This window comes from Malania oleifera, chromosome 8 (assembly GCF_029873635.1).
Source record: "Malania oleifera isolate guangnan ecotype guangnan chromosome 8, ASM2987363v1, whole genome shotgun sequence".
Lineage (NCBI taxonomy): Eukaryota > Viridiplantae > Streptophyta > Magnoliopsida > Santalales > Ximeniaceae > Malania > Malania oleifera.
Genome location: NC_080424.1, coordinates 95,772,858 through 95,844,946, shown reverse-complemented (window position 1 = coordinate 95,844,946; position 72,089 = coordinate 95,772,858). Strand labels below are relative to the sequence as shown.

The following is a 72,089-nucleotide window of genomic DNA, read 5'->3' as shown; positions in this document are numbered from 1 at the left end:
TGTCATAATCAAAATAGAGATCGAACTCAAAAAGACAACATGAGGGTTATCCCTCTTCTAGGGGATTGCAACCTCACGTTGATGCCGGTGATTATTTCATTCACGGTCACAACCATGACTCCGACCATACATGTGGCCTCGTCCTCGACGTTGTACAAAAATATATCTTCTATCTTTATCCCTTGTACATCTACTTACATGAAAGCATTAAATGTGTATGTATCCCAAATGAGAAGGGGACGGTACCCTTTTATAGGATAATAAGGATAGGTAAGCATTTATTGGGATAAAAATCGAAGGGATAGAAGATGAGGTGACATTTATATATTTCATAACATTTACAATGTTAAAGATGGTTGGATTTTTTTTTTTTTTTTTCTTTCTTTGAGTCAACACAGCGATTCCAAGCGAGAGATGAGTCAACCCAGCGATTCCAAGTTAAAACTGAGCTATTTAATTGAATTTCAGTTAAGCTACCGAAAATCAAACCAATTTGATCGCATTGTTCGTTACCGAGCGAGAGAGAGAGAGAGAGGAAATTCGAAATCATAAGAGAAAGAAAGATGGCAACGAGAGACAGGGAGCGAGATCTAGAGCTGTTGATTCCGGTTAGTGGGATCGACGAAGCCGATCATGGAGCCTCCACTAACTCCAAGTCCTCCACCCCTTCCTCCTCTCCTGCCGCCGTCGCTTCGTCCCAACATCACTCCGGCAGAGAGGTCTGATCATTATTTTTCCTCTTAATATCTTTTTTAAAATCTCATCTGAGCATATGAACGGAAAATTTCTTGCGAATTGATGTCTTTCTTGCACATCTGCCTGCGAATCTTTCCTCTCTGTCATTCTTTCCAAGAAAATTTGGCAATTTTCTTCAATCATGCTTTTCTTCACCTTCCGAAGAAGTTAGATTATAATTGTAGCGGTGATTCTCGTAGAATTTTGGGAATTTGTTACTCGAGTCTCCGTATCTCAGTCATCATTAAAATTTCATTTCATATTCATCAAGAATTTTACTGGTGTTAGCAAAGCTTTTGTTTGAATCATTGCAGGCATTTTCTAAAGTCATCCGCAGCTGGGCTTCGAAGAAATTTATGACAGGATGGTATGCTCTTAATTTTTTGCTCATTGACGTCCTGTGATGGTGAATTTTGTAACAGATGTTTGACATTGTTCACTTTGCAGTGTCATTCTCCTTCCAATAGCCATTACATTCTACGTCACTTGGGGTTTCATTCATTTTGTGGATGGGTTCTTCTCCCCAATCTATGAACATCTTGGGATCAACATTTTTGGTGAGCATATCACCTATTTTCTGTTAGGCTTCAATGGCTATCCTCTATGAGTAAGAAAACATTGTTCAATGACAAAATCAAGTAATAAATTTCATTGCACCCAATCACATTCTACTCCTGCGTACCAAACATCTTGTTACATCTTAATTTTTTTCCCATTTCAGTTGCTAGGTTACTTTTCACTTTTCCTTTTGGATAGCTAATGCTTGAAATTTCTAAGTTACAGATTAACATAACTATTCTGAACTCATGAATTTTAAAGTAATGTGAGATATTCAAGGGCTTTCCTTGTCTAAACCATCATTGGGTTGACCCATATGACTGGGTTGATCAATTTGCAGGTCTAGGATTTGCTACCTCTATCACTTTTATCTTCTTAGTTGGTGTTTTCATGTCCTCATGGGTGGGGGCCTCCGTTCTTGGGCTTGGCGAATTATTCATTAAGAAAATGCCACTTGTAAGCTACATCTATTCTGCCTCGAAGCAGATTAGCACAGCAATATCGCCAGGTAAACTGGTCTCCTTGTGCTGGTCTTAGCCCATTTGGGCATTGAAAACTTTTGAGACATTTGATGGCACTGCCGCAGATCAGAGCTCTAAGGCCTTCAAAGAAGTAGCCATCGTAAGGCATCCGCGAATCGGGGAATATGCATTTGGATTCATCACTTCGACCGTTGTTCTTCAGAGGAGCATCGGTGAAGAGGAACTTTTCTGTGTTTATGTACCTTCTAATCACCTCTATATTGGTGATATTTTCCTCATCAGTTCAAAGGATATTTTGAGGCCTAATTTGTCTGTTCGAGAAGGGATTGGTATGGCTTCTGAACCGACAATTGAGAAGTGGAAAAAAAAATATATATATATATATATATAAGTGAGTCTAATTGTAATTATGATTTTTGGTTTTCATGCCGATGCAGAAATTGTCATCTCCGGGGGGATGTCGATACCTCAAATATTGACTATAGTTGATGCACATTCCATTCGAACTGCTAGAATTGGAAATTTATCAACATTGAAAGACTAATGATAGATTTGTCGGGCAGTCAAGCTGCTGTTCTCCATCTCGATTGGTGGCATTGAACAAAAGTTTTCATGGATGATATGGAGGCTTGGAAGTGGCTAAGCACTGAACCGGAACAAATGGTGCATTAACTATCGCAGTGTTAAGCGGGAGAAAAAATCTGAATGTGAAGATGTATACTTCCTATGGCTTGAAATGAGTCTTGGGGGGGCGGCAATAGGTATAGTGGCAATTCCCATTTGTTTTTGCTGGAGTTTTGTTGTCATTACCTTTTTCATTTCAAACAGTATACTGGTTTTTCAATCTTGCCTTCTGAAATGGTGATCTTACGCCGAGAGAAGCTAATGTCATAGGTGCTTTAATTATAAAACGATTAGAGCTTCTCTCTTTCCTCTGTAAGCCAAAAAGGGAAGGATCAAGATATTGTCGATTATATGTGTACAAGAGGCCATTGGTAGTGCCCCTTTTGCACAGCACAAGAGTTGTGTAGTGCTCCTTTGAAGGTACAAGGCATGCTAAGTATTGACCATTGCAGGGTATAGAGCAAGCAGACTAACTGAGCTGTGAGCTGACACAAATGTGGGTAATAGCAACAATACATGTACCTATTGCCTTGCACTCTCAAAGGCTGCACTTTGAAAAGTATGGAATCCAAGGCCTTGCGTTTGGAATTGTGCAAGCAATTTCATATCGAAGCTGGCTTCAATTCCATACTCTTAAGTGCAGCTCCACACCTTGCAAAGATGTGGAGAGAGAGAGAGAGATTCTCTTCCAAATCACAATAAACCCCACAGGCCACATGATGGGCGATACAAGTGTTATATCACGGGATTCGAGCAGTTGTATTGTAAGGGTAAGGTTTGGATTCACTCGCCCAACTCTATGCAATAAGTCCTAAATGACAAAACCAAATTGTATGAAAATATTCATATTAGTAACATTGTCAATGATATTACAATTCTCGTTTAAATAATGTGTTATCTAAAATGTTGACACATAATTCACTCAATGTTATATTATCTATGTTGATAAAATATTTTCCTTAATAATACATAATAAAAGAATCATTTTAGGAATTTTGAATGTCAATTTTCTCATTAATGTTGGTTAAATGAATTAGATTACAGGAGACAAAAAAAATATTTTGTTTGCTGATTGTAGGCTTTAATTAACTTGATTAGAAAACATCAAAACTCATTTACCTAAAATTGAAGAAGCAGACTTATGCAAAGCTCCTCTAAAATATATGTGACGACCTCAAAAATAATATGCGTGTAAGTAAAATAAAATAAAATAAAATAAAAATATAATTAATTGATTAATTAATTAACTAATTAGGTGATTAATTGAATGAGATAATAAAATAAATAGTATATATATATATATATATATATATATACTTATCAAAGATCAGGATGCTTCTTCTGTAAGCATCCTAATCTTTCACCCTCCTCCCTCTCTCCTCAAGCTCTCTCTCTCTCTCTCTCTCTCTCTCTCTCTCTCTCTCTCTCTCTCTCTCTCTCTCTCTCTTTTCAATATCTCTATTATTTCCTAGTCAAACCGAAAAACAAACATCATATCCGGGTCTTAGCTCCGCTCTAAACGTTTTAATCGGAGTGAATTTGTCGTTGGGATATCGTAAACACCACTCCAGGGTTAAGGTAAGGGGAATAGATTATGTCGGGTTTATTTTAAAAATATTTCTGATTAAATTTGAGTATGTGAAATTAATTATATTTATGTTTAGATTTTATTTTAAAATATGTCTGAATTAAGTTAAACTGTAGAGATTTGATTAAATTAGATTTTTGGGAGTATTTTAGAATTAAGTTAAATTGCAAGATTTTGATTAAATTAGATTTTAGGGAATATTTTGGAATTAAATTAAACTGTAAGGATTTGATTATATAGATTATTGGGAATTTAAAATTAAATTAAACAATAGGGATTAGAGTATATCGGGTTTTCTTGGAATATAATAGAATTAAATTAAATAAGTGAAATTAATCTTACCCTTGTTTTTAGTAAAATATATTTTTCTCAGGCAGTTATTATATTATGATTTATTAGTCAAATCAGGCAGTTACTATATTATGAATTATCACTCAAATTGTATGACATGAGAATGACTATTATTGTATAACTAAGTTTGTTGGTTGTCATGGTATTATATAGACAAAGTTATGGTTTTATTCAGAATTAAGATATGACAATTTTATACAGAGATACACAGTTATATATAGACAGAAATATACAATTTTATATAAAGATACACAGTTATATACAGACAGAGATGTACTGTTTTATACAGAGATATACAGTTATATACAGACTGAGATGTATAGTTTTATACAGAGATACACAGTTTTATACAAAATTATAGTATGACAATTTTATACCGAATTGTGAAAATGAGATCATGTTACTGTATTATTTCTATAAATTACATTATATGGTTTAAAAACCCTGCTGGACAAGAGATTTATAAATTGTTTGGTACCGTAGCAACAGTGATATAGTAGTGCAACCACACTATTCTGAGAGTGTTGGTATTAGATAGTCGATTTGGCCAAAGTATAGTAGAGTGCCCCCTGGAGTCCAGATCAGTTGGGCAAATAAATTGTACTTCAGATGATAGTTTTAACTTAGCCTGGTGGTAGGCTAGCCATGACTAAGTCCAGTCTTCGGACCGCACAACCCGATCATGTGTGGTTAATACATGATGTTATATGATTATCCATTCAGGAATGTTCTTTTATGCATATATGTGAATTTATGTACACAGGAAAGATTATTAAACCAGACTATGTTTTTGGGAAAAAAGTAAGTATTCTCAAATATATAGGTGTGAGTATAATTTTACATGGTTTCACAGTTAAAGTCCAATTAAATAATGGATGTGTTTTTACAACACTAAAACTCATGTGGTCACACACTGATAATAATTTATTTCGTCTTACTGAAAAGTCTCTCACCTCATGATTATCTAATATTCTCCAGATACCGTGAGGAGCATAATAGTAATCAGAGTAACACAGTGGAAGCGTGGGTGGGATAGAAGGTTTTATTTAGAATAGATATTTAATTAAATTATGTTTTTGATATATTCAGACTATTCTTTTAGAGATATGTAAATTGTGATGTTGGAAATGATATTATTGTTGTATTGGGATAATTTACTACTCAGGTAATTATTATGGAGGTCTTCTGCTGTATGAAATATTTAGGTCATTATAGGTGGTATCAGAGAAATAGAGTAGTGAAATTTTCGGGTCGCTATAGTTGGTATCAAAGCCTAGAAAATAGGTTCTATAGACTCTAGGGATGATTATTACCAAAGTATAGGTATGAAGTAGGACGAGGATAGGATTGGGTAGGCTAGGTGTTGTAAGAGCGATCGAATATAGGATGCATAGCGGAGTAAAATACAATAAGCAAATTAATATTTTGGAGTTTTGTCTCGCAACCGAAAGCAGAAATTCATCGAGGGTTTTCTATGACTTTTTCTAAAATAGTCGGTAGTTCCAAAAAATTCATTCCAAACCATTGACATTTTTCTCTCAGAATACTGTATTATGATCTTTTTCTTGTGTAAATAGTCACTGCAAGAAATGAGCTACACTGCAAGGAATGAGCTACCATTTGTAATATTAGAATATATGAAATAAAATTGTGTGCATTTTTGGAATGTGCACACCTTTGCACATTAGAGTATATTCCTAGCTCTCTATGGTTCTTTTATGGTAGTGTGCGTGGATATGAGAGCAATTGAAAGAATGTTCGTGGTTATCCTCAGATTTAGATGCTTAGAAATCCTAGGGGTTCTTTAATGGGGAAGTCCTTATGGATATTGATTATCCTAAGGTTTCATGAAAAGTTATAGTTCTTTGGTGTATGTTATTTTCTCTTGTATTTCTTGTGCTTAAAAAAAATATTCAATCTTTCCATAAGTCAGCCATGGGTACTTAGATCACTTTCTAAGGAGAGTAGAGGGTCAAATTCAATTCCAAGCTACCATAAAAATATCACGGAAGTAAATGTAGATTTTGTTCAAGCAAAATAGGAATAGAAGATATTCTTTTAAAGCCCAGGAGTCAAGCATCCAATGAATTTAGAATTTCAAAAAGTGAGGATATTTTTAATTGGTTAAAGAAAACGAGACAAAAATAATGGGATAAATTTAAATTAAATGAGGCCACACACACAAGGATATGGAAATAATAAATTCAGGTGAGTGTGAGAAGATCCTGTGATAAGAAATCATATTACTAGCCCATAAAAATGCATGCAACACCCAAGGGAATACTAACATATAAAAGAAACTACGATGCATAAGGTGTCTTAAGACTCGTCCCATGAGTAGTCAAGTCATTCATCTTAGACTTGGAAGTTACAATTATTGCATCTGTTTAATAAGATAATCTAGTATATTAAGTTGATAAGCTAAGGAAAAATTTGGTTGAAAACCATCAAAGTTCTTTAATGTATGGATGTAGAATTCAAATAAATGAGCACACTAATATAGTATGGAAGCGAAACTTCCACAAAATAGTATCAGATTGAAAAAGAACCCTTCAATTTGCAAGTGGAAAAGTTTGGATAGGATGTTTTATTTGTTTGGAGGGGAAAACCCAGATTTGCAGCTAATGGAATTAGATTCCCTTATTTAGTGGTTAGATGGATTTGGAAATGTTTGTTTTCTCTTTTGAAAATTTAAGCAAAGTACTCATTACAAAAAGTTAGCGAGATAAAGATTTGGATGGAAACAAAAGAAAATTGGAATGGTAAGCTTATAGAGTTGGGTTTACAAATGAATAGTAAAGGTTCTTACAAGAGTTGCTGGCGATTGTGAGTTTGGAGAAGAGGTGTGTAGTTGTGGCTTAATTTGCAAATGGTCATCCTGAGGTTGGAAGGAGGTCATATCCGACTGTTCAAGATTTGGTGAATAGTGGGAGGCAATGTGGAAAATTCAGTGGTTCTGAATGGGTATCGTTTTATACGGAAGCATTGCTAGTTAGAAGGGAAGCCTTCCTTTTGGGTTCATCAAAAAGAGGCCAATCAGTGAGAAAAGGTGGTTGAGGAAGTTTTTAGTGACCCGAAGAATAATAGCATAATAATAATAAGGGGGAGAGAAAAGAAATAGAAACAGAAGGAGGCCGTAGACTTCGTTGACAACATTGCATTTTGGAGATAATATTAAATAATAATAATTTCAAGGAAATTGCTTAGCTTCGTCGACGAACACAGGGTCTCGTCGACGAAGGTCTTCAGAATTTTGTCGACGAACACAGGGCTTCGTCAATGAGAAAATACCGAGAGGCGGTTCGGGCTGCTCTGAATTTCGTCGACGAACACAGGGTCTTGTCGACGAATTTTGTGAAGGGCTCGTCGACGAAGTGATGTGGCTCGTCGACGAACCTAGCCCTATAAAAGGTGAGAAACCGAGATATTTCTCATTTTCTCTTGCCGCTCTCTCTCTTCTCTCTCTCTCCTACGACTTTCTCTCCCTTCTCTCTTCATTTTCGGCCCCACCAGTCGCTGGATCGACGATCCGAAGCTACCACGACGCTCTTGGCGGAATTCTCTACGCTTCTACCAGAACGGATCGTCGGGAAATCAGAGTTTGAAATCATCCCAAATTCAGGGTAAGCCCTTTTAGCCACTTTTTGGCCTCATGACAGTTATAGGAAATAATGTAGGTAGGAAAATACTAATGTTTAATTCTGACAAATATTGGTTTCAGGGTGTTTTGTAAGAGGCCCTGCGGGTGTTAGGTTTGTATTCCCTAAGGGCTTTCCACTAGTCAGGTAAGGAAAATATGCTATGCTAGGAAAGTTCTGAATATTATGCAGTTTATTTATTTACGAAAATTATGTATTTTAGTATGGTGTGGCTTATGATTATGTATATGGTACGGGGATATGTTTATGAATTTAGTTTCATGATTTTATGAGTTTCAGTATTATGATTATACGCATTTCAGTACCATGATTATACGAATTTTAATACCATGAATTTACGATATTTCAATACTATGATCTTATGAATTTCAGTACCATGATAACACGAATTCCAGTATTACGAATATGCAGTTCCATGTTATGATTATTCATATTTCAGTACGTTATGTAGTATCATGGTTATTTCAGTACTTCAAAATCATGGTAAATCAAATAGACATGTATATAGAAATATATTATACGATATCAGACCCTGTTGGACTTGCAGCTACAGAGCATGGTACCGTTGCTACAGATACTATGTTACTTTATGAGTGTAACCACCTATTCAGATATATGTGGTACGGTCGACCACCTAGGCCCTAGAAGAGGTTAAACTCCCCATCCAAATATGGGTTGAGGAGGGCAGGTCAACTGACGGAGTTCCGTGATTTATTCCTAGTTGGCCAACCAGGGTAAATCCAGCCTACGGGCCGCATAACCTCGTCATGAGGGGCATGTCATGACACAGATAGCCATAGGGAACAGTTTCAGTTACTATTACTTACGTATTGTTTTACAGAAACAGGGATCCTACTACATACACTAGAAGTATTTTAAATTATAACCATAATACTGATATGTTAAGCAATAGGAAAAAGGGGTGTTGTGCTTTATTATTTATACGGTACTTTTGTACTCAGTTATTCATGTTTATATGAAACAGATTTCATGATATATAGTAGCTCATTTGCCACACACTAGTAATAGCATATTTTCTCTTACTGAGCGTTGGCTCATCCCAGTGTTGATATATTTTTCAGGTGATCTAGGTAGGTGAGCATATCAGGCTCGCAAATAGAAAGGCTTTAGTAGTGCCCTCATAGAGAGTGAGTATTGTTTTTGGGGAGCATTTTTGTATTACCCTAGCTAGTTGAGGGCAATTTTGGGGATTCAGTAACACATGTATATATTCTTTTAGGAAACATGATAGCACTCTGGTATTGTACAGTATGGTATATCATTATGTATGGAAATATTTATTTGTATTATGCTTCTCGTTGCTTAGGGTTATGTTATGGTATCAGAGTATGCTAATTACTACAGTGGAAAAAAAATCATATTAATTAAGTAGGTCGTTACAGTTTGGTATCAGAGCCTAGGTTTGCTAGGTTCTGTAGACTTTAGAATGCAGCAGAAGCCATACCAGAGTATAGGAAAAGGATTTGAGGTTTGTTCTTGTGTCTGGGTACAGGATTACCGTAGTGGTTTCTATGCTTTTCTTGGGGTGACGATTTCAGGAAAACCATAGTAAACTATTGTCGGGTCGTGTGTTTAGATGACAGGACTGGATATTAGGTAGAGACAGGGAAGATAGTTAATTGTGAGTTGGTATAGGATAGGTCCTTATAGGGGATAAGATGCTTAAGTGTGTTTCTTGTTTTCAGGATGGATCCAGGAAGTAGCGGTACAAACGCTGGGAGGGATGGAGCAGGTCCTTCCAGCATGGGTGGAGGGGACTCAGATGCTGTACTACGCAGTGTCACTCAGCAGGTGATGGTTGAGATGGCTAGGAGCTCTAGGGAGCGTGGCTGTTCGATAGAGCAGTTTACGTGTATGAAGCCCCCATCCTTTGCTGGAGGTGATGACCCGATCGTAGCTGAGAATTGGGTCCAAGATATTGAGGAGACATTGGCAGTGCTTCCATTACGGACGAGCAGAAGGTAGCATTTGCCACATTTAAGCTGACAGGGGAGGCAAAGCGCTAGTGGAAAGTAGCTCGTCTGATAGAGGAGCAGAGGCTGGTTCCAGTTCCAAGGACGTGGGACCGATTTAAGGAGTTGTTCTTTGACCGATATTTCCCTGCTATCGTTTGGAGTGCGAAAGCTGCAAAGTTTCTGCATTTGGTACAGGGACAAATGACTGTCTCTCAGTACGCGGCTCGGTTTGTCGAGTTGTCGCGTTTCGCTCTGCATTTAGCACCTGATGAAGAGAAGAAGGCGAGAAAGTTTGAAGAAGGGCTGAGATAGAATTTGTTTGAGCAGGTGATTGGTTTCAGGGCTCAGACATTTACAAAGGTTGTAGACAGAGCTGCAATCATTAAGAGTGGTATTCAGAGGGGAGTGGCAGCTCAGAGTCAGAGGAAGAGGCCTGCGCCTCAGGGTTTCCAAGCTGGTACTAGTAGGGGTCTATGGAGAGGTGGTCGTGATAGGGGTGACCAGAGGCAGATGGCAGGACCTTATGGGAACCAGGGTGTGCAGACTTATCCAATTTGTTAGACATGTGGGAGACATCATTTTGGAGAGTGCCGGGCAGGAAGAGGCATATGTTATCGCTGTGGGAGACCAGGTCACGTGATGCGTGATTGCCCAGGTCAGCAGGATCATGTCCCAGTACCCAGGCCTCATCAGGGAGGACATCAAGCAGCTAGGGGAGAATACCAGGTGCTTCGGGGTGGCCAGCAGAAGAATGTAGCTCCAGTGCGAGTTTATGCCCTAACGCCAGGTGATGCAGAGGCTGCTACGAATGTGGTGATAGGTACATTTACTGTTTTATCACATTAAGTTATTGTTCATTCTGACTCGGGGGCTACCCATTCTTTTATCTCTGCATCTTATGTTAAATTATGTGAGACTGAGACCTAGTCATTAGATATAACACTATCGGTAGCTACGCCATCAGGGTCAGTGATCAAGTGTCAAAGGATACTTAGGGGTTATCCGATAGAAATTCAGGGGAAAGTGCTACCAGCAGATCTGATTGTGTTTGATATGTGTGGGTTCGACATAATACTGGGTATGGACTGGTTGGCTGCCAATCACGCCAGCATTGATTGTTTTCAGATAGAAGTCATTTTCAGACCTCCTGGAGAACAGGAATTCAAATTCGTTGGTTCACGAGTGCGTGCTCCAACGCAGTTAGTATCAACCGTACAGGCAAGCAGATTACTCCTAGATGGAGGTCAGGGGTTTATAGCTTTTGTGAAACAAGCATCTGAAAATGAATTAAAAATTGACAGCACTCTAGTGGTACGAGAGTTTCTTGATGTTTTTCCAGAGGAGCTACCAGGGTTGCCTCCTGTGCGTAAGGTAGATTTCCCTATAGATTTACCTCCAGGGACTGCACTGATTTCTAAGGTCCCGTATCGCATGGCTCCAGCCGAATTGGGAGAATTGAAGGAACAGTTGCAGGATTTGTTGAACAAAGGGTTTATACAACCCAGTGTATCGCCATGGGGAGCTCCAATGTTGTTCGTAAAGAAGAAAGACGGGTCCATGAGAATGTGCATTGATTACAGAGAAATCAACAAAGTTACTATCAAGAATAAATATCCTCTGCCCCGTATAGACGATTTGTTTGATCAGCTCTAGGGTACGCGGGTTTATTCTAAGATTGACCTCAGATTCGGGTATCATCAAGTGAGAGTAAAAGCGAAGGACGTTGCGAAAACAGCCTTCAGGACCAGGTACGGGTTCTATGAATTCCTCGTTATGCCTTTTGGTTTAACGAATGCCCCAGTTGTGTTTATAGACTTGATGAACAGAGTATTTCACCAGTATCTAGATAAGTTTGTAGTAGTTTTCATTGATGATATACTGGTGCACTCGAGGAGTTTTGAGGATCATGAGGTGCATTTGAGGCAGGTGCTGCAGACTCTCAGGGAGGAGAAGCTTTATGCTAAGTTTAGCAAGTGTGAATTCTAGCTTGAGAAGGTGGCATTTTTAGGCCACGTGATTTTAGGAGACGGTATTGCAGTGGATCCCAGCAAGATTGAAGTAGTGGTAAATTGGGCTACGTCGAGAAATGTGCCGGAAGTCAGGAGTTTCCTAGGACTGGCAGGTTATTACCGTCGTTTTGTTGAGGGTTTTTCAGCCTTGTCAAGTCCTCTTAAGCAGTTGACTAGGAAAAATGCCAGATTTGTGTGGGATGAGGAGTGCAAGCAGAGCTTCCAGGAATTAAAGCAACGGATCGTCACTGCACCAATTCTTACGATTCTATCGGGTGGCGATGGTTATGTTATTTACAGTGACGCATCCTTGAAAGGGCTCGGTTGTGTGCTGATGCAGCATGGTAGGGTGGTAGCATATGCGTCCCAACAGTTGAAAGAATATGAGAAGAACTACCCTACCCACAATCTAGAATTGGCTGCGGTGGTACATGCATTGAAGATCTGGAGGCATTACCTTTATGGTGAAAGGTGCGAGATATTTTCTTATCATAAAAGCCTAAAATATATCTTTACGCAGAAAGAGTTGAACATGCGACAGAGGAGGTGGTTGGAACTCATTAAGGATTACGATTGCACCATCAGTTACCACCTAGGTAAAGCAAATGTGGTGGCTGATGCACTGAGTCGTAAGTCAGGAGACACAGCACAGTTAGCAGCAGTAATTCAGCATCCGATTCAGATGGACTTAGAGAGATTTGGTGTAGAGTTAGTGGAGGATGATCCTCAGGCATTTATGGCCAATTTGGTTGTACAGCTCAGGTTATATGAGAAGATTAAAGCTGCTCAGAGAGATGATCCAGAGTTAGTAAAGGTGTTTGCTAGAGTACAGGATGGCCAGGGGGAGGAGTTTAGTATTTCTGATGATGGTGCCCTAAGATTTCGCACCAGATTGTGTGTGACTGCAGATGATAGCATTAGGAGGACGATTCTAAAGGAGGTGCACAGGTCTCTATACATTGTTCATCCTGGCAGTACGAAAATGTATAGGGATCTGCGAGATTCTTTCTGGTGGAGTGGCATGAAGAGGGAGATAGCAAAGTTTATGCAGCAATGTTTGACGTGCCAGCAGGTTAAGGTTGAGCACCAGAGGCCGGCTGGTCAGTTGCAGCCACTTTACATTCCCGAGTGGAAGTGGGACCATATATCTATGGATTTTGTTACTGGGCTACCGCCGGCGTTGCATGGTCAGAATGTCATATGGGTGATAGTTGATAGATTGACGAAGACAGCGCATTTTCTGTCTATTAAGGTCAGCTACCCTATGAACAGGTTGGTAGAGATATATATACAGGAGATTATTTGATCCCATGGAGTGCCGGTATCCATAGTCTCGGACCGTGATCCACGGTTTACATCACGATTCTAGAGGAGTTTGCAGGAGGCACTAAGGACTCAGCTAGCATTCAGTACAACTTTTCACCCTCAGACCGATGGTCAAACTGAGAGAACTATCCAGGTATTAGAAGATATGCTTCGTGCTTGTGTGCTAGACTTTGGAGGTAGCTGGATTCAATTTTTGCCGTTAGTTGAATTTGCTTATAATAACAGTTATCAGGCTAGTATCGGCATGGCACCCTATGAGGCATTATATGGTAGGAGATGTAGATCTCCTCTTTTCTGGGACGAGTAAGGCGAAAGGCGAGTTTTGGGTCCAGAGATAATTCAGCAGGCATATGATAAGGTCCGACTTATTCGTGACAGGATCAGTGCAGCGCAGAGTCGACAGAAAAGTTATGCCGATACTCGCCGCCGGGAATTGGAGTTTGGAGTAGGTGATCATGTTTTTCTGAAGATAGCTCCTATGAAAGGAGTTATGAGGTTTGGGAAGAAGTGCAAGTTGAGCCCTAGGTATATTGGCCCTTTTGAGATACTTGAGAGAATAGGGTCAGTTGCCTACAGGCTAACTTTGACGCCAGCTTGGCTCGTATTCATGACGTGTTTCATGTTGCCATGTTACGGAAATACGTCACAGACCCATCCCACGTCATTAGCTATGCAGACGTAGAGCTCAAGGATTAATTAGCATACGAAGAAGCTCTAGTACAGATTTTAGACAGAAAAGTTCAGATTTTACGTACTAAAGAAATACAGTTAGTTAAAGTTTTTTGGAGGAACCATGACATAGAGGAAGCATCTTGGGAGCTAGAGGAGCAAATTAGACATAGATACCCACAGCTATTCCATGAGGTATAAAGGTACTCAGGTAAAGTATAGTAGTTAGATAAGTTTCTTTTGCAGGTACATGTATTGATTATGGTTAGTAGATAGTATATTGTTCTGGGAGAAATTTTATTTTATGATATATGTAATTTCCTAGAACCACTTATGTAACCACGGTATTCCTCCACCACAAGTGAGGATAGATAATAAAATAAGTAGCCCATTTTTCTTTACAGAATGATGGAGAGTATAGATAGAGATTTAGATAGTAAATTTCGAGGATGAAATTTTATAAGGAGGGGAGAACGTAATGACCCGAAGAATAATAACATAATAATAATATGGGGGAGAGAAAATAGAAATAGAAACAGAAGGAAGCCGTAGACTTCGTCGATGATATTGCATTTTGGAGATAATATTAAATAATAATAATTTCAAGGAAATTGCTCAGCTTCATCGACGAACACAAGGTCTCGTCGACGAAGGTCTTCAAAATTTCGTCGACGAACATAGGGCTTCGTCGACGAGAAAATACCAAGAGGCGGTTCGGGCTGCTCTGAATTTCGTCGACGAACACAGAATCTCATCGACGAATTTTGTGAAGGGCTCATCGACGAACCTGGCCCTATAAAAGGCGGGAAACCGAGATATTTCTCATTTTCTCTCGCCGCTCTCTCTCTCCTACGACTCTCTCTCCCTTCTCTCTTCATTTTCAGCCCCACCAGTCGCCGGATCGATGATCCGAAGCTACCACGACGCTCCTGGCGGAGTTCTCTACTCTTCTACCAGAGCGGATCGTCGGGAAATCAGAGTTGGAAATCATCTCAAATTCAGGGTAAGCCCTTTTAGCCACTTTTTGGCCTCATGACAGTTATAGGAAATAATGTAGGTAGGAAAATACTTATATTTAGTTCTGAAAAATATTGGTTTTAGGGTATTTTGTAGGAGGCCCTACGGGTGTTAGACTTGTATTCCCTAGGGGCTTTCCATTAGTCAGGTAAGGAAAATATGCTAAGCTAGGAAAGTTCTGAATATTATGCAGTTTATTTATTTACGAAAATTATGTATTTTAGTATGGTGTGGCTTATGATTATGTATATGGTACGGAGATATGTTTATGAATTTAGTTTCATGATTTTACGAATTTCGGTATTATGATTATACGCATTTCAATACCATGATTATACGAATTTCAATACCATGATTTTACGATATTTCAATACCATGATCTTATGAATTTCAATACCATGATAACACGAATTCCAGTATTACGAATATGCAGTTCCATGTTATGATTATTCATATTTTAGTACGTTATGCAGTATCATGGTTATTTCAGTACTTCAGAATCATGGTAAATCAGATAGACATGTATATAGAAATATATTAGACGATATCAGACCCTCTTGGACTTGCTACTATAAAGCACGTTATCGTTGCTACAAATACTATGTTACTTTATGAGTGCAACCACCTATTCAGATATACGTGGTATGGTCGACCACCTAGGCCCTAGAAGAGGTTAGGCTCCCCATCTAGATATGGGTTGAGAAGGGCAGGTCAAATGATGGAGTTTCGTGATTTATTCCTGATTAGCCAGCCAGGGTAAATCCAGCCTACGGGCCGCACAACCTCGTCATGAGGGGCATGTCATAACACAGATAGCCACAAGGAGCAGTTTCAGTTACTATTACTTACGTATTGATTTACAGAAACAGGGATCCTACTACATACACTAGAAGTATTTTAAATTATAACCATAATACTGATATGTTAAGCAATAGGAAAAAGGGGTGTTGTTCTTTATTATTTATATGGTACTTTTGTACTCAGTTATTCATGTTTATATGAAATAGATTTCATTATATATAGTAGCTCATTTGCCACACACTAGTAATAGCATATTTTCTCTTACTGAGTGTTGGCTCATCCCAGTGTTGATATATTTTTCAGGTGATCCAGGTAGGCGAGCAGATCAGGCTCGCAAATAGAAGGGCTTCAGTAGTGCCCTCATAGAGAGTGAGTATCATTTTTGGGGAGCATTTTCGTATTACCCTAGCTAGTTGAGGGCAATTTTGGGGATTCCGTAACACATGGATATATTCTTTTGGGAAACATGATAGCACTCTGGTATTGTACAGTATGGTATATCATTACGTATGGAAATGTTTATTTTTATTATGCTTCTCGCTGCTTAGGGTTATGTTATGGTATCAAAGTATGCTAATTACTACAGTCGAAAAAAAATCATATTAATTAAGCAGGTCGTTACAAAGTTGCTACTAAAATTGTTATTGTAGAGACTCGGATAATTTTTATAATTTAATAATAGGAGGAGGAGAGAAAAGAAGAAATTAAACAGGGTCTCGTCGACAAACACAGGGGATTCGTTGATGAGCACACATGAGGGTCTCGTCGACGAGAAGATACCGAGAGGCTATTTTTCAGTTCTGAATTTCGTCAACAAGGAGTAGGCATTCGTTGACGAACTTCCTTCTTGACCTCGTCGATGAAGTGACGTGACTCGTTGACGAAAGCCAGTGTATAAATAGCTAAAACTCGAATTTGCAAGCACAAATTCTTCACAAAATCATTGCTTATAATATAATTCCTAGATCAGGATCCTTTGATCATATCTCCTTTTTTGATTGCTTCGTCATGTGGTGCATATTAAAAGGAAAGAAATTGGATTTAGCTAGCCTCATACTCAAATGGATGGTTATGAAGCTAGAGTCTCCTAGAATTGGACTTCCATATGGTGGTATTCTCTCCTTGGTCTTTGCTTACTTTCAGGTCCTCACTCCATCTTCCAAAATAGTGAAGTGAACCCATTACAACATATTCTCCTCCACTACTTTAAAAAGAATGGGTTAAAAGAAATATACTGAAGGATGGATGTTTAGGGGTAATAGACCTATTCAACCAGAACCAGAAGATCGTAATCCAGCTCCTGAAGAAGCTGATATGCTTACATGGTTTCGTCCTTTTTATCAACATTATTCCAGTTTCAGTTCTGATATGAGGGATGGTTTTGTTTCTCTTCAAGACAAGATTGAAAATATTGATGATAAACACACTTTGCTAGAAAAACTCCTTGACAACATAAAGCAATGTGTCACTAGTTGAAAACCAAATGACACTGATGAAGAAAGTGATGAAAATGATGATGGCTCAAAAAAATCATCCGATGAAGAGGCCAAATCAGAAGAAGGATCACAGCAAACTAAAGGAAAAAGAATTGTTGCAGATAGTGACACTGCTTTTGATACTTGATAAAAGACTTTTGATGATGTTTGAACTTTTTGATGTTTTGTATGCTACACATGCTCAGTTTATGGATGTATTATGCCTTTTTGTTGATGTCAAAAGGGGGAGTATGTATGTGCGCAAAGCCTATGTATGAGTCTATGTTTCTAGGTTGATGAACTAAGAGTGATGAACTATGAGTTCTATGCAGTATGAGTACTATGTATTTGTTTCAATGTATTTGTTTTTGTGTATATGCTTCAATATTAAATCTAAAATGTCTATACTTCAATGTTAAGTCTATGCTTATTGACAGGGAGTGTATTATTACTGTATCTTTGCTCTTTCTTTGTCATCATAGAAAAGGGGAGATTGTTGGCCTAGTTAGGCTTACAACTCTTGATTTTGATGATAACAAAGTAAGATTATCTAATATTGTTTCCAAGTGATACTATTTGAGGAAAAGATGATTTGCTCAAACTTCAAAAGTCATATCTTGAAAGCTCACAAAGGATCAAGAAACAAGGAAAGTCTTACATTAATACAAGTGATCCATAATAAAAGTTCAAAGAAGTTTGAAAGATCAATGACAAAAAGAACTCAAAGCAAATAAGTGTCAAATTTATTTTTAGAACAAGCTTTGTAAGTACTTCAATTTGATTCAAGTATGAATTTTCATTTTGAAGCTCATTAGGCAAAGACACTTAGAAATCTGAAGTTTTAAAGTCTTGGAACATGTTTTTCAAAGTTAAACAAGTTAATATTCCAAGATTAATTAAGCAAAGATGAGAGAGATATAAATGATTTTAAAAAGAAGGAAAATCTGCTTGACAGACGATTGTCTGTCTATGGACAGATGAGTGGCAAATTTAAAAGATATTAAACAAAGAGACAGAAGCATGACAAACGACTGTCAAGCACTTGACAGACGACTGTTAGTGTAAAATGAGATGTATGTGAGGGTTTTGTCAGTCGACTGCCACCTTTCTGTTTGTGAAAATTATAATTGAAATACATAGACAGACAACTGCCAGAGAGCCCACAGTTGTCTGGCTCGCGGCAAATTTCAAAATAACCAATGGGCATATTTTTAAAATTTAAATTACTTGAAGCCCAAATTAATCTAAAACTTGGACCCCCCTCCAAGTAAACTTGAGGAACAAATTAGAAACCTTTCTAATCCATAAATACCCTCAAGTTACATTGATTTAGAAACCAAGAAATCAATTCAGCAATCAAAACTCTCTCAAGCATTTTGAAATTCTGAAAGTTCTTTGTTGCTCACACCATTCATGAAGTTACTGAAGTCTTGCTGATTTTCTCACTGAAATTTTGCTTCAAATACTAATTCTTTCATTTATTGAAAGATTCCTATGGTGATAAATCTCTAGAGCTTCAATCTAAATTTCGTATTGTGAATTTACTGAAGAATATAGTTTTTGATTTGTACTAATCAACTCTTTTGTAACGACCTGTTTATATACTCATATAAGAAAAACAAAATAAATAAAATGGTCAACCCGAACCCGTGGGTAGCAGGGACACCTTTCATACACAGCGGAACTTAGTCAGCAGTAAATGTAAATCATCCACCACTTTACCACATAAAATACCAGAGCCAACTACAATCCACAATGATACTGTGTTCATTTACAACCTCAAAATATCAAAAATACATCTAGGATCCCTCAACAAAAATCTCCTGACCCTAGTACAAGACTTACCCTCCTAATGGGATAGCACAACAGACTCAACAACGGCCATGACCCGCTGGTCTTTCTGGGTTTTTTGAAAATTATTTAAGTTTTAGGGTGAGACACTTCTCAGTAAGGGAAAATAAACCAAATATAGTTGTGTGGCAACATGAATATTTGATGCAATTATACATATATAGTACATTTCATATATCTGAAACATTCATCATAACATACTAAATAATTATATACTTTCATATTTTTTAATAAATCATATAGTTCATAAAATGTCTGGTATAACTGATAATACTGAAAACATACTCAGGATGAATAGCTAGTTGGTGTCATGTATTACCCCCCATGATGGGTTGTGTAGCCCGAAGGCAAGACCCGACAATGGCTAGCCAAACATTGCCAAGTCAAAAAATGTCTGTAAGTACGATGGACCCGCCACACCCTTGTCCAGACTGCTAGGTGGACGTCTACAACTCTACACTGAAAGCCACATCGACTATCCATCTCCCACCCCCTCGTGGGGCGGTTAGCACAAATCTAAACATAGATATCTGATCTATACAGCTACGGTATCGTGCTCCTGAACTGAACTAAACTAACATCCGGATTCTGATAACATATAGTACATGATAATATAGCATTTAACATAAATGGATTGATAGCATTTCTACAATTTCGTAAATACGGCCTTGCGGCGAACATTTCGTAAATACGGCCTCGCGTCGAACATTTCATAAACACAGCCTTGCGCCAGAAATATATTACATACACGGCCTTGCGCCGAAAATCTCATACATATCATTCTAAGTAAATAAGTCATTTATCAGGTACTTCAAAATCATCATATATTGCATTATTTCATAATTCCTGAAAACATGCTTATTCATAAAATTGTCAATATATAATGCGTATCATGTAAAAATATTATTCATACCACACAATGCTAAATAAAATCATACATTTCATTCTAAAATTGTAATGCCTGTATCACAACAGTATTTTCCCAAATATGCATTTACTCAATAATATTCAGATATAATACATATTTTTCTGAAAATTAATTTGCTGCTAAATAATAGTAATTTGCGTGGAAAATAACTGCTTTAGTTTATTCCCTTACCTGACACTAAGAAGAAAGCCCCCTAAAAATCTACTCGTCCTGCACCCGTAGGGTTCCCTAAGCAACACCCTGAAATCAACAACTACTAGAACTAAACTTTAGTATTTTCCTGTAAGTAACATTTCCTACAACTACGAGAAGACCAAATTCTGAATATTTAGCCTTACCTTAAATTAGGGATAAATTTCAACTCGCTCCCACCAGTGATCCGCTCCGGCAGATTTGGAGAGAACTTCCTTAGGAGCATCGTGGTGGCCTCAGATCGTCGATTTAGTGAACGAAGGAGCCGAAATCGAAGAGAGAGGAGAGAGAAACCGTAGGGAGAGAGAGAGAGAGAGAGAGAAAGAGGGATTTTTCTGCGTTTAAACTAAGTTTTAGGCTATTTATACTAGGGATTTCGTCGACGAGCCACGTCACCTCGCCGACGAGGTCAAGAGAAAATTCGTCGACGAACTCCCCCCTTTGTCAACGAAATTCAGAGTCGCCCAAAACAACCTCTCGATATCTTCTCATCGACGAGGCACACATTTGTCAATGAGCCTATACTACCACATCATCGACAAACGCGAAGCGTTCGTCGACGAAGGCTGTTGCCTCCTTCTCTTCGATTCCATTTTACCATTTTCTTTTATTATTTAAAATATTATTATTCCTCGAGTCATTATATATTTGAGGAGCAATTCTTGTACATCTTGTTTTAAATCTTTGTAGCAGATTGATAGATGGTTCAAGTGTTGAATCGTTAGACCAAACAAGGAAATATTGTTTGGAGAATGTGGGCTCTAGCGTTAACCAAGAAGTGTTGAAATCGGTATTGTTCCGCCTGGTAAAGGAACGGTGATAGTGAATCCTTTGAAATTTTTGTCAAGGGCAAGGACGTAAGATGTGTTGAAGTCAAACCTCGTAAAACTTTGTGTTCTTCTTTCTTCCCTACTCTTTACTTTTCAACAAAGTTTATAAATTATGCGGATGCTTTATTAAACTTTGAATTCTAAGTGTTTGATTGTTAAATAGATCATAAGGAAATTTGTTTTGGTTTGATCAACATTGATTGCGGAAACTGTAAGGGACTACGTTGGTTGATCATCCTTAACACATTAATCTGAAAGTTTATTTAAAAGTTGAACATTGGGAAGAAGTGTGTTTGTAAATTTTTGACACAGGGCTTATACAAGTTCAGCAAAGTTTCATATTGATACAAGGCTATTGTTACAAGGATTAAATAATTGATTATCTTGTTTTGGTTGTGATTATTTTGAATCAATTTTCTGATTGTGTTTAAGTATTGATTATTGATATAACACAAAAAGAATTAAGAAAAAGGGGAATATAATTTTTAAACCCCAATTCACCACCCCTCTTGGGAAAACTATTCCAATTTCATGCATGGTTTGGTCTCCTTGTCATTGCATGCATGGCCTAAGATATTAAATGCATGGTCTCTCCAAATTTTCGAAAATTATTCTATAATAATTAAACATGCATATTCGTAAATTACGGCAAAAATAAGATAATTATCTTAATGTTATTGAATGAGCTCAATGATTAAAATACTGAACATAATTAAGTATTTAATTAAAATAGTATCACTTAATTAATGCATTTAAATAGTTAATTACGCAACTTTAACGCATAATCAGTTTTAATTATTATTACAAGCATTTAGTGAAAAACATCTTTGAATCCAAAACCTAGCACTTTGCATTTAGTTCATATTCACAAGTACTCATCTCTTTTGCTCACTTATCTTGTATGATTCATTTCTTAAGAGATTAAGTGTAAGGTTTGCTTTGTATTTGATATTTCCTCAATCAAGGAGCATTTTCATTGTAATCATCTTCTTATTGTAAGGTTCTTTGTAAACCATTGCGAAGGTTCTTGGTGAACCGCTTGGTGAAGGCTCTTGGTGAGTACGTTAGGGATTTGTTCCCGAGTGTAAGGTTTAGTACCCGAGTTGTAAGACTTGCTATGCCTGTAAAGGAGTTTTATAGTGGATTGTGGAATCTTTGACTTGGTGTTAAGGCGTGGGCGTAGGCTTGGTGCCAAACCACGTAAAAATATCAATATTGTTCTTTCTCTCCCTTACACTATTTACTTTATATCTTGTGTATGATTTATATTTATATTATGATATAATTTCTTGTATCTTGTCAAGAGTTTTTATTTTGTAAAAAAAATACGCTTTCCGCGAGAAAAGTCCATTCACCCCCCCCTTTGGACTATATACTCTCAAACTGAGACGATTAACATGATATTTATAAATCATGAATATATAAATAATTTAATAAATTATTTATTTTTAAAATGTTTAACTAAATATTTTTAACTTCTTATTATCTTTTTATCCCTTCATTATCACCTTAAAAAATTGTAAACTCAAAAAAGTAAGGAACATTTTAAAAAAATTATTATATTTTTTGCTCTCATGATCTCTTTAAAATAATGTATTTAGTGTGTGTGCGCCCTACATGATTGACGTTAAATGAATTTTACAATTCTATTAGTCACACAAAAAATGATTCCTAAAAATATTTATCTTAAATACAATTTAACTCTGTGTTTGGAGAAGATTTGGATTCAAATTTATAGTGAATTTGAATAAAATGTAATATAAAATTTTATTGAAATTTGTTTAAATTCAGCTAAATCTAAATCAAAGGTTTAAATCTATATTCCCAAATGTGGCATAAATATATTTGTAATTTGCATCATAATCTTCATTAAATGATATATTTTTAAAAACCAAACTCTATGTTTGAAAAATATTTTAATATAAATTTAGATAAAATATAATATTAAATTATATTGAATTTTATTAAATTTCATATATATTTAAGGGGGGGACTGCCTCACTTGACTCAAAATCCATAATATCCTAGAAAATGTAAAATTATTTTGAACACAAAAACAACGCGCTGCAGGTGGTTACAAGGCGTGTGCATCAAAATAATTAGAAACTAATATTATTTAATAACAAATTCAACAGAAAAGCCTTTCACAAATCCGTTGTCGTCCAGTGGTTAGGATATCTGGCTTTCACCCAGGAGACCCGGGTTCAATTCCCGGCAACGGAAAATGTATTTTTGTTTCTTTCCACAAAAATGTATTTGTTTTTATATTTTAGGTTTTTATATATAAATACCGTTGTTTACATCAATTCCATTGTCGTCCAGTGGTTAGGATATCTGGCTTTCACCCAGGAGACCCGGGTTCAATTCCCGGCAATGGAAAATAAAATTCTATTTTCATTTCCTAATGAATTGCTTTTATTTTCTTTTTTTCTTATATGGAGATGGATAATTCCCGGCAACGAAAGAAACAGGAATTCTTCTTCCAATGAATTTGGAAAGGGAATTGCAGAACACCTCCCTCGAAGATTTTGGTTCAATGTTTTTATGAACAGTATTAGTATATTTAAGAGAAATATCTAAGGATGACACAACACACAACAATTCCATTGTCGTCCAGTGGTTAGGATATCTGGCTTTCACCCAGGAGACCCGGGTTCAATTCCCGGCAATGGAATAGTTTTTGATAAAAATAAATTTTGCATGCTGCTGCCTGACACTGGTTAATTAAAAAATAAGATTAGGCCCAGGTCAAATTTTAATTGAACTTTAATATAATTATGGGAAGCTTAGAAGAATCCGAAATAAATATAACTTACAAAAATTATTGGTTCGTAGCTCAAACCATATTTTGAACTTTATGAATTTCTAATCTTAATTTTTTAATATTAATTTTCATTCAACTTCATTTCTTTTCATATGTAATTACTAGTCATTAATTTGATTGTTTTTTGGATTCTATTTTGAATTTTTTAATCTATAACTTTCTAAATGATATTTTTAGATACTATATTTTCGAAAGTTGAAATCAACAAAATATTTTATTTTTATTTAAAAATATTATTTTCAAAGATCACTAATTTAAGAAATTAATGTATTGAATGTTTTGTTAAATAATAGTTTATAAATTTTTCTAATCCCTTTAAAAGAAGCATGTAGATGAAGACCCATTCTATACATGATTGGTACGCTGAAGAAGGGAATGAGATTAAGTGAAGTGAGAGTCATGAATAATATATAAATCACAAAGCAACAATCATGTATCATAATAGAAAAATAAAGTTAAGTTCGATGATAACTAAAATTTTTTAATTTAATTATTTTAATTAACAGTCTCAATGTGCACTAAAGGGGTGCAGCCATAGACAAAAAATTTAATTAATAAATAAGTAGTATCGATAAAGCCAATGGGCACTTGACCATCAAGTGACTAATGAAATGTTTTCTATAAGTCAAAATTCAAAGTTTGAAGTCACATATGTATATTTTTACCAATGTCAATAGAGGTTCCTATTATAAAGTTGAAACAATATAGAACAACATGAGTTGGAATTTTTAGGAGTCAAAAGAACAACGAGACGTAAGCATTACAATGATGAGACAAATGACATTAATTAAATAGTAATAAATAGTCAATGCAGTTTTGCTTTTTTTTTTTTTTTCAAATAAGGGCGGCACTTCTATTTATTTATTGATAAACCCTCATTTTTTGCGGAAGAATACCGTGATTATAAGACAATCAAAGAGAGAAACAAAAAATAAAACTTTAAAGGTCTCACAAAAAATAACACCAACATCTAATCAAAATAGGATTACAAGTTCAAGCAAAACAAAACAAAACAAAATAAGGATCTACAAAACAAATTTCACGCAACAAAATAAACAAAAAATAAACAACATAAAGCATAAACCAAAACCAACAGGAAATCAGGTAAACATACCTCATATAAGTCGTACCCATCTTGTCCAATTTATACAACTCATTGATAATTCTAGAGAGTTGACTACTATTTGTAAACAAACTATTCCTCCCCATAGCACCTTGAAGAGCCAAGGGATCTGCCACTTTGTTCCCTTCTTTATACCAATGTTTTATCGAAAAATCTACTCCCTCCAATAAACCAATTAGTTGCTCCCAAAAATCCCACAAATACCACAAGGAGCACCTACTGGATCTCATCCAATTTACAACAATATTCAAATCACATTCAATATCAATATTAGTATGGCCCAAATGTTTGCAAATTTTTATTCCCTCAAACACAGCTCTCAATTCAACTTCATTATTTGAACAAAAACTAAAATATTTTGAAAAAACAAAAACAAAAGAACCTGTATGGTCTCTAAGGATTCCACCACCACCCGTCGGCCCTGGGTTCCCCAAGCTGCTCCCGTCCAAATTTAGTTTCAACTTCCCTTGCCTCGGTTTTAGCCATCTCACACATTGCATTGTTTTAATTCTTTTATTCATAATTTGCACTTTCATATTCTGCAATATCCGAAAATCAACATCCTTTAACTGAGTCATTCCTATCATTTTCCTACTCAAAACCCCCACCCAATACTTGATGGACAGCCACACATTTGTACTACTCTCCAATTTTCCCTCCACTCTAGCCGCACATCTCCTTCTCCATAGCCTCCAAACAACTAAATAAGAAATCAAACCCATCAAAGATCCCAATTGAGAAAATCTGGAAGCCCTATTAAACCACATTTGGACTCTTTCTTTCCAATTTTGTTTTCTAAGGAAAGGAACACGTACCTCCACCGAAACTTTCCTCCAAACATCAGTAGTAAGGTCTCCCTTATTTAACACATGCTCCATATCTCCTGGCTACTCATCTCACAACAATTACACGCCGAAGCAAGCGAAACCCCCACCTTTCTCACCTTTTCATCAACATTTAAGCACTCAAAAGTGGTCTTCCACATGTAGATAATAATTTTCTTCGGTAACCATTTATTCTAAACCCACTTTGGCCAATCAAACTTTGGAGCTCTAACTTTGATAACATCTCATGCGGACTTTGTATTAAAGCAACCATCCTTTTCTGGGAGCCATAGCACTATGTCCGAAGAGTTTCTAAGATTTCTCACATTTTCCATCACTTCTTCCGCTTTGTTATACCCCAGAATCCTCTGCTAATTTTCCACTTCCCACGCATTATTAATAACCAAATCTTTTAATCTGATATGTGAATGTGCACCATATGGACACTCTACAAACAAAAGTCCTGAATCTATAAACTTATCATACAACAATTTTACATCTCTTTCTCTAACCTTCCACTTAGATTTACTTAACAGTTCAGACATACCCTGCAGAACTTTCCTTCAAAAGGAAGAATCCGATCCATGAGGTCTGCAGAGAGCAATATGTCCTCCTTTCACATATTTAGCTTTAAAAAATCTAACCCATAAAGAATTTTGAGTTAAGAAATGTCAACCAAACTTTATGAACAAAGACCGTTGCACTTTCGAAATGTCCCTTACTCCTATGTCTCCCTCCTCTACAAGAACACACAATTTCTTCCAAGCCTTTCATTTCATTTTTTCTTTTCCATCCTTAAAACCCCAGAAAAAAAATAAAAAAAAAATCAAACATAGCTTGTATCTTTTTTATCACCAGTTTCAGGACATTTAGAATAGCTAACAGATGCAATGACATACTTGAAAGCACATGTCTCAACAAAACTAGACGACCTCTTTGAGACAACAGTCTACTTTTTTAGTCCTTAACTCTCTTACTTATTTTTTGAATTGAAGGGTCAAAATGACAGCCCTTCAATTTACCATCCACTATCGGCACACCCAAATACGTAAAAGGAAATTTACCTTGACTATAACCAGTATCTTGAAGAATTTTTCCCTTCATTTGAACACCCAACTTCTTTGAAAAAAAAATAATTGATTTATCTTTATTCACCCTTTGGCCAGTCCAGTTTTCATACTTCTTAATCACCTCCATTATCTGTCTAACAGATTTTTTTCTAGCATTAGTAAATAAAACAACATCATCTGCGTACATTAAATGCTATATAATAGGTGCACCACACGGATGTGCAAACGTTAAAATCTGCTTCTTAGACAACTTTTTTTCAATTAATTTAGAAAGAACTTCTTCCATGATAATGAAAATATAAGGCGACAACGGATCACCTTGCCTCAAACCCCTTTTTGACTTGAAAAAACCTCTATAAGTGTCATGCATCGTGACATAAAACCATGGGGTAGAAATATAATTCTGAATCAACTTACAAAACCAATCTGGAAAACCAAGAGTATGGAAAATATGGTCTACCACCTGCCACTCCACTAAATCATACGCTTTGCTCATATCAAGCTTTAGCATTATATTACCTCCTCTTACCCGCCTATGTAATAATTTTTTCATCTCTTAAGCAAGCATTATATTTTCAAAAATACTCATCCCTTTCACAAAAACACTTTGTTCTAAAGATATTAAATCACTCATCACCAACGAAAGCTTATCAGTAAGGATTTTGGAGAAAATTTTATAGATTACGTTACAAAGGCTTATTGGCCGAAATTTCTCAAAAGATTGAGGATCCTTTACTTTGGGAATAAACACTATGTAAGAGGAACAAAAAAACCGAGGCAACATATCACCTCTGAAGAATTCTCTTACTGCATCCATCATATCATTTTTAATAATCTTCCAACGGGTAATATAGAAAGAAGACCCAAACCTATCCGGTCCCGGTCTACTATTCACAGAAATAGAACAAATAGCTTCATAAACCTCCTCCTTAGTTGATTCTTCCCTCAACCAACCTATAGACTCCTCATAAACCACCGAATGGATAATACCATCCAGATTTGACCTTTGCACTGAACTATTTTGCCTCAAGAATTGCTCAAAATAATTCACAGCCTCATCATGAACCATATGCATATTTTCCAACACCGAACCATTAGGAAGCACCATTGAGTTTACACAAGAGTTACGCCTTTTTGGCGTAATCACAACATGAAAATACTTTGAATTCTGATCACCATCACTCAACCATTTTATCTTTGCTTGCTGCGCCAACCTAGCCTCTTCCCTTTTATACCATACCTCCAACTCAGCCTTAGAAATAAGGAACTCTTCTTCAACTGATTTCCGAGTACTCTATCTGTAGTAAATTCTCATATTTTTCTACCATTTCCTCCAACTCTTGAATAAAACCACTAACACGACCAAAAGCCTGTTTATTCCACACCCTAAGTATTTTTTTAGCTTTTTCAATTTACCCGCCAATTTACACAATCCTGAATCCGACACAATGTATTCTCTCCAAGATGATTCAACCATCTCCAAAAAATCCCCATGCGACGTCCATATGTTCTGAAACCTAAAAGGCGTTGGCCCATACCTCTCCATACTTGCACACAGCTGTAAAATGATCTGAAGTATTTCTTTTCAACAAAGAAGTTTTAGCTTCACCATATTTTATGGAGAAAATATTATTAATTAGCACCCTGTCCAGTTTTGTCCAACTTTTCATCAAACCTCGTTGGCCGTTACACCATGAAAATTAACTTCCTTCGAATTTGAGGTCCAATCCACATCTATTAATACAACCATTGAATTCAACCATAGATGAAACCAAACGAGGTCTACCTCCTACCCTTTCCTCATCTGACCGAATTACATTAAAATCCCCTATAACAACCCAAGCCACATCAAAACTCGACAGCCCCTGAAGTTGCTCCCATAAATCTTTTCTCTCAATATGATAACATTTAGCATATACAAAAGTAAGAAGCAAAGAGCCTCTATCATTTGTTAACAAAACTGTCACACATTGATTTGAGGCACCCACCAATCCACTTGGACATCATCTTTCCAGAACAGCCAAATCTTCCCACCTTCATCTACATTAGAGCAAAAGTGAGTAAATTGCAAATACACCGCCCACCTTCTTATCTTTTCTATATCTTGAAAAGGTTCCGAAACTACCAAAATCGAAACTTTCTGATCTTTTACAATTTGTTTCAATCTTCTCTTCGACATGCCCAACCATCTTAAATTCCAAAACATAATTTTGTCCATCATAAGTTCAACTTTTGAGGCACTGCCTTAACCCTCTTAGATTTTCTCACTTGACCATCATCTTTATTTCTTCCTTCTGACTCACTCACTATCACATTACCTGGATCAGAGTGATATTCTTTTTGAATATCAAAGCAAACCTCCATATCTCCCTTAGACAACTCATCATAATTATCCCTACACACGACACCCTCTACATCCTCCTCTCTCTCATCCACCTCCTCCACCAATCGCTATAATTAAAATAGGTCAAAACCCACAAATTATAAAGAATTCAAAGGAACAACAATCATTATCAACTTCCATCGACAATAAGAGGTCATTCCATCAATCTTGAGTTTCTCCAAACAAGTACAACCAAAATGTTTGCTATTATTATTATTACTTTGTTAGTAGGTTGTCAATGTTCAGCGACTAATCAGACTAAGATAATAATTAAAAAAAATGAGTAGCAAGAAGAGTGAAAAATGAAGTATTAAGAGTGGTAATAACTTTTAAAATAATTCGGATACTAGAATATATTCAAATATTATATTAACTTTCAATAATTGCTTAAGAAATATATTAATTATATTAAAATATTGTACATTTTTTTAGAAAAAAAAAAAAAAGGTACAAAATTTTAGAAGTTTACAAATAGGAAAAAGGTTGAGGAGTACAATTGTGGTTATAGAAGATTGCCTAAGCATCTTAAGGATGATTGCAGTGAGTGTCCCCATCATCACCTATTTTAAGAATAGTTATCACAATATTGTGTATACCTCGAAAAAAAAAAAGGAAGTAGAAAAAAAAAAGTGAATAAGACCCCTTCGATCATTAGTAAGGTTGTTACTATCAAAGATATTCACAGTATGCCTTTAATGAGCCCTTAGTACCACTTCTTAAAATGGGTTAGACTCCGTGTTTGATTTTTAAAAAAGATAGAGTGGGTAAAGGTTGAAAAGATATAATTTGCAAAATATCGTATGTGTATTGATTTAAAAACATGTACTAGAATTGTGTAGCCAAAACAATTTCAAGTGTGTTACCAACTAAGAAAGCATGTTGAATGCATTTTGAAAAGGGCATCAAGTTTATATTATCAAAAAATGAAACCAAGAGCAGTGTGTTCTGGGGAAAAAAAACATCAAGTTTACATTACCAGAAGATGGCATATTTGGCCAATTTTAAACAAAAAAAAACTTTTTTAAAAATAATTTTATTTGAAAAAATTTAATGTTCTTTATTGAGAGGTGTCTCACCCCAACATTATAAATATTTCAGGTAATCCAAAGAGGCGTGCAGGGCTGACTCAAAGGTAGAGGAGGCGGTTGAGTCGGCATAGCTTTGGGGTGAGTTTTGGGCTGGATAGTAGAGCCCACAATATTTTAGAATTTTTGGGAAATGATGTATATGTGTGTGTGTATATACAGGTGGTTCGTAGAACTCTGGTATTGCGTATTTGTGGGTTATGTTTTGGATGTATGTTTATCCGCTGCATAGGCAAAATATAGAGATTTCACAGGTTACCACGACGCCTACTCTGTGTCATGAAAATGACAGATATTTATTTACAGGATATGAGAGATTATGTTTTATAGCGTGACAAATATATATTAAAAAAAAAATGGATAGAAATTCTTGGGTCGTCACATGATCTCCCGTTTACTCATCCTTATTGGACCTTTAAATGAGTCTACTAATAAACTTCTAAAAGGGTCTTTTTTGTGTCTATATATATAGTCAATAAGCTTAAAACGAGTTGAGTTCAACTTTACTACACGCCATTTCTTTAATAAACGAACGGGATAAGTTGTTACAATATGCTAACTTGGTTCATTTCCAACTACATCACTATACATTTTTGTTATTTATCATAGTAAAATCACTAAAAGGAAACTTTAATATAAAATTTCATGATTTATTTAAATAAAATGACTTTATACACTTAATAAAAATAATTAATTAGCATCACGATTTTATTTTTTCATAAGTTTCTTCTGTTTGATTTGAATCTATGTAAATGAAAAGCATGAAATGGAGAGTTTTTTCTCATTTTATTATTATAAATAAATAAAATATTAAATAATACATTGATTGGGAAAAATTTTCCCAAACTAATGCTGCGAGATTTAAACTGATAAGCCGCTGAAAAATTGACGTGTGGTACGGAGGAGATTTGCACGGAGGAGAGCAAATCTTGTAACTTGGAGCTGCGAGATTTGAAGGGAAGGTGTTTAGAAAAGAAGCAAAGCTCGTGGGCCTTTTTTTTTTTCAAAAAAAAAAATTTGTTCTGTAGGGAGGAGCTGAACGTTCTCTCGCCGGCCGAGGAGGAAGGCTTGGCGAGAAGCACGTGTCCATGTGCATGCATCACTTGGACTGCAGCACATCAGGTTTCAAATTCTTGTTGTCGCTGCCTGGGCCGTATCGTCGCCATCTCCATGTGTTTATATTATAAACACAAACGGATGGAAAACCCAAGTCTGAAACAATCAAGTCCTTGTGTTTATATGAGAAAGATAGTGTTTTACATCTCTGCAGCATCTGGTTTTGTGAGCTTCTTATTCTGCAATGGCCGTTTGAATTTTTAGCCGTAAATGTGATATATCCGAGAACAGCTTTGGCTTGATCAAGAGAAAAGCTCATCGCATGTTTTTATTTGAACAGGTAACTATGCAACCTTCTTTTTGAATCTTGCATTTGATAGCTTTTCTTTTATCAGCTGTAAAAGGACACTGGAATATTGCCTATCAACTGTTTGACAAAAGTTTCAGGAATGAAGCCCATGCACAACTTTCTATTCTGAGAGCTCATCTTTAATTCATCGCCCGAATGGATAAGCAAGACCCAGTTTCATCCAAGCTCAAAAGCTATAGACTTGAAGAAGATCGTGACAGGTGAAGCAATCTGCCACTGCCAATCATTCATCACGTATTCTCATTCCTTGAAACCATAGATGTGATCAGAGTTAGTGCAGTGTGTAGAAAATGGAGGTACTTGTTGGTTTCAGTGCCATATTTTTATTTCAATATCCACACCATTTGGGCAAAAGCAGTGTTCAGATGGTCTCCGCAAACTGTTAATGAGAATTTCAAGAATTTTGTGAACTGGGTTTTGTTGTCCCTGGGTATTGTCATATTCACGCTTCTTTGCTAAACACCTTCCCTTTAAATCTCGCAGCTCCAAGCTGCGAGATTTGCTCCAACCCTTGCCACACTGGTTGCTCCCTTTAAACATCGCAGCTTGGAGCTGCGAGATTTGCTCCTCTCCATGCCACGCATCAATTTTTCTGCGGTCCATCAGTTTAAATCTTGCAGCATTAAGCTGCGAGATTACGTGGGAAAATTTTTCCCAATCACAGTATTATTTAATATTTTATTTATTTTTAATAATAAAATGGGAAAAAACTCATGAAATGGATATCTTTATTCTTCCCGTTTCTATTTGGTGGGTATATTATATGTGCGGTCTCATCAGCAGCGATTGACACCTATAGCCGGCACACGTGAGCGTGGAGAACTTCGTTTGGTCAGCTGCGAGCCTCGCAGCTTCTGCATTGCTTCCATATTTATCTTCTTCGTTTGGTTGAGAGCGGGCAATTTTCTACTTTCACAAATCTCTGTCGCCTTCAGGTATTCCATTGTCTTAGTTTTAATTCGTATTGTTAATTTGTTGCTTTACGTAATTTTTTTTTCTGGAATCGATTCTATTGATTGCTTTGCGTCGTCTGGTTCAGGAATCTGTGTATCATCACGTCCTTTTTGTTCATTCGAAGTTCGAGTAGCTGCTAATGGCTTCGCCCACTCTAATCTGCGACACACAGCCATGGAAGGAGTTGACGGTAACTCTCCTTGACCAAGTGTGTTGTTTAAGGGCAATCAAATCTTCAATTTGATATGATACTTGCGTCGTTATGCAGGCCCATACCGAAGATGTTAAGCGGACTCATTTACGCGATCTGATGAGCGATCCTGAGCGATGTGCATCAATGATGGTGTATGATATGATCGGTCTTCTGCTGAATCTAGAAGCTACTTAGTTCTTTCAATTTTACGGCCAACTATTACAGTTTGTATGATTTATTAATAATTAACTTAGTACTGTTGCTGTTCGGACAGTGACTTTGAGGGGATACTGTTGGACTACTCACGGCAGTGTGCTACTCTTGATACAATGGATAAGCTCTTCAAATTGGCAGAGGTGCGTTTTGTCTGATTGTTCATTCTCTTCACTTTTAGAATTGGGGAAAATAGTTAGGTTATGTTTGGCTGATAATAGAAGAATTCGATAGCTTATAATAGCAAAGAGAATGAGAATGCAAATTTTTTTATGAATTCATAATATGAAATAGAAATTCTCAATTTTTACTATTTTGTTCTATTTCATGTTGGATGGAATAGCTCAAGTTTTTGTATGAGTAACTTTTTTTAAAGAATGGTGGTGTTATACTTGCCATTCAAAAGTTACTCACATATAACGAACCATTGCATTTTATATAATTATATCTTACACATAGGACAATATGCACAAAGTAGTGGGCTAGTATAAGTGTGATATTTAGGAAGTACTTATAGCATTTCACTAAAAATTAGTATATCTCTATGCGATTTTTATTATATTTCCATCTCTTTTCGTAGACATTCTATAGACATTATGTGCACCAAATATAGTCTTAGTTTTCTAATAATTAATCTTGGCTCTGCCAAAATGCAGGCGGCGCATCTCAAACAAAAGATAAACAGCATGTTCAATGGGGAGCGTGTAAGTGGACGATATTGCATTCTCTTACAAAATTGCATTTTAGGTTCCCCTTGTAACAAACATCCCGTCAAATCATATTTAGTTTTCCTACTGTAAATTGCATTTTCTACATTCCTCCTTTATCAAGGGTATATCTCTGGTAGCATTAAGATATTATTTAAGTGCTTTTCTATAAAATATAGCTAAAGCATTGTGAAAAAGTAGATTATTTGATACTTCACATTATGGTTGCTTTATACCTTCAGATAAACAGCACAGAGAATAGGGCAGTGCTTCATGTAGCACTGCGTGCTTCACGAGATGCAGTTATACAATGTGATGGGAAGAATGTAGTTCCAGATGTTTGGCAAGTTTTGGACAAGATCCGTGACTTTTCGGAGACAGTCCGCATTGGTGCCTGGGTAATTTACTGGTTTTGTGTCTGAATCCAATTCAGATTCATACTGCCTGAAAGTTGATCAATAGGCAAATATTGGTAGGTTGGAGCTACAGGGAAACCATTGAAGGATGTTGTTTCTATTGGTATTGGTGGCAGCTTCTTAGGTCCTCTTTTTGTGCACACGGCTCTCCAAACAGGTCAAAATAATGTAATCCATTCAGTCAGCTGTCCCATGTGGTCTAATTCGTTCTTTTAGAATTTTGTTTGTTCTTCTATTAATTAGATGTTAACGCTTCTTGGCCTGGGCAATTTACAGATTCAAAGGCTCTTGAATGTGCAAGAGGGCGTCAATTGCGTTTGTAAGTATGCATAATATTACCATGACTTAATATACTAATATCCCATGCCATGCTTCTCTGTGCATGACCTACATGCTGCTGGCTGGAATCTCCCATGACAAGTTGACTCAGAGATCTGCCCAATTTCACATAAATTTCTATCAGTCAGTGTTTGGTGAAATAAAAAAATGTGATATAGTGTGGTTGTACACCATTGTGTTTATTTACAATTGTGTATAACAATTATGTCTTTGATATTCAAAGCATTAGTAAAAATACATTATCCAAGCACCTGCTGTTTCATTCAGCCCAAATGATAGAAAAACTCCATTACTGTTGTTTTTGTTATTTGTATATGAATTTTCTGATGATGCCTTATTGGTTTCTTTCTTCCTAACAATTTCCAGGCAGAAATTCATTATCTGTGCACCTGCTGTTTCATTCAGCCCAAATGATAGAAAAAATCTGTTACTGTTGATTTTGTTATTTGCATATAAATATTATGATGATGCATTATTGGTTCCTATCTTATTTTTTCCTAACAATTTCCCTCTTAATTTTCTTTTAGTCTTGCAAATGTTGATCCAATTGATGTTGCTAGGACCATCCATGGACTGAACCCTGAAACCACACTTGGTAATCAAATTTTTCAATAATTCATTTCACATTTTTACTAAGCATTATTTACACTTCATCTAAGGTAATATTGGAATTATGTACTCAAGTTGTTGGTTTTTCTTGTCTTCATATCAGTTGTCGTGGTTTCAAAGACTTTCACAACAGCTGAAACTATGTTAAATGCTCGTACATTAAGGGAATGGATATCAGCTGCTCTTGGGTTAGTACAGTAATAACGTTATTTGTTGTTCAGGTTTGTGGGTGTGATGATAGTTTTGGAGTAGTTGAACTTTTAGCATATGAATATTTAGAGCTCAATGGTGAATTGGAGCTCTAACTATACATGAAAAAAAATCAGGAATAGGAATGGAGAATTTGTGCCATTCTAGAATTATTTGAAAATTGAAATAGGTCGTCTGTCTGTGGTGCAAATTTGGATTTCTTTTTCTTATTGTAAAATTTGGAAATTTTTGGATAGTTTAAGAATTTTTATGGGTCTGAGCATGGGCTCTGTCTCTCTAAAGCATGCGATTGAAAATTTAATTTTCAGGCCTGCTGCTGTTGCAAAGCATATGGTGGCTGTTAGTACTAATCTTTCGGTATTGTCATCTTCTCTCTCTCTCTCTTCCCTGGTTTCAATAAATTAGCCTTCTAGAAATTTTAGGCTGGGAGCTTGGCTCATTTGTAATTATTCTGCCTTTACTGCAGCTTGTAGAAAAATTTGGCATTGACCCCAATAATGCTTTTGCTTTCTGGGACTGGGTTGGAGGCCGATATAGTGGCAAGTATATTTCCTTTTATTGAAGGATCTTATGGTTAGTGCGATGCTTGATTCTTTTTTTTTTTTCCACTGGTTGCAGTTTGCAGTGCTGTTGGAGTATTGCCTTTATCTCTCCAATATGGTTTCTCCATTGCTGAAAAGTATGTTAACTTTGAATTTTTAAGAAAAATTAACTGTAATAAATTTCTATTTTTTATATATTTTTTTAAATTTCCCACTTGGGAACTGATATACATTTGGCAGGGGGGTGAATGTAACTCTTTTTGATGAAAAAAGTGCAGTTCTTTGCCCATGGATTATTTTAATCATAAATATAAATTGTGTTCTTTGCATATTCCATGATTTTTTTTCATTTTTTTCTTTCTGTGTTTTCAAATTGCTGTATGAAGTACAAAGGAGACAGTTCAACTGCAGATTAGTTTTTTTCTCCCCTCAAAAAAAGCCTTTCATCAAAGATTGATCAGAAATCTTGTTAAAGCCAAAATTTTAATGAAGTGGCTACTTGTTTGGGTCTTTGTAAGCAGCATTTTAAGATATCCCCCTTGTATGACTATCAATGTGGTTGTTAAAAGTAAAGATGACAAATCTTGGAATATATTGCTTGTAGATTGTTTGCAATGGGGAAGTCCTTATAGAGTCTTGATATACATGAGCAAGCGCCAGCTTGACCCAAAAACTTAAAGCCATTACGTCTTGGGCTCATCCATGTATATAAGTTACACATCCTTCGCTCTCTTTTCTGATGTGGGACAACTCTCACAGGTAGAACTTCCAACAATCTCGCCCTCACTTGTGAGTATTTAACACCCCCTTTGAGAGAAAGTCATCTAACTTTTGAGAGCAAGCCCTTTTCCATCAATTAGAATCAATCCCACCCATCACGTCTTGATTGCCTTCAAATCCATCTACTTGTCCTACCTTTATGTGTTAGCATGTTAGGAGAATTAGCTCTTACGCTTTGACTAACATTGTCAATCAAGTTAGCTTCGATACCACTTATTAGCACCAAGGGAATCTTTGCACATACTCCATATACATGGGTGAGCATCAGTTTGACCCAAAAGCTTGAACTAGTACGTCTTGGGCCCATCCTTGTATCTGAGTTGCTCCTCCTTACTCTCTTATCCAATGTGGCACTACTCTCACAAGTGCAATTTTTGACTAGTTCAATCTTATTAGAGTGCTTCTCAGAAATTATGTTTTCTATTAGGACTTAGGAGAGTTGGTTTTAACTTAGTTGTGAATTATATAGAAATTGTAGTCATCTTATTATGATATTTTGAAGTGTACTTACATGATACATTTTATTTTCTCATGGAAAAGGTTCCTAGAGGGAGCTTCAAGCATTGATAAGCATTTCTATTCAGCACCATTTGAGAAGAACGTACCTGTGCGTGCCCCACTAGCAAGATCTTATTTTTCTCCCACTTACTATTTTTATTTTAAGATATTAAGATTACTTTAACATAAGCATTTCTTGGAGTACCTATTGGACAGTGCCATGGATAATCTACCAATTGATTTTGAGCACATTGGCTAGGGTTTATTGCACTTCTTGGGTCTGAATTTTTATGGCCTCCTGTGTTAGACTCATGGTTTCAAATAGCGGTAGCAAGTAACGTAGCATCGTGTGACAGTAACAGGCGTTAGAAATGGGAGTATCAGATGTTACTTAGCACGAAGTGGGTGTCACAACTGTGAAATAATTTTTTCAAGCACACTCAACCGTATGCATATTGGTATATTTGCATGCTTTAAGCTCTTAACCCTCCTTAAAAAGATTTTATAGCATTGATGTGGGATGGCACCAATGACCAGCAGCAATGAAAGACTGTAGGAGGGGAGGGGGGGAAGAAGAAGGAGAGGGGATACAAGGGGGAATCACGCATTTAAATTCAAATTCAAATTCAACAACAACCTTCTACATGGCTTTTGCATGGCTTTCACACACTATAATAACATACCACTATAATAAACAAATATTTCAATAAGCCCTCAAAATTCATAATCCTACTAGAAGCAAACTAAAAATACATGTAATAGACGACTAATTAACCAAGCACATTTGGATTTAGGACTCCAATAAACTGTTCACCACTTGACCCTATTTTTTCAACGTAGGTCTCCACATTGGGTTGAAATAACCCATCCAAATACTTGCTTCTCATCATACATCAAGTGCATTTTAGGTCATCCTGTTCAACTTACATTGTTTAGCAAGGTAATGAAGTTTACTTTGGTTTTAAACTGATATTGATTGAAAATTTATATTATTTTCCACTTTTCATTAATCATGTGCGATAAATTAGTTCATGAGACAAAACATTAATCTAGTAGGCACATAAGACATGTTAAACAAGTTGTATTATCTTATATGTTTAAGTGATAAAAATCTAATTAATTTAGACCAAGAAGTTATGTTGTATAACCTAATCTTTAAAATTATCATATTAAAATTAAAATTTTATTGTTAAATAAATAGGGCAAAAGACACTGACCTCTTCTAAGGTTTGGCAAAAAAACAATGACCTCCCTTGAGATTTCAAGAATTCTAGGGACTTACCCTAAGGTTTGCCAAAAAGACACAAACCTCCCATTCTAGGGACATTTGTGTCTTTTTGGAAAACCTCAGGGGAGGTCTGTGGCATTTTGAAACCTTAGAGGGAGGTCTTGGTATTTTTGTAACCTTAGGGGAGGTCTCTGTCTTTTTTCCAAACCTTAGGGGAGGTGATTGTCTTTTGCCCAAAAAAATAAAGTATTAGCAAGTAACAACTCGAACAAGACAAAACTAGAAAAGAAAAGAATGTTGAACTTGAAAAATATAAAAAGAAAGATTAAATTACTAATATTATCAAAATAAGTACTTTTTTAACAAAACAATATTCATATCAAATTGGTAATTAATGCACATCTTGTGGATAATACCAAAAAAAAAAAAAAAAAAAAACAAATAAATGATCTCTTATCATTACCATCCTTGTTATAATTTTCACCTCCTCTCTACTCATAGCCTATCAAGATTGATTTATGAAAGGAACATAAGAAAAAATGAGAAGAAAAGGTATGAAAATAGAAAAATAACTTTTTTGCTGGTGGTTATGTAACAGTTGTAGCAGCTGTTACATAACAATAGCTTTTATTCCCATCCATAGTGGGGTGTGACTGTACTCAGGACTCAAAAATCCGTTATGCAAGGGCATTACATTACTCACGACCGCTATTTAAAACCATGCTTGGACTCATTGAGTGCTAGGTATCGTGCCTCTGCATCAGGACTACATGTAAATAGTGCTTTGGTAAATTATTCATGGTCTTCTATGGGTATGCTTCGATGTGCATTTATGTCTTTTTGACCTACTCTATAATATTGCATTTATACTTTAGGTGCTTTTAGGTTTGTTGAGCGTATGGAATGTTTCGTTCCTTGGGTATCCTGCAAGAGTGAGTACCTTTTATCTATTTTACTTGTCACTTATTTAAGTGTTTTACTGGATATTCATGTTTAGCAGTTGTTCTATGACTCTGACGTCTAATATTCCTACAGGCCATCTTACCCTATTCACAAGCTCTGGAGAAATTTGCCCCACATATTCAACAGGCATGCTTGACATAGTGCCTCTTGCGTTTTATTTTGAGTGCTTCTCCATAGGTGTTCTTATACCCCATGATAATTTACGTTGATCTAGGTTAGCATGGAGAGTAATGGCAAAGGGGTGTCAATTGATGGCCTGCCGCTTCCCTTTGAGGCAGGTGAAATTGATTTTGGCGAACCAGGAACAAATGGTCAGCACAGCTTTTACCAATTAATTCACCAGGTATTTACATGTTATGTTATGTACTTCATGCAAGTTATCGTAGGTAGTGTAATACTCTTAATTATTTCTTTAACTGCACTAATATGCTGATTTGAACTTAAAAGAAAAATGTACAATTTACATTTCAATGGTCCTCCAGAACTTGCTAAATATCAATTGTTTCAAATTGTGTTTTAAAAGGCGAAGGTGTAAGGCGAGGCGTTTTACCCTCCGCGAGGTGAGGCGTAAGCCTCAAGGCATTGAGGCGTATGCATTTTGGGAATGTATTTTTTAAAATAGTTAATAAATAAAATAAATTTTATATAGTATAAAAATGAGAAAAATGTTAGAATAATAGAGAAAAAAAATAAAAATATAATTCTTAAGTATCATAGGCCAATTTTAGCTAACAAACTCAAACAATGCATGTTAAAAATAAGCCATAAGTTTACAAAAAAAAGAGAAAAAGCCAAAATACAGCATCACAATGTCTCATCATCCAAGATTCTAATTTCTAAGAACCTACATCTCAAATCAACAAAGTTCAGAGGGAACTATCAAGATCTTTATCAATGTCCTCATCTTCATTATAATCATCTATAATAGGAGTTCTTCCACTAATAAATTCCTCTCCCACTTCAACATCATTGTCTTCTTCAATTGTGTCCAATGTTGGCCTCTTGCCTTTGTCTTGAGTGCCTACATATTCAATAAAGCTATAGGTTAGGAGTTAGGAAAAATGGAGAATTATAAATTAGTAGATTCAAAAATGACTATTGATATGTATGTACTCAAGTTCTCACAATAATCACTAATCTTCCTTTTGCTAGGAAGATTAGAATGCAAGCTACTAGAAGCTTGTGTTGCTTGAGCATCATATCCTTCAAGGGTTACCACAGGCAAAGCTCTAATAGCATAAACATCTAGGACATTTTCATCATCAACCCAAGAAGTATCTTTCGGGAGGATATGTTCTTCCTTCGCTGTGATCCATTCATCATCTGAAGCTACATCCGACACCAATATTGGATCATAATTTTGTCTTCTTCTTATAGCTCTCCCCCTCAGTTTGGTGTTGTACTTGATGTAAACTAGAGCATTCAATCTCTTGTGCTCTTATCTATTCCTCTTTTTCGTATGAATCTACAATTGAGTTTAAGTCATTTAAATTTTTAGATATTAGAAGATATTTTCATATTTGAGTGAAACCATAATAACATGGCATTTGTAAGAAGTAAGAACTAAGAACCTCAAATGTGCTCCAATTCCTCGCACATCCACTAGCACTACATGTCAGGCTAAGAACACGAATAGCAAAGTTCATCAATTCTGGGGCCTTTGTCCCAAAACGTTTCCACCAATTAGCTACAAAATAGAAAAGAACATGTTTAAGTTCCAAGTTATAAGAAGAAACAAGGATAAAGTACTACTAATTAACTAATTTTACTGAAATATTATTTTTACCTAGGCTTCTCAACATTCTAGAGTCAACAACCACTCGAGTCCCAAAATCCCCTTATGCATCATCAAACAAATCCAATTGGATGTCTGCAGCTAGCCTCTCCTCATATGTCAACATTTTATCCATGCATTCAAATAGTCCTTTCTTCACTTCTTCACAATCAGAAAAGTTCTCCTTATAATGCAATTGGGGATTTAAATAATAATCTGTAGCATGTAAAGGGTGATGAAGTTGTGGAGCCAATCTATCATCTATTTTTCTTCAAATGGGTCCATACTTCTTCTCATTTTTAGAACAAATTGCAGCAATTTTTTCCTTCGCCGAATCCATCATCTCATAGAGAAACCCCATGGCTAGTCTTTCCTTAGAATTTACTTCCCTTAGAAGTTACACAAGAGGGACAACACTCTTGATAACATACGCCACGTCAGGCCAAAAATGTTGGTCAAATAAAACTATTGAGCGACTCCTTATACCTTTATGCATTTTTGCATATGTAGAAGTGCACCACATCTCCGAAGAGAACATAGATCGAAGGTCTCGCTTTTGTTTGTAAATGCTCTGAAGTGTCAAAAATGCAGTAGCAAAGCGCGTCACAACTTGCTTAGCCTTTAGGATTGTGCTTGCATGGATCTTCAATTTTTCAATATCCTCCAACATGAGATCCAAACAATGTGCAGCACATGGAGTCCAATAGAGCTTCTCCCTCTTTTCATAAGCTTTTTTCCCACCATTTATCATGTTCTTCGCATTATCAGTTATCAGCTGTACAACATTCTCCTCACCAACTTCCTCAACTACCTTATCCATATACTTAAACATCAAATCACCATTTTTAATAGAATAAGAAGCATCAATGGATTTTAAAAACCATGTAACAGCAGGACTATTCACAAGGAAATTAATCAAGACCCTTGAACACCCATCAGTCCATCCATCAACCATGATAGAACATCCATAATCCTTCCAAGCTTTTTTGTGGTCCTTCAACATGCCATCGATGTCTTTCATTTCATCTTTAAGGATCCACGTCCTCATCTCATGCATAGATGGAGGCTTGAAACCTTGCCCATAATTAGCAACTCCATCCACGATAACATGCCAATATACGTCATCCATCAAATTAAATGGTAAAGCATTATTGAACACACAACGCCAACTTTCCTACACACTTCATTTCTTTCTTCCTTCTTCCATTTTGAGTTTAGAGTGGATTGTTTGGTCTGTGAAAATGAAAATTTATCCATTGGACCTCTAGCCCTAGGAGTATGGCCACTCCCACTATTTTGCTGCTCAAAATCTCCAACATTAGACCTAGCACTCTGACTCCCTTCTGCTGGACCCTGCCTGATCTCTTCAAGATGTTCATTTCTTTTACTCTTCTAAGAATTTTTCAAAAGCAATTTTGCACTTATCACTCACGTTTTGAGGGGCTTTTGGGCAAGGTTTCATTCCTTTCCTTGTACCAGCCAAATGATGTTTAAACCTTGTGACAGTCCCACTGCAACGTTGATCACAAAATTTGCATCTAAAATATTTTTCTCCATCAACTTCTTTTATGTATTTCCCAAAAAAATCTTTTTTTTTGCCCCTTGGAATCAACTTCAGACATATTTCAGCAAGTGCAACAAGATTAAAATCCGAAACAAAGACCTCAGAGACAAGAGAGGAGAACCTCAGACCCGTCGGACAGAGACTTCAAAAAAGAGAGCAGAGGCTTCGAGAGAGAGTAGATGCTTCGAGAGAGAGAGCAGAGGCTTCGTTGAGCTTTGTCGAGGCTTCGAAAAAGAGAGTAAAGGCTTCAAGAGAGAGCAGAGGCTTCGTCAAGGCTTTGAGAGGGAGCATAGGCTTCATGGAGCTTCGTCGAGGCTTCGAAGAGAGAGCAAAGGCTTTGACAGGCTTCGTCGACAGAGCAAAGGAGAAGAAGCTTTGCAGGAGAGAGAGGGAAGATAGGGTTTTAGTGAGTTCTGGGTTCTGTACTTATAAAATTGTGTTTTAACCCCTAAATACCGAAATGCGTACGCCTTTCATCTTAGGCGTAAAAAAGCAAGTTTTTTTGGCTGAGGCGTATACTATTTGGGCTGAGACATATGCTTTTATGGAGTTACGCCTTTACACATACGCCTTGGTGCGTTTTTGGCCAAAAACGCCTCAAAGTGCGCCTTAAAAACGCCTTTCGAAACACTGGTTTCAGACAAAGTAAATTTATTATCTTGGACATCAAAGAAGTTCCATAAATAATTAATATCTGGGATGACAATTACTAGTTGAATTCTGAGCCTATATCCACGCATGTAGTGATGTGTATACATTTTCCTACATATATTATCTTTCTTAGATTGTTGCACGTATAGCTGTGTCTTGTTCTAGGTTTTGTACCCCATAAATGATCTAATTTGAATGGGACACAATGGCTTGCTTGTGTTGTCAATACAATATAACTCCACGAGTGGAAGTGCATGAACTATTTCACAAGCCTGGGTTAAGGAGGAGGGTTGTGTTAGGTAGCTGACAACCACCGTAAAATTTGTCAAATCACTATGATATGAATCCTTATAGAATATTTGCTGGGGCGTCCCCTACGAGCGACGTGTTGCACTTGTACCACCTGGATGTAGTGAAAAGTGGGCGAGAGTAGGCTAGGTCGTCGCCCCAAAGTGACACACCATGTCGGCGCCTGGGTACAATGTCAAATATGCAAGGGTTCCTGCATCATTCTGGATGTGGGCAGGTAAAGAAGTTAGTTCAGGAAACTAGGATTAGATTAGCAACTTGGAATATAGGGGCACTTACTAGTAAAAGCATGGAAATTGTTGACACAATGATTAGAAGAAGAATCAATATAATTTGTCTTAAAAAAACTAAGTGGGTGGGGGAGAAAGCTACAAAAATTAATAAATCAAGATTTAAACTTTGTACACTGGAAAAGAAAAAACAGAGGAATGAAGTAGGAATTATTGTAGACAAAAACTTAAAAGATAGCGTTGTTGATGTAAACAGAGTAGGGGATAGAATTATAAAAATCAAGATGGTATTAGGCCAAGAGATAATAAATATCATTAGTGTTTATGCTCCTTAAGTATGCTTAGCAAAAAATCTTAAGAGACAATTTTGGGAAGATGTGGATAGTATTATACAAGGCATACCAGGGACTGAAAAAATATTTGTAGAAGGAGATCTGAATGGACACATTGGAAGGGATAATAAAAGTTACAAGAGGTTACATAGAGGATATGGATATGGAGACAAAAATGAGCCTAGGTAAATGATCTTAGACTTTGCTATGTCATATGATTTTAGTATAATGAATACTTGCTTTAAGAAGAGAAAAGAACACTTAATAACCTTTAAAAGTGAACAAAATAGAAGTCAAATAGATTTTTTTTTTTAACTAGGAGGGTATATCGTTTATCATGCAAGGATTTTAAAGTTATTCCAAGTGAAAGCCTAACCACATAACATAGATTCATAGTGTTAGATATATGTATTAAAAAATGGAAGAAAAAGGGTAAAATAAATCAGTGTACGAGAACTAGGTGGTGGAATCTAAAGGGAGAAAATATAATAAAATTTAAATATAAAATGATCGAACATGGAGATTGGACTATAGAGGATGGGATAGATACAAATACTCTTTGGAGTAGATTAGTTTGGTCTATTAAAAAGATAGCAAAAGAGATTTTAGGTGAATCAAGGGGAAGATTTTTGAATAGCAAAGAAAGTTGGTGGTGGGATAAAGATGTCCGAAAGGCCGTAAAGACAAATAATTTGATATAAAACGTGCAAAAATGTAGAAACATGGATTACTTTGAAAAGTATGGGGGGGCGAGAAAAGATGCAAAAAAGGCCATTAGTGAAGCCAAATACAGATCATTTAATAGTTTGTATGATAGATTAGATACAAAAGAAGGGGAAAGAGATATACTTAAACTTGCTAAAGCTAGAGAAAGGAAGAGTAAGAACTTAGGAAATGTAAAATGTATAAAAAGTCAGGATGATATTGTCTTGGTTAAGGACGTAGACATTAAACAAAGATGGTGAAGTTACTTTAGTAAGTTGTTTAATGATAACTAAATAGAAGGCTTAAACTTAGATTTGACAAATGAGAAAAAAACTAAAAATATAAGATTTATTTGCAAAATTAGAGTTAACGAAGTTAAGTTTGCACTAAAAACATGAAAAATGGGAAAGCTATAGGACTGGATAACATCCCAATTGAAGTTTGGAAATGCTTATGTGATAACGGAATTATATGGTTAACTAATTTATTTAATACAATTATAAAAACTAAGAAAATGTCATATGAATGGAGGAAAAACACTTTAATATCTATATATAAAAATAAAGGAGATATTCAAAATTGTAATAACTATCGTGGAATTAAACTTATGAGTTATATGATGAAACTATGGGGAAGGGTAGTTGAACAAAGATTAAGATTAGAAACAAAGGTCTCAAAAAACCAATTTGTTTTTATGCTTAGGAGATCTACCACAAAAGTTATGTATCTTTTAAGAAGATTAATGGAAAAGTTTAGGGAAAAGAAGAGGGATTTGCATGTGGTATTTGTTGACCTAGAGAAAGCATATGATAGGATACCTAGGGAAGTTCTATGATGGGTTTTAGAAAAAAAAAATTGTATGTAGTAGGTATACTAATGTCATTAAGGATATGTACGATGGAGTAATGACTAGTGTAAAGACTGTAGATAGAGAAACTAGAGAATTTCCAATCACCATAGGTGTACATCGAGGATATGCTTTGAGCCGTTGTCTTTTTGCTTTAGTGATGGACCAACTGATTAAAAGTATTCAAAATGAGGTTCCATGGTGTATGTTGTTTGCAGATGATATTGTATTAATTGATGAAACTAAGGGGGGGGTAGAGGCTAAGTTAGAATTATGGAGAGAAGTTTTAGAATTTAGAGGCTTTAGGATAAGTAGAAATAAGACAGAATATATGAAATGTAATTTCAGTAATAGTAGAAGGAATATTGGAGACAAACTTAAACTTGATGATGAAGAAATAAATAGCAGTTGTAGATTTCGATACCTTGGATCCATTATGCAAAAGAGAAATTGAAGATGATGTAATGCATAGAGTTAAAGCAAGTTGGGTAAAATGGAGAAGTGCTTCAAGTGTGCTTTGTGATCGTAGAATACCTTTAAAATTAAAAGGGAAGTTTTATAGGATGGCTATAAAACCAACTATGCTATATGGATCAGAATGTTGGGCGACAAAGAAAGAGAATATCCAAAAATTACCGAGATGAGAATGCTTAGATGGATGAGTGGTATAACCCTGAAAGATAAATTAAGGAATGAACATATTCGCGGTATGTTTAGTATAGCTCCTGAAGAAGATAAGATAAGGGAGGGATGACTCAGATGGTATGGACACTTGCAACGTAGGTCACATAGTGCATCAGTGAGGAAAAATGAGTTAGTTACTATGGGGGGCAGTATAAGGGGTAGGGGTAGACCTAAAATAACTTGGAAGGAGATAATGAATAAGGATTAAACAGCCATGAATCTGCCAAAATAAATGATCCATGATCGCATAAATTGGCGGAAAACGATTCATATAGCCGACCCTACCTAGTAGTACTTAAGGCTTGGTTTTTTTGTTGTTGGTTCAGATTGCTGGCAGAGCTGTGGTGGATTTTTGTTGCAGAAGGTGTCTTCTTGGATTGGTGATGAGCTGGTATTCGCAAAGTGTAGGCATTGGTTAGTCTTTATGTACTGATGCTTTTGTTGAGACTTCATATACATTGTTGGCCCACAAGCTAATAACATAAACTTTTAGGTAAAGTGGTAATCTAACATGGTATTAGAGCCATAGTTTTTAGGAGGTCTTGGGCTCTACTCTTTTTGCCCGCATTTATTGTTTCTTAGTTAAGAATTATCTTTCTCCATCTCATGAGTGTTTTCTATTGTTCGTTTATTTCTTTACATGCAATTGGGCTGCTCGTGCAGAGGCGTGTTAAGGCTTGATGTACATCATTGAACCACAACCTAATTGCTTAAGCATTTTTGTTCTCTATTTTCGTTTTTTGTGCAGTAAAGAAATAGATTATGAAAATGTGTTTGTTGACGTTGCCAATTTTTTGTTTCTCTTGTTAGTTTTCAAGTGTTTGCGAAAAAATTAAAAAACCAAATTTTATAGTTTTCAATTGTTTAGGCAATCTGTTTGTCAAAATATTTTATTATCTAGAATTAACTTTTTTTTTGAATAAATGATATATTTTATAGAAACTTCTTAATTAAAATTAAATTAAAATGATCTTATAAATTTAAAATATAATTAAAATAAAAATTTCCATAAATTTTTGAAAAAGGAAATGTAGAAAATAATGTCATTTACAAAATATTTTAATATTTTTCAATCATCATGTATAATAAGATTGTTTTTGTTAAAGTGAATTTTGAAATATAATAATTAAGTAAAATAATTATAATAATTTTTATTTTTATTATAGTATTTTTAAATTGTATTATTTTGGACTTTTATTATTTTAGTCATATTTTTTTTTTTAAAATTGTTATTTGATTCAAGGACTAACATGAGCATTTGTTTAATCAAGTACTTTTAATTTGTTTTACTCATTAAAATACTAACCAAACAAGTTGTTGGTTTTCGCCTTTTCAGTTTTTAGTTTTTTGTTTCCTGGTTTTTTAGATTTCATTTTTGGTTTTCATTTTTGGTAGTGATAACAAAAGGCCCCTAAGCTTTTATGAAAAGTGGTAATCTTACAGCTTCCATGGTCTGCATTTTGACATGTGGTCCCATAGCTTTAGCTCTTTATACCTTTTTAGCAATGAGGCCGAAGGTCATTTCTTCTTTGAATTTACTCCAAAGAACAACCAAAGCCACTCAAAACTTCCTCCAAACTTAGAATGTTTATATATTGGGCTGGGGGTCATTGCTGGAGGTGGAGCGAGATCTCTTGCTGGGAGGTTCTAGGGATGTAACTAACATTTCAGTGGAGAAAATTTAGCAAATAAGGCTTCATACAGCCTCCTACAACAACCTTGAAGTGGTTCATTGCCCATCAATCACCTAGTCGGATATTGGCTGATTTCAGCCCCTATAGGGGCTGCCAATAGCGCAGAGTATTCTGTTCCACTTGTGTATTTTATTTTCTTTGGGCTAGATCACACTTAAAATATATAGAAAAATCAGTAAATTCAAATCAATAAACATAAATTAGCAATTTTAAATCAAATTCATGGAAAAAAGAGATAGTAAGGAAGAATCTCTTTTTTCCAGAGATCTTCTTGTCCTCATCTAATTTGTGCTTCTTTGTTCCCTTCTAATGATATTTCTTTTATCTAAAAATTAATGCAAAGAAAGCTATCATACCAAAATCAAATTATTAAAATTATTTTCTCAATGAGTTACAAATCATTTTTTATTTTATTACTATGATGGCGATATATTTGTCACTCAAAAAGGTTCTATTAATGACTTTACCCCTATTTCACTTCCAAGTGATCAGGGCAATTTCTGAAGTGTGAGGGGTTCCATGTAGTTGGCCAAACCTCAAGGAGTGTCCATGTATTTTATCCTTTCAATTAATATGGGATTTGTTGATTGAAAGTTAATGGCATCCTTCTTGTACACTCTTGATTCAACTAGGCAGAGCAATAAATTTGGTGGATTAGTGGAAAATGTATCCTACCCATAAGTTACCATTAAATGTTGATTCCTATATCGAAATGTCGTATAAAAGACTTTATACGTGTCAATTATGCATTTCGTATTCTATAATGGTCTTGAGTCAAACTCTGGTGAGGTATTATTTGCTTTGACTCAATGGCCTTACGGGTTTGTCCTATAAAAGGTGCGTCACATGGTTGTAGTTCATATCATTCTTATAAGCCCGAGATTTCCCTTGCACACATCCAATATGGGATTATGACATTCTCCTCTGTCCAATCTCTGATACCCTCGTCAAAGTGCCTTGTGTATGGTCCCACATATTAGTACCTAGGGTGGCTCTGATACCAAATGTAATGGTATTGGGCTCAACTCCAATGAGGTATTGCTCGCTTTAGCCCAATGGCTTCACGAGTTTGTCCTATAAAAGGCGCCTTACATAGAGCCCAAATGATCCTTATAAGCCCAAGATTGCCCTAATAAACATCTGTTGTGAGACTATGACATGTTATATTGTTACGATTTTGAAAAGTAATTTGTGAGCCCCTTATATATGTTAAACAAAGATTTATAAATGTATTTTGACATAATTGACAAACAATATATGTATTTGCTTTTTAACTGTATATATATCATGTTAATGGTCATTTATCATTATTAGTATATTTTTATTAGTATGTGTTAGCATTATGTTAGTAAGTGTGAGTTACGGTATTTTGGTCATTGGTATGTACTTGACATGTATTTATAAATAGAGGGAGAGACCTATCATTGCGAAGAGGTCTTCCATTTTACTCGAGCAAGGTCCAGTCTAAACATCATAATGCCACGCAAACCTGCTGCTGTAGAAGGATCACCAGCATCACCAAAGTCCAGGAGCAGGTTCAGGAGTTGTAGGAAAATCCTGGACGCTGCTTTCCTCTTCAAAACCTCAAGAAATACCTCGTATTTTGCAAAACTAACCACATAGCAAGCGACGGGACCTGCCAATCTGCCAGCCTCCAAAATTCACAGCCAGAGGAGCCTCCATGCGCCGGCCAAAATCCAGCAGTGCCAACCCCACGCTCCAGCGCGTGAGAGTCTTTTGAGCAGCCACTTTGCTCCAATTTCCTCCCAAATGTCTTGAATCCTGCCTTACACTATAATACCAGGTTGTTTGTCATCTTTTTTGTCCAAAGATATCAACTTTTTGTTGCTTATTTGCGGCATTCCAAGATTGATTGTTTGCTAATGCCCAAAGTGGTTGGTCAATGTTTTTGAGTTCAAAGGCCTGAAACAGTGGTATTTCTGTGTTCTTGATTCGTTTTTATCTTGGTCATTGTGTGTTTGTAGTTTGCTTTGCTTGTCAAGCATTGTGTGTTGGGATGGAGTCCATGAATTTCGAAAGGATGTTGTTCACGGTGTATTTATGATTTTCTACTGTATAGAGGCTGTGTGTGTTTTGGGATGGAGTTCACAAATCCCAAAAGTATGTCTCCCTTGTCAAGAATTTGTTCGAGTGAACATCATACAACAACTGTCTTAAAGCAAGAGTATTCAACTTTTTTGCATTATCAAGCATCCCAACAAACATCTCATCACATTGCATTGTTTGCTCAGAATGTCACCCTACAATTTGTATGTATTCGGTCGGTATCTCTCCCACTAGTCCATAGGTCATTGACTCTAACGTCACTGACCATATGATAGGTGTATACAAATTCTTTTTTGCCCTCCAATATTCTCGAAATCTACCTCATCCTCAAGTTACCCTTGTTGATAGACCCGCTACTCTAGTTAAAGGGATAGGATCAATAAATCCTACTCCCACCAGCTCTCTTTCTTCTATTATATATATTCCTAAATCTCCTTTTAATCTTATGTTTGTTAGTAAGCTTACAAAGTCACTGAATTGTTCAATGACCTTTTTTTTTTTTCATTTTGTGGTTATTTAGGATTTGAAGACAAGGAACACAATTAGCACAGGACGTGAGGCTCGTGGACTTTACCACTCTGAGTCACTCTCTCCTTCTATTGCCTGCATAGTAGCTACTACACCACTTCAAATCCATTTTTGCCTTGGTCATCCATCCATCCTTACACAAGTCGAAATAGCTAGTTCCTACTTTGAGTTTTGTGTCTAATTCAGTATGAATCTTGTCAATTAGGAAAACATCATCATGTTTCCTTTGCTTCTTGAGTCAATAAACAGGTTGTTAGTCCTTTCATATTAGTCCGCTTAGAGGTCTGGGGTCCTACTCATATCACATCAAAGTTGGGATTTTGGTATTTTGTTACAGTTTTTGATGCCCACTCTAGGATGACTTGGTTGTATTTAATGAAAGATTGTTTGAAGTTATTTAAAATCTTTTATGCCTTCTGTTCTCAAATTAGGACTTAGTTTGTATGTCAGCTAAGATATTTTGTAGTGATAATGCTAAGGAGTGCTTCACTGCCCAATTCACTATTTATATGACTAATTATGGCATGATCCATCAATCATCTTGTGCCCACACTCCACTACAGATTGGAGTTGTTGAGTGGAAAAATAGACACATTCTTGAAGTAACTCGTACTTTTTTTGTTGACTTTTTGAGTCCGATCCCTGTTTTGATGTTGACAAAGCACCAGTGTCTTATCTGTGCGTTGAGTGCTTGTACAGGTTTTTATTTTGGCACGCACATGAGACAAAGGGAAATGGAAGCCAGAAGCACTTAAGGAGCACATACTACTGGTGTATTCCATGAAGACAGAAGAGCAAAGAGGAAAAGAAGACACATATATTTTAATTGTATATGCATTTATTTTTTATTATTTGGTCTATAATAATGCATGCATCTGCATGATATGACTTCAATGTTCAGAAAGAACCGTAGACTGATCATAGGGAACCAAAGGTCATAGTTTAGACTGACCTTAGGTCCCCAAACATTTCATGAAAAATCCCTTGAACTAAAATGCCATGCCTATATGAAAAAGGGAAACTTTTAATCAAAATCTGGACCTAAATCTACTTTGAAAGAGCTTCGTGCGACCGAACCTAGGAGGTTATAAATGCCTCGGTCGACCGAACTAGTAAGAAGTCAACAAGTTAACTGAGGCTCGAGTGACCGAACCATATTTGAACTAACTGTTCACGGTCGACCGAACCTTAAAGTTAACTTTTCTCATTGTCCTCGAGCGACCGAACTTGTAGTTCAAAATAGGCCTGGGCGACTGAATTGTGAGTTTCAGCAAACCGAACCACTTGCCGAGCGACAAAACCTCGAACGTTTGGAAAATCACCTTGACTTCAGCCAACCGAACTTACCCTCGGGCACTCGAACTTGAAAAAGTAACTTTTCTATCTGTGTCTGTTCAGGCGACCGGCCCTAAGGACCAGGCGACTGTAACTCTCGGGTTGCCACTTTTTTACCACGGGTAATTAAGGGTAATTGAGATTAAACTTTAATTAAACTTTTCTAAAATTTCCAATAGGTTCCCAACGGTCATATTTTGTTGAAAAACTATAAATACCCCTTTCATAACTTTAATTAGCAACTTTGATTAGTCAACTTTTCTCTCTAATTTTATCCTAATCAAAGTTCCCCCAAAATACGGTTTTATTACAAAGCTCTTTTCTTGGGGCAAATCCTCCAAAACTCTCTTTCATTTAGTTGTAAATTATTTTTACAAGGGAGTAATTTCTATAGGCATTTTTGTTTTGTAAAATCATTTGAAACCAAAACCCTAGGTTCTCTGGTTTGTTCTTGAAAAAATATTGTTTGGAGAAAATATTTTGTAGGGTTTAAATCTTTGAAGCTTTTTATCATATACATTCTTTTCAAAGATTGCAAAATCATTTTTAGAAAAGCACCCTCGCTCTACTGAGCACATAAATCATATCATATTAGAGTGTGTATTTAGAGCTTAAACGTTGTACATCTTTGCTTGTATTTAGAAGTATTTTACCGTGTACAAAAATGTTTTAATGTACCGATTGGGTTCATCCCATTAATTAAACTGGGGAATCTCAGCCCCGTAAGTGAGACCGGTTCGGTTCAGCCCGAAAATTGAACTTGGGAGTCTCAGCCCCGTAAGTGAGACCGGTTTGGTTCAACCCGAAAATTGAATTGGGGTTTTCCTTACCCCGTAAGGAGAGGATGTAAACGGCTTCTGCTCTGCCCATTTAAGTGAGCAGGTTTAGTGTAATCCTTAGAGGGTATGCCTAAGGCGGGGACGTAGGCTAGTTTGGCCGAACCTTGATAACAAATATTGTGTGTTTCTCTCTCTCCTTATCTCATTTACTTTCCGCTCTTTAATTTCAGTTTGTGATGCCTGTTTATGTTTTGTTATAATCATCTTGCATGCACACATAATTAATTTAAATCAGATATGCAGCACACGTGTATGTATGCACACATTGCTCACTTACTTTACATACATGTTTTATTTCGAATGGGATATGAGATGTGGTGAATCGGCGTAAATGTTTTAATTAACCGAAAAGTTTTTAAATATCCAATTCACCCCCCCTCTTGGGATCACACCAATTCGAACATTTTTGTGTCAAATGACTATCCCTAAAGTTTTTGGAGTGATGTTGTGCTTGCTACTTGCTCTCTTATAAATAAAATGCCATCCTCTATTCTTGGTGGTAAAATCTCTCATGTTTTAGTTATCTTCCCTAATGTTCCTTTGTTCCCATGTCCTCCTCGTATATTCAGTTGCCAGTCCTTTGTCCATTAGTTAGGTCTAGGAATGGACAAGTTGCATCCTCGGGCTATCAAATGTAATTTTTTTGGCTAATCATATACTAAGAAAGGATATCAATATTATAGCCCTACCTTACATCGATTATTTGTTTCTACAGATGTCAACTTTTTTGAGTCTATGCCTTATTATTCTGGGTCCTTAAGTACTGTTGACCTTGATGAGTCATTTCTTCTACCTAATCTTCTAGATCCTAACCTATTCGCCATGCCTGGTCCTCCTACATCGTCATCTAGTTCGAGTCCTTCACATCGCTTAGTTCATCCCAATTTGCAGGTATACACCCAACAACTCAAGGGAGGAGAGCCTCCTCCAGCTTCTACTTCTACGCCTCAAGTCCCCAATTTGCAGGTATCAAATGATCCTATTGCCCAAAATTTTGATCCTCCTATAACTGTTCAGAAAGGTATCACACTTGTACCCAATCTTCAATTTTGTTTTCTACTATGTCTTGTCACCCTCATATTACTATTCTATTAGTACTCTGTCTTCTGTTGCTCTTCCAAAATCTATTCCGAAGCCCTAGCCCATTTTGGGTGGAGGCCTACAATGGTTGAAGAGATGCGTGTGCTACATAATAATGATACATGGAATTCGATAGTTCTTCCTCCTAATAAGTCTGCAGTTGGTTGTCGTTGGGTGTACAATGTCAAAGTCAATCCATATGCTTTTGTGGCTCGGTTGAAGGCCTGCCTTTTTACTAATGGATATACTCAAGTGTATGGTTTAGATTAGTCAGACACATTCTTTCTAGTCGACAAACTTGTCTCAGTATGTTTGTTAATCTCCTTAGCCACCACATGTCATTGGCCTCTACATCAGTTAAATGTGAAGAATGATTTTCTACATGGTGATCTTTAGGAGGAGGTCTATATGGAGCAGCCACTTGGGTTTGTTGCTCAAGGAGAGTCAAGCTTAGCGTGTCAGCTCAAGAACTCATTACATGGTTTAAAACAGACCCCCAAAGCATCATTTGGTCGCTTTACTGCTATAGTTCCTAAGTTTGATCTCTGACATTGTGCAATAGATCATTCTGTATTTTATTGTCATACTCACATCCAACATGAATTGTGTTTGTAAATGATATTTTTATTATTGGCGATGATGGTCAAGGTATCCATGGCCTAAAACATCTCTTATAAACTAAGTTTTAGACCAAAGATTTGGGACCATTAAAGTATAGGTATAGAAGTATTGAGATCTTTTATAGGAACCATCTTGTCATAGTGGAAGTATGTTCTTGATTTTCTAGATGAGATTGGAATGTTAGGATCCAAGCCTGTTAATATACTCATGGATCCTAACAGTAAGTTAGTGCCAGATATGGCTGATTTGTTGATTGACCCATGACGGTATAGGAGACCTGTTAGAAAGTTGAATTATCTCACAATCACTCGATCAGATTTATCCTTTGCAACAAGTGTTGTGAATCAGTTTCTTGATTCTCCAAGAATAAGTCACTAGGATGCAGTAATTCGCATCTTGAGATATCTCAAATGTGCAGTATATCAGGATTAGGGTCACCCATGTTCATGGATATATGAATGCAAACTGGCTGGTTCACCTTCTGATAGAAGATCTACAACCGGATATTGTATCTTTGTTGGGGGTATTTGATTTCTTGGAAGAGTAAGAAAGTAATTATGCTGGCTAGATCAAGTGTTGAACCAAAGTATAGGGTCATGACTCACACTACATGTGAACTTGTTTAGTTAAAGAACATGTTGGAAGAACTAGGTTTTCGTGGAGTTAATGTACGATAATCAAATTTCTATTCATATTGCCTCCAACCTAGTCTTCCATGAGCGTACAAAACACATTGAAGTTGATTTCCAGTTGCCACTTTGTTCAGGAGAAACTTGTGTAGAAGCTTATTACAACCACTCATGTGAAATTTGGTTTGCAGCTGGTTGTTTTATTCACTAAATCTTTGGAGGGTGCTCATGTTAAATTCATTTGTAACGAATAAGGAGCATATGATATCTATGCTCCAGCTTGAGGGGTAGTGTTAATGGTCATTTGCATTATTAGTATGTGTTAGTGTTATGTTAGTAAATGTGAGGTTAGTGAGGGTATCTTGGTCATTGGTATGTACTTGACATATATTTATAAACAATTCAACAATGTATTACCTTTTTAACAATTTTGGTCCTTATGCTAGCTTTTCTAGTCCTCAAATTTAAAATTTTCTTCCATATTCTCCATTCTTTTATTATTATTTGTTTTTGGCCACCCTCAACATAAAAATGTCGACTTCATCGCTAATGTCAATTATTTGGGAAGCTCTTATTGAGTGTAAAAGGACATCATGGTAGGCCTAGGATCCATGGATTTGTAGTCTGCTCGACACAATAAGAAAGGAATTGAGTGTGCAGACATTAAGAAATGATCGAAGAGATGTTGATTGTGGAAATTGTGCTGCAAAACTAAGAAATTAGAGGACAACAATAACAACAATAGCAAACCAAGCCTTTAGTCCCACTAGGTGGGGTTGGCAACATGAATCCTTTTATACCAATTTATACGATCGTGCACAATTTCCTCCGACAATTTAACAATCATTAAATCCTCATTCACTATCCCATTCTAAGTTATTTTAGGTCTACCTCTATCTCTTCTACTAACTAGCTCACTCCTCATGGGTATACCATTTGACCTCCATTCCAAATGCCCAAACCATCTAAGGCGCCCCCCCTCTTATCTTCTATTGGTGTTTTGTCTAACTTATTGCAGATATGTTCATTCCTTAAATTATCTTTTAACATTATACCATCAGAAAATTTTACTTTTTGAATACGTTGCTTTTTTAGTTGCCCAGCATTTTGATCCATATAGCATAGCTGGTCTTATAACCGTCCTAGGTATTCTATAATCACACGACACACCTATTGCACTTCTCAATTTTACCCACCCTGCCTTAACTTTATGTATATCCTCTTGATTTCTCCTTCACCTTGCAAGATAGACCCAAGATATCTAAATCTAGTAGTTCTATTAATTTCTTGATCATCAATTTTAATTCTTTTTTGCAATATTCCTCCTACCATTACTAAAGTTACATTTGATTTATTTTTTCTTATTTGTGTTTATCCTAAATCCTCTAGATTCTAAGCTTTTCTCTGTAATTCTAACTTAGATTATGCTCAATCAAGACAATATCATTTGCAAACAATATACACTATAGAACCTCATTTTGGATACTCCTAGTAAGTTAATCCATCACTTATGCATAAAGATAAGAGCCCAAAACAAATCCTTGATATACACCTATTATGACTGGACCCTAGATTCCCACTTGTAGTCCTAACACTATCCAATACTTTATTGTACATATCCTTAATGGCATTAATATACCTACTACATACTCCCTTTTTTTTATTTTTCCCTCTAAAACCCACCATAGAGGTACCATATCATAGGCTTTCTCTAAATCAATAAAAACCATAAGCAAGTCTTGCTTCTTTTCCCTAACTTTTTCCATTAATATCTTTAAAAGATATATAGCTTTTGTAGTCGATCTCTTTAAGCATGAAACCAAATTGATGTTTTAAGACCCTTGTTTCTAGCCTTGGTCTTTGTTCAATTATCATTTCCCACAGTTTCATTGTATGAATTAAAATTTTAATTCTATGATAGTTATTACAAGTTTGAATATCTCCTTTATTTTTTATTTTTGTATATTGGTATTCATCTACCATTTTCGTAGTTTTTATACTTGTGTTAAATAAATTAGTTATCCATAAAATTCCATTATCACCTTGGCATTTCCAGTCCTCAATTAGGATGTCACCTAATCCTATAGATTTTTCATTTTTTTTCAATGCAAACTTAATTTCATTAACTATAATTTTGCGAATAAATCTTAATTTAGTTTTCCCTCATTTGTCTCTAAATTTAAGCCTTCTACTTGGTTTTCATTGAATAGTTAATTAAAGCAATTTCGTCATCTTTATTTTATATCTTCTTCTTTAATTAGGAAACTATCATTCTCATTTTTATGCACTTTAATCCCAAAGTCCTTGCTCTTTCTTGCTCTAGCTCTAGCAAGTTTAAGTATGTCTCTTTTCTCATATTTTGTATCTAATCTTGCATATAAATTATTATATGCTCCATGTTTGCTTCACTGACAATCTTTTTGCATCTTTTCTTGCTTCTTTATGCTTTTCAAAGTTTTCCATGTGTGTATATTTTTGCCATGTTTTACGCCAAATTTTTTGTCCTTTCACGGATTTTTGGACATCTTGATCCCACCATCCACTTTCTTTACTAGCCAAGAATCTTCCTAGATTCACCAGAAATCTCTTGTACTTTATTTTTAATAGAGTTAGCTATCCTACTCCAAAGAGTATTTACATCAGCACTACCCTCCATTGTTCATTCACCCTCTTTGATCATTTTATCTTTAAATTTTATTATATTTTCTCCATTTAGGTTTCACCACCTATTGCTCTTGCATTATTTATGTTACCATTTCCTTTCCATTTTTTAATATATATGTTTAACACTAGAACCCTATATTGTGTAGTTAAACTTTCCCCTAGGATAAATTTACAGTTCTTTCATGGTAAATGATCTACCTTCCTAATTAAGTAAAAATCTATTTGACTTTTATTTTGTTCAGTCTTGAAAGTTATTAAGTGTTCCTCTTAATAAGATCATATGACATGTCTAAGTCTAAGAACATACCACCAAATTCATTTTTATCTTCATATTTATGTCCTCCATGTATCCTCTCATAACTTTTATTGTCCTTTCCAAATTCCAATGTTGTCTATTCAAATAAACTCCTATGAATATTTTCTAGGTCCCTAATATAACTTATTTATAATATTTATATCTTCCTGAAATTGTATTTTAAGGTTTTCTACTAAGTCTATTTAAGGAACATAAGCAACAATGATATTTATTATCTCTTAACCTAAGACCATCTTGATCTTTATGGTTCTATCCCCTACTCTTTAACATCTATAACCCTATCTTTTAGGTCTCTGTCTACAATGATTCCTAATTCATTCTTATATTTTTCTTTTGTAGCATGCCAAAGTTTAATTCTGATTTTTCAATTTCTCCATCTTTTTCCCTTGCCCCCTTTAGTTTCTTGAAGGCATATTACGTTAATTTTTCTTCTAATCATTGTGTCAACTATCTCCATACTTTTACCAATAAATGTCCCTATATTTCATATTGCTAATATAACCCTAGTCTCCTGAAATAACGTCTTTCCCCACTTATGTCTAGAATGTTGTGAGAACCCTACCCTTGCAAATTTGACGCCATACATGGGTATCACAAGCTGAATATTTCACCTTGTGAAAGGCTATCTGGCACTAGCTAAATCACTCTTTCTTAACTAGTCAACCAAAGTTTACCATGGTTTATCAATAGAAGATATTCATAGAAGTTGAATGAAATGTAAGCGAAAGCAGTAAGCAATTCATGGAAGTAATGGTAAGCAAGTGGTAAACATCAAAGCAATGTAATTCATTAAGCAATACCTCCATGAGCAGTGTGTTTCTAGCGAGAGAAGCAAAAGTAGGCTAAACACGTTTACAATGACTAGTGAACTTTATAAGATTGATGAACACTCACACTCGCTTAAAAAGCTTTCTATGCTATTCTAGTTCTGGTACTAGGAAACATCAAACTGTCTGAGGAGTCATACTCCCATTTTTACACTAGGACAAAAATACCCTTAAAGCAGTAAACCTATACTAGTTTAATGCTAGTTGTCAGTTACTTAATGCAACCCTCCTCCTAAACTTGGGTTTGGGACTGGCTACATGTGAAAAGATTTAGGACATTGAGTGCATCATAGGCAAAGCTATGTGAAATTGGAAGATCTTTTTTATTGTATATTTCTTTTTTGTGAGGTTTTCCTTGTTCTAACCTTCCTAATTATGTGCTTATGGCCTTTTTTGATTCAAAAAACAACTAATTTTCTTACCAAGAAAAAAGCTAATTTTAAAGTAGTTTTTTTTTTTTGGAACATCAATTGCTTGCCATTTGTAAAGGAACACAGAGTGAAATACTTGATTGCAAATGGTTACTGTAGGCATTATTATGTTGAGATTGAGTGTGCATTTTAATCTATTGTGAGTTGTTTCCTTCAAACTTCTTTTATTGGAACCTCCAGGGACGTATTATTCCTTGTGATTTCATCGGTATTGTCAGGAGTCAACAACCTGTGTACCTGAAGGGTACGTAGCCCCACTCTTCTTAGAACAACTTTGATAATTGATGAATTAATTGAAGGTGATATTCTGATAGTTTAGTTTTTGTAAGTTATGTTGTTTCTTCCTTGGATTATATAATTGCAGCCTTAATTCGTCTTGCAGGAGAAGTGGTGAGCAACCACGATGAGCTCATGTCCAACTTTTTTGCACAGCCAGATGCCCTTGCTTATGGGAAGGTGGGTTCTGTGCTCCCTTTTGGATAGTTGTTTGCAGAAGTGGATTTCTTGCTAATTCCTGGAACAGCTTTTTATTTTTAGTTTTGGGTACAACATAGAAAATTATTTTGTATTTTCCTGCATGTTAATTGTTTGTTTTTCTCTCTCATATAAAGAAAATTTACTAACTGGTATTTTCTTTCTTGAAAAACTTTCATGGTTATTACTTCGTATTTCGTAGGAATGACTATAGTTCTGGATGATCTAACCAAACTTCAATTTTTTCTAGACCCCAGAACAATTGCAGAAGGAAAATATTCCCAAGCATCTTATTCCTCACAAGGTAGTCTTCTTTCCATTTTGTATTAGCATCTGCTGTATTAATTTTTTGATGTTTATTCTTAACTATTGCATTATCTTTAACAGACCTTTTCTGGGAATCGGCCTTCTCTCAGCCTACTCCTTCCATCATTGAATGCTTATAACATTGGACAGGTTTAAGTTCCCTGCTCCTTTTCTTTTAAGAAACAAATTGTGGAAGCACATTCGTTTAAATGCTCAGCTTTAAGTTGGCCAGTTGTCCTTTGGTAACCATATATGATGTTAAGTGTGTGGGAATGTTCCCAGGAGTGCAAGGGGCAGTACTTTCAAGTCTCATGCATGACACACGACCCAAGACTAGAACACTTGTGTAGATTGAAGGCAAGGCCAATATCACATTTTTAGCATGGTGCAACAAATGGCAGAATAGTCTAATGCCTTCATTTGGGAAGGCATACATTAAGCTTTTCCTTCAGATTCCCGGTAAAGCTTTAGTAGAGCTTTAGGGTCCAAGGTATCTGCTTCCGTGGATGAAGTTTAATAACAAAAAAAATAGGCAGCCTGGTGCACAAAGCTCCCACGTATGCAGGGTCCGGAGAAGGGGCGGACCATAATGGGTCTAATAGTACGCAGCCTTACCTTGCATTTTTGCAAAAGACTGTTTCCATGCTTTGAACCCATGATATCCAGGTCACATGACGACAACCTTACCGTTGCGCCTAAGCTCCCCTTCGAATGAAATTTATAAATAAATAAATAAATAAAAATAGGGGAGGTAGTGGGGGAAGGGAGGGGAAAACTTGATGAGTTGCTTGGGCAGCTTTTCTACCATTTAAGGTGGCAATTTCCTGCTTTGTTTCTAATTTAGTCTGGCACCATTAGTGTCTACGATTTGTTTGAGCTTAAAAAACTAGAAAGCGTGCTATTTGGCAAAAATTTTAGAGGTAGTTGAATCTTTTAAACTGTGAAATGTTGGACTGCTTTCATTGCCACAGCAGTATTGCCCAAATGTAAAAAGGATGCTCAAATATCTGGATATTTTTTTAATGGTGGAGATGGTGGGTTTGTAGTACAAGTAATATATCTTGTGTGTTTAAAAAGGTATATATGAAGTTCTGCAACAAATCATTAATTTACAAATATATTAAAGAATGGGTGCAATTTATGAGTGAAGTTACATGCCTAGTGCTAGTCTCATTTTCTGTTAACAAGCACCCAATGCATATTAGTGTCTGCTTCGTCATGAGATGTGTCTGTAATCTGCTTGTGTCCTAATCTCTAATATTTTCAATCGTCTTTTTCAGTTGTTGGCAATTTATGAACATAGAATTGCTGTGGAAGGTTTTGTATGGGGTATCAATTCTTTTGACCAGTGGGGAGTTGAGTTGGGGAAGGTACGGCTGGCTAAATTAATCATTATCATGCTTCTCCTTTATTCCCCAATCATACCTTGAATATATAATTACATGTTTTGCCATTTTTAATTTCTTGCTGTCTTTCCTATCATTACTTGGTATTTTATTCTTTCCTAATATTCCTGAAAAAGGCTGATTTATATGAAAATGCAGTCATTGGCTTCTCAAGTCAGAAAGCAGCTGCATGCGTCTCGTACAAAACAAGAACCAATTGAGGGCTTTAATGTCAGCGCTACTACATTGTTAACAAGATATCTAGAGGTATGGCAAAGCATTTGTTGACAGAGTTATCAAATAAAACAAACAAGCCTTTTATGTCATAAATACGCTAAAAAGTTAAGGGGCCTATGTGCCACATTTTAGGGTTGGTCGATTGAATTTACTTTGTTTTCTAAAAGAAATAATTTGATTGATAATATTGAAAGTCTTCAAAGAAGACAGGATAACGCCTGTTGCAGTATTGTGATAATTGCAATGGTCAACAACATTATGCCCTGCTACTATCCTAGATTATGCCTCAGTCCTGCTGGGTGTTTAGGAAGAGCTGTTTCCACAACCAGTTCAAGCGTGTGCTAGGACCATAGTTGCTCAGCTTTTTTTTTAACATTGTAGAAATTTAAAGTACTTCTGATGAAAAACCCATACAAGCTATGACGGCTAGATGGCTTTAATGCCTGGTAAGTAGGAACATCACCCGCTGTTTGACAAATTTCTTCCATATCGATTAGACATTTTTGTTGCATTTTCAACTTGACTGATGCCTCCTGCTTGAAATTAGATGTGTCTAAGCACGCCTTGTAGGGCTGGGTTGTAAAGCCTGTAATTTTCTGCTATTCTCTTTGCACCGGTGGCAATGTTGCTAATTTCTTACTTGGCAGGCAAGCTCGGATGTCCCGTCTGGTCCTTAGACTCATATTCCACTGATGTAGTTGCTTCTTCAAGTTTGGTCAGTGTCGTCTGATGAACGTTAAATACTCATATTCCACTGATGTAGTTGCTTCTTCAAGTTTGGTCAGTGTCGTCTGATGAACTCTTTAACGTTGGGATACCAATAAGCTTCAGTGAATTTAGGAGCACAGGTTTTTTGTTACCTAGTAACCTCAAACTGTGAACTTTGTTTTAATGATTTGCGAATTGAAAACGTTTATCTTGAATTGCAGTATCTTCGATCAGAGCATGATGGGGCATAAATTTCTTCTCTGTTACACATTTGCAGTAGATTGTACTAAATTTTGAAGAGAGGATGGCGTCTATTTTATTTAGACGGTCCGAAAATTTTATTCTAGGACAAGCAAACATTAAAATATCTAACTGCAAATGTGTCTCAAATTTATTCTCTCTCTTCCTCTACCAGAGTGAACTTTTGTCTAGAACATTAAAATTTTCGAAAGTGATACTAATATTGTTTTTTTTTCAAAAAATACAAGAGTGAAATAACTTGTGTTTTTAAAACATACAAATCAGTGGGAAGAGTGTTTACCGCCTATTGCTGGATGCGTATTTTAGAAGAATAGATTAGTAGTTATTATTATTATTATTATAGGGACTACAAAAAAATAACAATATGAAATTTTTTATGAATTCATAATAAGAAATAGATAAAAAATAATTATTTTAAAATTTAGTAATGTAAATTTTTTATTATTATTATTAAATATTAAATAAAATAATCAGAAATATACAAAAAATAGTTACCTTTATTTTCCTTCTAAGAATATTTATTCACAATGTGCCAAATATAACCTAAGGCAGCTAGTAATTTGGCCCTGTGGTGTATGTATTTTTTGAGTAAGAATGCTGTATAAGATAAGGCAAAATCATATAAGGTGGTTATACCAAAACTGATAATATTTCTCTAGAATTCGTTTAAAATGGTTATGCCTTGCAGTTTAGGGGCTCATTGTAGGGACCAGCGTCCACTCAAAGTTGGAACTGCCCCTACTATAATTGGAAGAGTGGGTCTAAATTAAAAAGAATATAAGCCAAATAAGTTTTATATTTAGATTTGTGCAAATTTTTTTCAAAAAATTAATATAATCTTATATTAAGTTTTATTCAAATTTAAACATTCAAATTCAAATTCAAAATTCAAAATTTATGTTTGTAAATGTAAAATAATTGTTTAGTCAATTAGATAATTGATACATTTACATTGATAAATGGAAAAATGATTTTCAACTATGTGTGACTAGAAATATAAAAACTTGTCCGGAACAATAGAGGGATGCTTTTAAAAACTTAAACTAATGAATTGTCACTTCCTTAATTGCATGTCTAAATATTCTATACTATCCTTACTGCCACTTTTAATAAACTATCATTGCTTAAAAACTTCTAATCATCCTTCTAACTGTTTTCCACAATGTTTATCACTGTGTTGGTTGCCTTTAAATCGCTGTTTGCATGCAATTTGATGAAAAAAAAATTTTCCCTTCGAATCAAATTCCCCGTTGTCAATTTTTGGTACAACAATTTTAAAAAATTAGGCTAGGTTAGGCATGTTAAATTAAATATTAAAACATATAAAATGGTCTTGAAATTTAAAGGGTAAAAAGGAAAAGCATAAAAAAGGCTATTACATTTAGCAAATTTTTTATAGTAAAAAAAGCATATATACACAAGCTAGATAATTTATTATCATATATATCTTAATATAATAAAAATAATTAATCATTACCATAAGCATAATAATCAAGTGGGTAAGGTGTCTAAATTATCACCATCATGACCATACCTTGAGTTTTATATATATATATTAGCTATACTCATTGGCTTTAACTTTGGAAATAAGACATTAAGATTATACCTGAACAATTCGAACGAGAGAAATACCAATCATCAACATATAAGATAATTTCGTCCAAATTTATTTATAACTTTTCATACATTATCCTATAACCAATTTTCATACTTAAAAAGGGTTTTCGTTATTAAAAAGATAATTCAGAGGTGAAGAGGGTATGATTGTTCACGATTATTTTGGAGGGGTGAAGAAGGTGGGGTTGTTGTTGTTGCCTATATTAATTAATGATCATTTAACACTAGCCAATCAAAATATCTATAGCCTTTCTTAAGATTATATTATTATAATTGTCGTTTTAAGCTAAAGAAATAGGAATGATATTGTAAAATAATTAAGATGTTACTCGGATTATATGATCTTTCCAAAAGAAAGAAGATATTGTGATTGAAGAACATTTTAATTTTGAAAGAATAGGACTACATTTTATCCTCAAAATATTATAATTTTACTTACCCAATATTTTATATAATTGTACTATATACATAGCACAATATGCTTGCAGTGGATAATTAAATTGCGATTCCAAGGAGATGAGTGTAGTATTTCTATTTCTAAAAAGAAAATGGATGGATTTGCAAGCAAAATATTGAATTATAATCATTTGAGATATCATAATTAATGTTATTAATTTTTATAATTAAATTTATCAAGAATAAAAACGGGAAAATAGTCCCTTGAGCTTCCTTTTGTGTAGCTTTACTCATACAAATTTTAATAAAATTTATTGACCAGAGTTTTAATGAACTACACAACTGCAATTTTTTAATTAATTGGAGCTCTAAAACGGGTTCAAACTCAACATCTCCCTTCTCAAATCCTTTCCCCTAATGGATCATGCAATATTTACATATGTAAATAGAAAACTACTAGAGCAAAGCTTGCTCGAATACTTCTTTATTTCATCAACTAAGCATTCCCATGTAAAAAACTTTCCATGCATATTCATTTGGCATGAGGAACCATGCATAACGAGTCATGCTATGATTAATTTCAAGAGATTTCTTGGTCAAAGATTTTGATTGGACTAAAAAAAAAAGAGGAAAATAAAAAGAAAACTTAATTTTTTTCACTGTATTTTTCCTTTATCAAATACCATTAAAAACAAAAAATTGTTCTAACATGATTAAAATTTAAGTAAATTAACTATAATATATGTGTAAAATCATATTTTTGTTTATTGATTTTGTAGACACCCTAATTTTTACCAAGTCATTTCAGTGGTCCTAAGTCAAAATTTTGAAAGTCGGGTTTGTGCTGATTGATTAATTGTTCCTAAATTCCTGAGGGGATAGATTGCATTGTGTTTACATAACCATATTCCCAAAGTGCATCTAACCAAGTTGTTTTAAAATCATACCATTGGAAATTTAAATAAGACCAGTTTTTGAAATCTAAGGAATGATCAGTTGAAAATTGGTTCTGAAGCTTTGATGGAAAAATGTACTTTATTAAAAAAGGGGCACGTGCCCAAAGTTAAAGTACAGAGGGAGGTTGCCAAAGGGCATTGTAGATACATTGTGACGACCTCAAAATTTACATCATTTATATATATATGAACTATTCTGATACTCCCTGCTATGAAACTCGAGCCTCGGAAGGCACTGGGGTAAATCTGAATATAAAATCATACCTATGTAGTAGAAACGTAATCCATACATCCATACACATCATACAATACCAGGGATCTGTATTTCCAAACCATACTATATATACATCTCTCTCCAAAATATCTGTCCCAAAACACAAAATCCTGCACAAACTTACCCTGGAATCAAATAAACTCTCTATCCGCGAGCCTGGTTAGCTCACCCAGCTGGCTCACCTGAAAAATGTTAAAGTCATGGGATGAGTCGACGATCAGTAAGTGAAAATATGCTATTACTAGTGTGTGGCGACTAAGTTACATACTGTTAAAATAACAACTAAACTGTAATGAAATAATAAATCTGTAAAGCATGTCCATCATTTTCACAATTTAAAATATAACTGTATCATCTATATTTTTTACTTTTCATACTACTAATATCATACTATACTCATCAGATACTATAAAATTGTATACATATACATAACTGTGTTTTAACCCTGAAACTCTGTATGTCATGATTTGACCCCTCATGACAGGGTTGTGCGGCCCGTAGGCGGGACTTAATCTGGTTAGCCCTCCAGATAAGTCAATATACTCTACACTACCTCAACCCGGTCAAACCGCATACTCTCCTAGGCGCGGGACTGGCTACTACCTTGTCAAATTGGCCCCCTCAACCCAGCGAACTGGGAAGCTGCATCCTCTCTGAGCATAGTTTGACGGTACCCACACACTATCTGAGATATGTGGTTGCACTATATCTGTATATAGCAACGGTATCGTGCTCTGTATTCTTTATCTGTATCTGTCTGTAATTATTCCTTAAGGATCTGATACTATATATATATATATATACATAATACTTTTTTACTGTTTTTATCATGTTTCCAAAATTACTATAACGCTATTTTTTGTACTTTAAATACTGTAATTTCTGTATGTTGTATCTGTAACTTCTTGATGTTATCTCTGTATATCTGTCTATATACTCTATCTATATACTCTGTCTGTATACTTTGTATGTTATGGTAATAAGAAGCATGGCATACTATAAACATTGTATATACTGTTCTGAATAAAGCTGTAATATACTGATCTGAGTAAAACTGTAATATACTATTCTAGATAAATATTTGTCATGTACTGATCTGTATAAAACTAGAACATACATATCTGAGTAAACATTTGTATACATATATATGTATATATATCTATTTTGTGAAACTATTTGAATAAAAGTTGTATATGTATGTATATCTTTCTGTATAATCTCTGTGAATATATGACTATATTTGTATGTTCTGTATAACTTCATATACTGGAAAAACTGTATAAAGTTCTACATCAAATATTATCTACTCAGGCCACACATACTTTAAGAACACATATTTTGAAAATTACGTAATAACTAGTATACATACATGTTGGTAAAATTTCTATTAATATATTCAAATTTCCTAACATAGCATATTTCCCTTACCTTATCTCTAAAAAATCTCTACTGTACTCTAACCCTATACCCGCAAGGTTCTCCACTTAACACCCTGAAAACCAGATCCCCCGGAATAAAACATCAGTATTTCTTCGTGTATTGTATTTCTTATAACTGAGGGAAGGACATATACCGAATAAAATGTCTTACCCTGAGATTGGGACGAAATCCAAACTAACTCCACCAACGATCAGCTCTAGCAGACTTGTAGAGAACTTTGCCATGAGCGTCGTGGTGGCTTCAGATCATCGATACGGTGTAAAATGGACCCGAAATCGAAGAGAGAATGAGGGAGATGCGTTTTAGAGAGAGAAAGAGGGGGTTTGCGCTGAAAATTCATCTAAAAATCCGGATTTTCACTATTTATAGAGCAAGATTCATCGACGAGACACATCACCTCGTCGACAAGTCCTTTAATAATTTCGTCGACGAACTTCCTCCCTCGTCGACAAATTTCAGACTGTCCCAAAAACCCTTCTCAGTATCTTCTCGTCGACGAGGCGTGGCTTTGTCGACGAGGTCCCTTTATGCGCTCGTCGACGAACTCCTTGTGTTCGTCAACGAGGCCCTGTGTGTTACTTCCGGGTTATTCCATTCAAAGTGCAATATCATCGACGAAGCCTACTGTCTCCTTCTGTTTTTGTTTCTGTTTCTATGCCACCCCCCCCCCTTCTTTCATTATTTAAAAAACCATTATTTTTTGGGTCATTACATACATACAGTGAAAAATACATATACGGGATATTACAACTAAAAGAATACAGGGAAAAAGGAAGAAATATAGGGAAACAAAGAATACAAGGAAATTACAAAATATACAAGGAAATACAAAGGTACATTCAATACATGAAATACAAACAAAAATTACAAAAAATAATAAATACAGGGAAAATAAAAATTAAAGCAACTCCAATCCTTGGTTGCCAGCTGGAATAGTTGGGAGTATCCTCAAAGCCCCCTGTTCACCTGAAAGCAAAGAAACAAAAGAGTCAGTAGGTTATAACTGAAATCAAAAAAATAAAAATAATAAAATACAAAAGAAAAGAATGTGTGAGAAGTTAGCCAATTGATTCCCTCCCGTGAATAAAGGAACAAACTGCTGGGGGGAACTGGTTTTAGAGAAGCCCTTTGGCTCTAATTGAACTACCCAAACTCGGCACAGACCTGCAAAGGGGAAAAACACAGAGAAGAAAGAGCATTAGAGAGAGTTCTGTGGAAAAATACAGAGAAGAAAGAACATTAGAGTGAGCTCTGTAAGAAAACTTAGAGAAAGGAAGAGTTAGCAAAACAGAGAGGAGCAGAAGGGCAATCGAGAAACGAGTTGCAGAGGTTATCTAGAAAGTTGCCCCAACCTCATAAGACTTCAAATTGAAGCTACCCACTCAGAATCCTGGAGCTAATTCAGAAGCTCCTATAAAGATGGATACCCAAAGAATACAAGGACAAGGGAAAAGAAGACCAGAGGACTTTGAAGGTTATAGGTAACACCGTCAACCCCCTTTTCATACCTTGCTTATATAAAGAATTGTGGGTGTATGCTTTGCAGGATATTCAAACCCTGACCTGAACCTCTGACCCAAACCTAAATTCGGGTTCGAACCACTGTGACTGAACCCAAGGCCCAACTCTCATCCTTTTAACCCGAGCTCAGAAACCCTTTTAACAAACTCGAGGCCCAACTCTCATATTTTAAAACCAGAGCCCAACTCTCATCCTTTTAACCCGAGCTCAGAAACCATTTTAACAGACTCGAAGCCCAAAGCCCGTTTTCAAAAAAACCAAGCCCATTTAATTTCAAAACCCCTGAGGCCCAACAACCTTTTTTTAAAACCCGAACCTAGACTCCACAGGAATCAGACCCGAACCCGAACTCGGGTTCGAATCCCTTGACCCAAGCCAGAACCTCCAACCCAAACATGAACTCGGGTCCAAATCACATTCTAAACCCAAAGTCCACTCCCAAATTCTAAGACACCCCAGCCTAGTTTAAAGAAACCAGCCCAAAGCCCTTTTTGAGCCAAGGCCCAACTCATTTCAAAAACTCTCGGGCCAAGCCCAACTTAAAAGACCACCCAAGCCGATAAAAAATAATAACTAATAACCCAGCCCCACTTGGTTTTTAAAAGGACCTAGCGCACCTTTTTTTTTTTTTTTTTTTAAATCGAGGCCCAATTTCAAAAATAACCCAAGCTCGTTTTAGAAACTAACCCAAGGCCCAATTTTAAAAAGAAACCAAGCCCGTTTCAAAACTAACCCGAGGCCCAATTTCAAAAATAAACCAAGCCCGTTTCAAAACTAACCCAAGGCTCAATTTCAAAAATAAACTGAGCCCGTTTAAGAAACAACTCGAGGCCCACACATGTCAAAGCCCACTCGGGTTACCTGAGTCAACACCCCCCCCCCCATGGGTTGACTCATATGAGTCCGGCACCCACTCGTTGGGTTTGGATGAATCACCTCGTCCTCGAACCCCAACCAACCTACAACCCTAACCCTAATATATTCAAACCCCAACCTTCTGGAACGATAGATTCAAACCAGCATTCGAAACCCAAACACCATCACAAGCATCACCAACAATTTTCAGGAAAAATTAGTAGTAAAAAAAAAAGTACTTAGCTCTTTCAAATGTTTCTTGGGTTTCCACGTGAGACTCCTCAAACACCTTCGAGTAACCGGTTGCTTGTCATTGTCAAGAAGAGCCTTGTCAGGATTAGAACACACTTGTGTGTTCAGTGGCTCGCTAGCAATTTAGGGGTAGTGAGGTTATGGTTTTCACAGATCCACAAAGGAGAAAGAAAGATCTGAGAGTAAGAAAGAAGAAGGGAGATCTCATGATTTTCAGAGTTTTAAAAACAGAGGAAAGGGTTTAGGGTTTCTGAGAGAGATTTGCTTTAAGGGGGAGATTGAGATTAGAGAGATGAGTGGGGGGAAGTTGCAGAGGGGATTCGGATTCCATAACTAAGCTTGGGAGAAGGGAGAGCTTCTGAGAGGGTGAGGTATCAGAGATGGAGATTAGGATTTCGATGGGGTGAAGAGAGAGAGAGAGAGAGAGAGAGAGAGAGAGAGAGAGAGAGAGAGAAGAAATGAGTGAGGGGGAGTTGCAGTAGAAATTAGGGTTTCGGGTTTAGGAGTTGCAAAGATGGAGAAAAGAACCGGAGCTTGAGAAGAGAGAGAGAGAGAGAGAGAGAGAGAGAGAGAGAGAAGAAGAAATGAGTGAGGGGGAGTTGCAGTAGAAATTAGGGTTTTGGGTTTAGGAGTTGCAGAGAAGGAAGAGAGAAGAGGGATGAGAGAAGAGAGAAGGGAGAGAATGCTTCGAGAGAATGAAAATGATAGAAAACAAAAAAATTTGGTTCGACTTTGATCGGCTTTGGAGCCACTAGATTACAAAACGTGGTGCAATCCCTTCCACACGCACAAGGCTCCGCGTGGTTCTTCATTAGCCGTCCAATGTGTGTTTTCCAACAATGGCACGGATTAAAGCCACGTCAGCAATCTAAGTACTCCTTGATACTCATCGTCCGATCTGTGCTTCTTTGGGACAGTACGGATCAAAGCCACGTCAGTTATCCACGGCTGCATACACCCATCCACCCACCGGTTGACACGTGGATCACCTATCTTCCACACATGTAGATGCATCACATGGTCCCCCCGAAGCCATGCGATCTTTGTTTCTTGGGAACGGATGGGATCATGCCACGTCATCGATCCTCGTCCGTATACTCTCAGCCATACGGCTACCAACACGTGGCTAGCACACGTCACTATGACGTCTGGCCTGCAAGCCTCATCGAAGCCGCTTGATTGCCGATTACGTGTCTCCGTCCGGGCATGACACATGGCCCTTTGACTGATCCTCCTAAACCTATTGACCCCTTTGACCGGTTCCCCTCGAAACGGTTGACCTTCCAAACCGATCTTGAACCGGTTTTTAGTAATTTTTCTTCTTCATAATTTGTATTATATTATTTAAATATTTATAAATTCACAAAAAACACAGAAAAATTATAGAAAAATCAGAAGAAGATTCTAAAAAAATATATTTTGACTTAGATTTCTTTATTTTTCTTAAGTTATTTTCTTTACATCATATTATTTAATTACTCAAAAATTCAAAAAAATATGGAAAATTACAAAAATTTCTGAAAAATTAGAGAAAAATTGAAAAAAAAAATATTTTTGAGGTCCAAAGTCCGTTTTTGCAAATTTTTCATCCCAAATGAGTTCAAAAACCTCCCTAAATTTCCAAAAATATCATTTGATACTTAATCCTATAAATTTCAAAATTCGGAGAGTTTATTTTTCTAACATATTTTCTCAATTTCTGTTCCCTATGATTTCAAAAGGGGGCATGAGCTTTTTAAACTTCACGTGCCCTAATTCTGAGAGAAATATTTATATTGTATAATATGTAAATACTTGTGTGGCCTATTTATTTGCACGTGCA

At 35.9% G+C, this 72,089-nt stretch overlaps 2 protein-coding genes and 3 non-coding genes across 5 annotated transcripts; all 5 read left to right on the top strand.

Annotated features, from left to right (window-relative positions):
- Window positions 1-479: 479 nt before the first annotated feature.
- On the top strand, window positions 480-2,651 carry LOC131163007 (protein LIKE COV 1-like). Its single transcript, XM_058119681.1, has 6 exons — window positions 480-719; window positions 1,050-1,102; window positions 1,183-1,292; window positions 1,634-1,801; window positions 1,880-2,104; window positions 2,213-2,651. The coding sequence occupies exons 1-6, from the start codon at window positions 564-566 to the stop codon at window positions 2,317-2,319; spliced, it is 819 nt and encodes a 272-aa protein (XP_057975664.1). The 5' UTR covers window positions 480-563; the 3' UTR covers window positions 2,320-2,651.
- A 20,571-nt stretch (window positions 2,652-23,222) lies between these two features.
- TRNAE-UUC (transfer RNA glutamic acid (anticodon UUC)) lies at window positions 23,223-23,294 on the top strand. The gene has a single exon. It is a non-coding gene; the product is annotated as a tRNA-Glu (tRNA).
- An 84-nt stretch (window positions 23,295-23,378) lies between these two features.
- TRNAE-UUC (transfer RNA glutamic acid (anticodon UUC)) lies at window positions 23,379-23,450 on the top strand. Its single transcript has one exon. It is a non-coding gene; the product is annotated as a tRNA-Glu (tRNA).
- Window positions 23,451-23,673: 223 nt separating this feature from the next.
- On the top strand, window positions 23,674-23,745 carry TRNAE-UUC (transfer RNA glutamic acid (anticodon UUC)). The gene has a single exon. It is a non-coding gene; the product is annotated as a tRNA-Glu (tRNA).
- Window positions 23,746-32,553: 8,808 nt separating this feature from the next.
- Window positions 32,554-62,910, top strand: LOC131163006 (glucose-6-phosphate isomerase, cytosolic). Its single transcript, XM_058119680.1, has 24 exons — window positions 32,554-32,741; window positions 32,846-32,950; window positions 33,029-33,105; window positions 33,228-33,309; window positions 33,823-33,870; window positions 34,116-34,271; window positions 34,350-34,446; window positions 34,566-34,608; window positions 35,156-35,223; window positions 35,341-35,425; window positions 35,756-35,804; window positions 35,914-35,986; window positions 36,066-36,126; window positions 37,310-37,376; window positions 39,371-39,427; window positions 39,531-39,584; window positions 39,673-39,801; window positions 59,766-59,829; window positions 59,968-60,041; window positions 60,310-60,363; window positions 60,447-60,515; window positions 61,646-61,735; window positions 61,910-62,017; window positions 62,635-62,910. Exons 2-24 carry the CDS (start codon window positions 32,900-32,902, stop codon window positions 62,662-62,664), a joined length of 1,686 nt encoding a protein of 561 aa, XP_057975663.1. The 5' UTR covers window positions 32,554-32,741; window positions 32,846-32,899; the 3' UTR covers window positions 62,665-62,910.
- The last annotated feature ends 9,179 nt before the right edge of the window (window positions 62,911-72,089 follow it).

What these genes read in the sequence shown, in the direction of transcription:
- LOC131163007 (XM_058119681.1), top strand. Translation starts at nt 564, where the DNA reads ATGGCAACGAGAGACAGGGAGCGAGATCTAGAGCTGTTGATTCCGGTT. An exon ending in TAGCACAGCAATATCGCCAG is followed by an intron (nt 1,802 to 1,879) that starts GTAAACTGGTCT and finishes GCACTGCCGCAG; the next exon opens with ATCAGAGCTCTAAGGCCTTC. An exon ending in GTCTGTTCGAGAAGGGATTG is followed by an intron (nt 2,105 to 2,212) that starts GTATGGCTTCTG and finishes ATGCCGATGCAG; the next exon opens with AAATTGTCATCTCCGGGGGG.
- LOC131163006 (XM_058119680.1), top strand. Translation starts at nt 32,900, where the DNA reads ATGGCTTCGCCCACTCTAATCTGCGACACACAGCCATGGAAGGAGTTG. An exon ending in AGCCATGGAAGGAGTTGACG is followed by an intron (nt 32,951 to 33,028) that starts GTAACTCTCCTT and finishes GTCGTTATGCAG; the next exon opens with GCCCATACCGAAGATGTTAA. An exon ending in CAGTCCGCATTGGTGCCTGG is followed by an intron (nt 34,272 to 34,349) that starts GTAATTTACTGG and finishes AAATATTGGTAG; the next exon opens with GTTGGAGCTACAGGGAAACC.